At 35.9% G+C, this 61,228-nt stretch overlaps 6 protein-coding genes across 10 annotated transcripts in view; 2 read left to right on the forward strand and 4 right to left on the reverse strand.

Moving 5' to 3' along the window:
• kcnab1b (potassium voltage-gated channel subfamily A regulatory beta subunit 1b) overlaps positions 1 to 6,328 on the reverse strand; it is a 50,001-nt gene extending 43,673 nt beyond the window's left edge. Inside the window, exon 1 of the mRNA XM_084412560.1 lies at positions 6,037 to 6,328. Coding sequence (XP_084268686.1) covers positions 6,037 to 6,290 — 254 coding nt within the window. The 5' untranslated portion in view covers positions 6,291 to 6,328. The remainder of the gene's footprint in view (positions 1 to 6,036) is intronic.
• A 4,291-nt stretch (positions 6,329 to 10,619) lies between these two features.
• dnaaf6 (dynein axonemal assembly factor 6) lies at positions 10,620 to 15,091 on the forward strand. Its single transcript, XM_084412561.1, has 6 exons — positions 10,620 to 10,814; positions 10,897 to 10,975; positions 12,862 to 12,967; positions 13,052 to 13,148; positions 14,663 to 14,748; positions 14,833 to 15,091. Exons 1-6 carry the CDS (start codon positions 10,728 to 10,730, stop codon positions 14,960 to 14,962), a joined length of 585 nt encoding a protein of 194 aa, XP_084268687.1. The 5' UTR covers positions 10,620 to 10,727; the 3' UTR covers positions 14,963 to 15,091.
• Positions 15,092 to 15,660: 569 nt separating this feature from the next.
• On the forward strand, positions 15,661 to 23,711 carry pip4p1a (phosphatidylinositol-4,5-bisphosphate 4-phosphatase 1a). The gene is made up of 7 exons (XM_084412586.1): positions 15,661 to 15,923; positions 17,310 to 17,503; positions 19,287 to 19,393; positions 19,507 to 19,612; positions 19,802 to 19,854; positions 21,290 to 21,380; positions 22,460 to 23,711. The coding sequence occupies exons 1-7, from the start codon at positions 15,806 to 15,808 to the stop codon at positions 22,601 to 22,603; spliced, it is 813 nt and encodes a 270-aa protein (XP_084268712.1). The 5' UTR covers positions 15,661 to 15,805; the 3' UTR covers positions 22,604 to 23,711.
• A 9,475-nt stretch (positions 23,712 to 33,186) lies between these two features.
• LOC311292131 (prolyl 4-hydroxylase subunit alpha-1-like) lies at positions 33,187 to 40,272 on the reverse strand. 2 transcript variants are annotated; one of them, XM_084411660.1, is made up of 13 exons: positions 39,728 to 40,272; positions 39,238 to 39,328; positions 38,764 to 39,035; positions 38,453 to 38,674; positions 38,217 to 38,347; positions 37,941 to 38,117; positions 36,966 to 37,030; positions 36,676 to 36,769; positions 36,453 to 36,503; positions 34,864 to 34,902; positions 34,677 to 34,745; positions 34,486 to 34,582; positions 33,187 to 34,141 (listed from the first exon to the last, which is right to left on the reverse strand). In XM_084411660.1, the coding sequence occupies exons 1-13, from the start codon at positions 39,810 to 39,812 to the stop codon at positions 34,071 to 34,073; spliced, it is 1,464 nt and encodes a 487-aa protein (XP_084267786.1). In that variant the 5' UTR covers positions 39,813 to 40,272; the 3' UTR covers positions 33,187 to 34,070. The 2 variants fall into 2 exon arrangements, with proteins under 2 accessions (XP_084267786.1, XP_084267785.1); XM_084411659.1 differs by having other exon boundaries at positions 39,238 to 39,340; positions 39,728 to 39,925.
• Positions 40,273 to 43,779: 3,507 nt separating this feature from the next.
• Positions 43,780 to 51,388, reverse strand: LOC311292134 (prolyl 4-hydroxylase subunit alpha-1-like). 2 transcript variants are annotated; one of them, XM_084411668.1, is made up of 13 exons: positions 50,805 to 51,388; positions 50,330 to 50,420; positions 49,858 to 50,129; positions 49,547 to 49,768; positions 49,301 to 49,431; positions 49,023 to 49,199; positions 48,005 to 48,069; positions 47,767 to 47,860; positions 47,623 to 47,673; positions 45,891 to 45,929; positions 45,698 to 45,766; positions 45,510 to 45,606; positions 43,780 to 45,116 (listed from the first exon to the last, which is right to left on the reverse strand). In XM_084411668.1, exons 1-13 carry the CDS (start codon positions 50,887 to 50,889, stop codon positions 45,046 to 45,048), a joined length of 1,464 nt encoding a protein of 487 aa, XP_084267794.1. In that variant the 5' UTR covers positions 50,890 to 51,388; the 3' UTR covers positions 43,780 to 45,045. The 2 variants fall into 2 exon arrangements, with proteins under 2 accessions (XP_084267794.1, XP_084267795.1); XM_084411669.1 differs by lacking the exons at positions 43,780 to 45,116; positions 45,510 to 45,606 and having other exon boundaries at positions 45,726 to 45,766; positions 45,878 to 45,929; positions 50,805 to 50,938.
• A 3,282-nt stretch (positions 51,389 to 54,670) lies between these two features.
• LOC311292135 (prolyl 4-hydroxylase subunit alpha-1-like) lies at positions 54,671 to 60,260 on the reverse strand. 3 transcript variants are annotated; one of them, XM_084411670.1, is made up of 13 exons: positions 60,090 to 60,260; positions 59,651 to 59,741; positions 59,192 to 59,463; positions 58,881 to 59,102; positions 58,635 to 58,765; positions 58,357 to 58,533; positions 57,785 to 57,840; positions 57,473 to 57,566; positions 56,572 to 56,622; positions 56,209 to 56,247; positions 56,013 to 56,081; positions 55,815 to 55,911; positions 54,671 to 55,412 (listed from the first exon to the last, which is right to left on the reverse strand). In XM_084411670.1, exons 1-13 carry the CDS (start codon positions 60,172 to 60,174, stop codon positions 55,342 to 55,344), a joined length of 1,455 nt encoding a protein of 484 aa, XP_084267796.1. In that variant the 5' UTR covers positions 60,175 to 60,260; the 3' UTR covers positions 54,671 to 55,341. The 3 variants fall into 3 exon arrangements, 2 of the variants coding, with proteins under 2 accessions (XP_084267796.1, XP_084267797.1); XR_014627673.1 differs by having other exon boundaries at positions 54,878 to 55,412; positions 55,815 to 55,933; positions 60,090 to 60,222; XM_084411671.1 differs by having other exon boundaries at positions 54,878 to 55,412; positions 55,827 to 55,911; positions 60,090 to 60,222.
• Positions 60,261 to 61,228: the final 968 nt, after the last annotated feature.

The raw sequence follows: 61,228 nt of genomic DNA on the forward strand, positions 1-61,228 counted from the left end.
ATCGCATACTTCCCTACTATATAGTAGGCGAAAATCAGTATGTGACAAAAGAAGTATGTCCGAATTCACAGTGCTCATTAAAGAGTAGGCAAAAGGTACCCGGATAACCTACTATTTTTGGCGAGATTCAAGTGTGCATACAATGAGCACTTTACTATGAGGCCACGGGGGAGGATTTATGAACGGCAGTGAAGAGACGTAGCTGATGCTGGTAGGTCACATGATAATGACAACATGGCGAATGTAGAACATCCAGATTACATTCATTCTACACACATACTATATAGAACATATTTTTTAGAGGTCGTGAAGTAAATACTTATTCGAAACGAGTATACCAAGAGAGTATGTGATTTCTGACACAGCCACAGGGCTTCTAAACCTGAGGAAACCTAATCAGGATGAAATAGAATAGGTGTGTGGGACCAATTAACTAGTGAGGAAACTAACTATAATCAGGCAAACCAGGAACAGATCAAACAGATTGAAAATGGAACTATAATAGGACATAATAGAACATAACCGTTACACTCCGAAAATTCCAGATGAATTTGTTCATAAGAGGAAACAATCAAATTTATAAAACTGCAATTCAAATAATATAAAATATACACTTTGTGCCTTTTTGCTTATGAATTACAGTACATTTTTAACCGTGGGATAAAGGTGAACCCTAACCCTATGTTAAAAACAATGAAGTCACTTGATGAGCAGCTTTCTTTCCATTGCAAAATATTTGTCAGAAATAGGTGATATAAAAAATCAAATATAAATTATTAGATGACAAGCTTAAATAAGGTATGACATACAAAATGTTCAAAAAGTTCTAAAATTACTAAACCTAACATTTTGATTAAAAAAATTAAAGTTAAATGGAAAATATACAAAAAAAACATTAATAAAAATGACAAAAGCACAAAACAAAATTACTAAATCAAACTGAACTATATTAACAATATAAAAACAAACGCTTACTCAAAATGAAGAGTTCAGATGCAAAAGCCTCTAAGTGTCATCTGAAATTTTCTTCTAGAATGATCATTTTTATCAAGCTCGTATATTTAAGTTCAGTAATTTCACTTAAATGATAATTAATAGGTCATTTTCACTGGCTTTTAAGTGAAATTACTGAACTTATATATACAAGCTTGATCAAAATGATCATTTTAGAAGAAAATTTCAGATGGCACTTAGAGGCTTTTGCATCTGAACTCTTCAAATATTAATAAATACAACAATGGTATATAATTGGTATATAATGTCCTTATGAGCGAGTCGTTAAATCATTCACGCAAACATTGTGTTCAGAAACGCCAGTACTGCATGTTGCTATGAGATGCGGAACGGTTTATTTTGCTGTGGCTTCATTGGCGGAGCAAAAATAGACAGTATTGTTTCTAAAATGACTCAATATTTACTTCTTGTTTATTGTTGTGTAAAATCATATCAAGATTATATTATGTATATAATGTTATTATTGGCCCAATTTCCAAAAAGAGAGTTTTGGATTAAAAATGTTCTACTTTAGGGGTACACATAGATGACCTCAAAGCAAACAGACATGAAATAAACCCCCATAAAGGTTTCTGAGCTATAAACTCTGCAGTGCAGTGGCCCTCCAGGACTGTAGCTGAATAGCCCTACTCTGCCTGACAGTCTTAACTGAGTGTAAGTGTGTCATTAAAGTGAGCTTAATCTGAGACTGTCACACTTTGGCGTCCCCTGATGGAAAAACTATTCTGGCACCCTGAGACAAAGATCTCTCTAAACGTCCCCCTGATAATAAGACTCAGTCAGAGATCACCCACTTTATTACGCTCTCGTCCAAATAAAGATTTCTAACAGGAAATTGGTTTAGTCAAACATGCTTTAGCAAGAGCCCTCTGAGGACACAGCTCATTTTTAACGTCTTAGTTTATCCAGATATCATAAGTTAAGAAGTTTTTCCCCTCTAAGAACAGCTGAGAAAGTCACTGATTTAGAAACTCAATTAAATGTGTTCATCGGCGCTGGAGCTGGGGGGGACCATTTAGCCCTTCTGAACTGAATTTAGTTGGCTGATATTAAAATGTGTAAATCTATTAGCTGTTTTTAAGTTATTTTCTTGTATAGACTATAATTTGCTACATTTTAATGGGTAAAGGCACATTTTTTAACCCCACATTAAAAGGATAGTTCACTCAAAAATGAAAACCCTCTTGTCGTTCTAAACCCGTAAGATTTACATTCATCATCTTTTTAATGAAATCTAAAAGCTTTCTGTCCCTCCATTGGCAATCTACGTAACTACCACTTTCAAGCCCCAGAAAGGTACAAGACATCAATAAAGTAATCCATGTGTCTCCAGTGCTTTAACCTGTTATATGAAGTGACAAGAGTGCTTTGTTTTTGCGCAAAAAGTACCACTTTATTAAAATAAAATATTAATTTCCAACGCGCGTTTACGAGAGCACCACGACGCATGTGTGTTGTGTTGATGCAAGACCAGACGTTGTTTTGTGTGCTAGATTATTATTATTTTTTGCGCAAAGCACTCATGTCACTTCATATAACTGAGGTTAAACCACTGGAGTAACATGGATTTCTTGGTAAAACTTTACAATAAGGTCCATTAGTTAACATTAGTTAATGTTTTAACTAACATTAACTAACAATGAGCAATACATTTGTTACAGTATTTATTCATCTTTGTTAATGTTAATTAATAAAAAAATACAGCTTTTCATTTGATTTGAATAATGTATTAGTCAATGTTGAAATTAATATTAACTAAAATTAATAAATGCTGAAGAAGTATTATTCATTCTTATTACATGGCTTGGTTGAATTCCACTTTAGAATGCAGTCTGTTATTTCTTGATAACAGACCGCTGCGAAGTATAACACATCGTTGCCATGAAAAACAGAGCGTTGCTATGGACGCGGAATGACTATTTTCTTTAGCGGAAGCAATAAACTCCTTTTTAAATCAATATTTTGTGTCAAATTATTTATTTATTTTGTAGGTAGCCATGTAATAAGCGGGATAATGTATAGCGAGGCGATTGTTATAGTGAATAACAACCCCTTCAGGCTGATTCAAGACCAGTCCAGTTCAGCCTGTCGGGGTTGTTATTCGCTATAACAACCGCCTCGCTATACATTATCCCTTACTTAGTTCATGTTAACTAAGGTAGTTAACTAATGTTAACCAATTAACCTTATTGTAAAGTGTTACCGATTACTTTAAACGGTTAGTTCACCCAAAAATTAAAATTCTGTCAGTAATTACTCACCCTACCATAAGACTTTCGTTCATCTTCGGAACACAAATTAAGATATTTTTTATTAAATCTGAGAGCTGTCTCACTCCTCCATAGGCTTCTCCGGCTGGTAGTTGCGTAGGCTGTCAATAGAGGGACAGAAATCTCTCAGATTTCATCAAAAAGATCTTCATTTGTGTTTTGAAGCCAGTAAACTTATTACTGTCAATGTTAATTTTACTTAATTTAATAAAGTATATTTTTTACTTTTTATTTCTAATCATATTTTGAAGTTAATTTATTGCCATTATAATATCACAGACGAGAAATACACGGCTTCAGACCCGATCCCCACATCAATCTTGGAGATTTGAATTAGAATGTATACATTTTAAAATGTCATTTACAACAGTAAATGACTGAGAAAAATTTAATATCACCAGTCTTTTTAATATCGCTATTGTACACTGGAATGAAAAAAATTATCAAAAAATATAAATAATAATTATGAATGTCAGAGTTGAATATAAATATAAAGATTTGCATATTAATTTGCTCACATAATTGGCCAGTTCAGGAAGGTTACCTTGTTAATATGGACGTCATAAAGCAGAAAAACAGAAGAAAAAAATAATCTTATCTTAGACTGGTGGACGTACAGTATCATCCTGGTCAACAAGATCCTCATAACCACTGGCCTCAGCATGGCACGTGCACAGAATGAATCTGTCGGTCACTGGCTATGAACATAAGATGTACAGAACCCCTATAATTGATAATATATGTTTTGTGACTCTACATCAAATATGACAGGATTATGTAAGAACAGATTTACATTTTGTCAGCATAACCTTTTCCTTCAGCGCAACTATGTACCTAACCCTCATCTCTCTCTCTCTCTCTCTCCCCCTAACCCCTCAGAATAATCCCAGCTGTCATATGGGATTAGTTGTATTGCAAGTCATTAGCATAAAGAACCAGTGTGAGTCAAAGCAGATCAAGCTGGCTGCTAATCAGAGCTAATAGCTTTATTTTACCCAGCGGTAGCCCTCCTTCCACGGCTAGAATAACACCTCTGACTCATACTGGTGTTTCACCTCATAAACAAAACCTCTGATCTTTGACACATGCTTTCATGCACTGATTATACAGTATGGGTACTTGTCTTTTCATTCCAAAATCTTCTAAAGACATGCTCTAAAACTGTAAAGCGTCTAATAAACATGTCAAGAATGTAACTGAAAAGCCGCAAACATGCATTTAGAAAACCTGCGTTACATTTTTGAATCGCGGTTAAACACTTTGGGCTGATTTTTTCCTGCTTTGTGAACTGCTTAATTCAGTCAAACAGAAACTGAGTCCACGGCTCATTTAATTTGCTAATTTTCTTGTGTAAGCCGTTACAAGTCATGCAATTTATTTTGTCTAATGAATAAGGGTGCAAGTAAATTGACATTACAATACAAAGCTGATAACATGACTGCAAAATAAACCATGCTGAACGCGCCCTTCATAAAATCAGGGATGTACCGGAGTAATTGAATTATAGTTCTGTACCAAAGTATTCTGTTGGGAAATTTGTACTTAAATAGTGTTGAAACTGAATATTTGACTTTTCTCACTCTCCCTCTTGCGCTCTCTCTCTCTTTTTTTTTTTTTTTAAAGGGACAGTTCACCCAAAAAAGAAAATTCATACATAATTTACTCACTGTCATGTTATTCCAATTATGACTTCCTTTCTTCTGTGGAACACAAAAGAAGATATTTTGAAAAATATAAAACAAAACAAAAAGTAAATGGGGTCGAAAGTTGTTTGGATCCCAAAGCTCTTAAAAACATCTTCTTTGTTGTTCAGCAGAAGAAAGAAAGTCATAGGAATTTGGAGCATGAAGGTGAGTAAATGATTACAGAATCTGTCCTCTTATTAATTTTTTTTTTACCTTGCTGAGCAAACAAACCAAAATAAATAAATTTACTGTCCTTTAGTTTGAAATCCAAGTCAAAAGGTATTGGAAATTTATAAACGACTGCTGAGTTTAATAAATTCAAAACAGTTTTCAGGATATACAGCAACAGTCAAAACTTTGGGCTTGGTAAGATTTAGTATTTTTAAAAATAATTAATTTTAGCAAGGATGCATTAAACGTTCTATTTATCAAATAATCCTGAAAAAAGTATCACGGTTTCCACAAAAATATCAATCAGCACAACTGTTTTTAACATCGCTAATAATAATAAAAATGTTTCTTGAGCTTCAAATCAGCATATTAGAATGATTTCTGAAGGATCATGTGACACTGAAAGACTGGAGTAATGATGCTGAAAATTCAGCTTTGCATAACCGTAATAAATTACATTTAAAAATAAAACAAAATAGAAAACAGTTATTTTAAATTGTAATAATATTTCACAATATTAATATTTTTACCATGTTTTTTATCAAATAAATGCAGCCTTGGTGAGCATAAGAGACTTCTTTCAATAACATCACAGTTTATTACATTTGAACAGTGCAAGTTTAGGATATAAGTATTCCAAGTTATAATGTATAAGCAGAAGTACATACAATTCTGCCTTGGTCAAAGAGCCCCTAGAGGTTATTTGAATAATAAAAAAGCATTAAACAGTGACATTTTGCAAAGAACATGCTAAGAATATATGTTGCTGACATGATCAAATCACCAAGTTTGCACGTGTTCATGTGTGTGCAGTAAATTTTGGCACATTCATGACACAGTAATGTTGGCGTATAAAAAAAACTTTTAAGCACCGTGTAAAAATGAGTGATATGTACCTGTAGATCATTTTGGTGTTGGTGCTCACTGAGTCCTTTAAAGAGTACCCATGGATCTGCATAAAACGGCCCAGCTGCTGAAGCTCAAGGGCAGAGCTGGATCTACCTGTCCAGTGAGGACAACCTGCGGTGTGGTGTGAGCTCACTCCTGCCCGCTGTCTCTGGAGGAAGTGGCCTGTGGATCTCTCAGAGCGCTGAGCGCTTCTCTGCCTGGGGAAGGGAATGTCACTGCAAGCTGCCTTGTACAGGTACATTTTGCTGAAAATGCTGTGTTGTCATAAAGATGTGAGAACTTGTGATGTGAGGGCAGTTTTTATATTAGCACTCAGAGCTATCAGTCTGGTTAAACAACTGCGGCCAACTGAGGCCAGTCCAAACAGAGGACGTCACGCATGGAATCGTAATCCTTTAGTACCATCCAGTTATGGGTTTTCTGACCTCGAGGCATTCCAGTGAACAATGGGAGATAGATTTGTAAGTCATCTAAAATCCCCATGTTCTGTGTGACTGTAGTCAGAAAAAAATACCCAAATCTCTGAGCAACCACCCACATACGCTCATACAAAACGAAACACTGAGACACACAGGTGACAGCAACAGCTGGATCTACAACTCAATTACTTCCTTAATTCCAGAAATTAAATTATCTAAACACGTCGGTTTGTGACATTGCATTATTCTTGGTAATTTGTTAATTAGATAACAAAATCAGCTCTTGCATGGGGCCTGGCGCTGTCTGGCATCAGTGCCGACTGCCAGCTCCTTTGGTGGGATAAGCTGGGAAAAGCTTGGCCATATTTATGACATCAGGTCAGATCAGTGGAATGGTATGCATAGAATTTCAGCCAGAACACATATGAGATGGTGTAGCACGGCTCCTGTAACCTCTGTTTCTATTTACTGAAAACCTATTTTACAGAGTTTTTGTTCTATCAGCTCCTCCTCATCCTTCTATGATGCTCAAAAATGCTGACTTGCTATACTGACTATAATTTAACAAGTTTTGTTCTCAGTTCAGACTTGCCAACATAAATTTGTTCCTCAGATCAGACTCGCCTACATAGATTTATTCTCAATTCAGACTCGCATACATTAATTTGTTCTCAGTTCAGACTCGCTTAGATTGATTCTCAATTAACACTCGCCTACATAAATTTGTTCTCAGTTCAGACTCGCCAACATATAGATTTGTTCTCAATTCAGACTCGCCTACGTAGATTTGTTCTCAATTCAGACTCGCCTACGTAGATTTGTTCTCAATTCAGACTCGCCTACGTAGATTTGTTCTCAATTCAGACTCGCCTACGTAGATTTGTTCCCATACTGACTCGACGAAAATAGATTTGTTCTAAATTCAGACTTGCTGACATAGTTCAGTTCTCAGTTCAGTTGATTTGTTCTCAGTGTAAACTCACATAAACAGCTTTGGTCTGAATTCAAAATTACATAAACAGATTTGTTCTGAATTTATGCTTATTCCGATTTGCCTTAAAGTTCAGACCCAGTTTAACAGATTTGAACTCAAAATCAGACAAAATTTTTTTAAATTTAACCAACCTCAAAATCAGAAACACAAGAGCTTCAACAGATCGAAATGTAGACATTTTTCCAATATGGCTGCATTTGTTTGTATATTCATCAGAGCACAAAGCACAAATGTGTTGTCAAATTCAGACTCAAACTGATTTAGTTCAAATTCAGACAGATCCATTCTCAATTAAGACTCACAATGATATAACAGTACTTCAATTCAGGAATGCTGAGAATGGCAGAATAAGAGAGTAAAGGGTTCAGTGAGGGACAGTGAAGGGAAGACTGAGGGACTATGGAAAGACGAGAGTCTCTGAACATTCTTTTGTGAAAAATATGGGGAAAAAATAGCTCTATGACCATAAAAAAAAAGAATACTGCAGAGAGAGAAAATACATGAATGGAATACTGATAGCTTGACAGATTCGCCCTATAACTGCTGCAGGCAACAAATTCAGCTGTGGCAATGACTTAGTAAACCTCCACATACTTCCAGTCACATACACACACAGTCAGCTCTCAAAGAGAAATTATGAGAGAACATTTATTTAATAAAAATTAAACTTTAATAATCTTTAAATTAGGTTAGTCATGTTTTGATAGTCTGATAGTTTCTGTATCCTGGGGGATATAGTGATTTGAGAGGCTGCGGGAAGGGACAGTGAGCGAATGAACCTAATTTATCAGAAAAATATTGAAAAGTGGGTCCCTGAAAATACTCGGGGTCAAGTGACTTGATAAAGATTCTGACATTAACCTGCATGGCCGCATAAAGTGAGAAGACAAATGATGTTATCGTTAAATAAAAGCAATATTTTAAAGAGACAGAATTCTGAATTACTGAACCGTCTGTTTCTCCTTGACATTCATAAGAGGGATTAATCCAACACAACTCTACTGATCACAAACTGGATTCAGGCCTGCAATCATTTTGACAAAGTAAACCAAAAACGCCCTCTAGTGGTTCTACTTATAGTTGTAAACATTCATTCACTGGCCTCTTGAGGATATGTATAACTTTCTTGTTGTTTAGTAGAGATTAATGCATCACAGGTTAATCCATATTTATATACAGACTTATCTAACACTAGAAAACATAGCCAGTTTCTTAATTACACTATCTTAATTAGGTTTAATTAAAACCATAAATAATTCGGAACAACAATTCATACGGAGGAAAGCTCTATTTGAAAGTTTAAAGGGGTGGTTGATTATGATTTCACTTTTTTAACTTTAGTTTGTGTGTAATGTTGCTGTTTGAGAATAAACAACATCTGCAAAATTACAATGCTCAAAGTTCAAAGCAAAGGGAGATATTTGCTTTTAAAGAAATAGCTTTTTAAGGACTACAACAAACGGCTGGTAGGGACTATACAACATTCCTCCCGGGTTAGTGACATCACAAACCCTAAAATTTACATAAACCCCGCCCCCGGAACACGATTTACAGGTTATCAAGACAGAATATGCTAATCAATGACTAGAAGATAACAACACATAAGCTACATAAATTCATCAACTAACCATTCAGAAACGTCCTGTTGCTTCTACATGTTGTCACCTCTTCTTCAGTCTCTCCATCATTGTCTGAATCCGGTTTGAACATAAAAGGCTAAAAGTTTTTGAAATTTTCAGTGCATGTGTGTGTGAGGTAAAAGGACACGAGCTGTTGAAGCTCCGCCCCCTGTGCCGGGAGCAGCAGCTCATTTGCATTTAAAGGAACAAACACAAAACGGTGCGTTTTTGCTCACCCTCAAAAATGGACAATTTTAACATGCTATAAAAAATATCTGTGGGGTATTTTGAGCTAAAACTTCACATACACACTCTGGGGACATCAAAGACTTATTTTACATCTTGTGAAAAGGGTACTATACCACCCCTGTAAAGGTTCAAGTTTGTTTATCGAACTCGCTACAAAATTATATCGCATAGTTATTGAATACACTTGTTGTTTTTAGGTTTTAAAACTTTTTGTTTTAAGTTCCTTTTATAAAACGGTTAGTTCCATTCCTTGATTCTGATTGGTCAATAGCTGTGTTTTATTCACAATAAAACACGGCTATGACCGCTTCACCCAACGGTTCTATATTACTACACAACACCCCTAGCAACCACTCTTAGCAAATTAAATACGTTTGATTGATCTCATTGATATTGTTCATTGAAGCTATAGTAACGTTAGAGTATTGTGAGAGATCGAGTAAGCGAGTGTAACTTACCTGCATTTACAGTATACACATTTTCCTTCATGTTAGTTCTATACGTTATTCATAACATGTCCTTTTAACAGTTCAGGGGTTTTCCCGTGCCCTAGTAATTTGACAGTTGCGTCTTCCTTCTCCGTGATCACGTTTGAGTCCTTTCAATGTAAAAGTCTTCACTACTAACTGACTGACTCACTCATTAAGTCTTTGCCGCCATCTATTGGCGAAATAATGTATGTAACGTTAACTTCTGTTGCTGTTTACGGCCAGGGACTATTTTTTCTAGCGGAAGGAATGCTTTTAGTGATTTTACTTCATGAAAATTGCATAGATACATCTTTTTCGGCTTTAATATTTGTATTGTGTGGTAACCGTTTTATAAAAGTGAGAGTTTGTTTTAATATTTAACATAATGTAATTGGACTTTCTTATATTTTAATTATGTAATTAAAATTATAGCATGCACATGAAAACATAATCTGACATTAATTCTGATTCTTTTAATGAATCACATTTGAATATATCAAAAAGTCACTCACCTGTATTTTATAATGTACAAAAAAAAGTTTTCTAATAGACAAGTAACGTTACCTTATTGCTTACAAATAGTTATTCAGATAATACTTTCAAATGTGTTCTAAAACACAACGATCTCAGTTAAGACTTAACAATTGCCAACTGTAAATTTACTATTGATAATAAATTTACATCGATGATGGTTTTGTGAGTTTTATGCCATAGTTTTATGCCATACTATTTTCATAGAAAAAACAAAGACGCCTAGCAACAGTTGCTACAACAATCCGCGTGCAGTCTCCATGGAAATGCCAGAGAATGTCTAAATGCTCAACTCCAGGCACCCGGAAGAGCAGCAGAGTAACACCTTACAAAAAACTATATAGAAAACTCTAAAAAATACTTCACCTTCTCGTCAAAACTTAGCGAATAATAAAGATGGAGGGTCTTGCGTCCGTGCATAATCTCCAGGCTCTGTCCGCCCTGCTCTCTCCAAACAATGAAGATGAGGAAGAAGATCTCCAGGTCTGAGCTTCTTACAAATCCAGTTTTACATTGTAGGTTTGGGTTAAGGATAAGTCGCTGAACAATTATCCTGTTTTTTCAGAAAGTGAAGCCCATAGCAAACCTGGGCCCGGGACATATCGGTTCTCCTGCTGCATCTTCGGGGGATAAACACAAAGAGGGTATATTAGGTTATTATTCTTATTATTTTAAAATTGCGTGTGTGTAACACAAAATTAAAGTTTGATAGAAGTCTCTAATGCTTATCAAGCCTGCAGTTATTTGATTAAAAATACAGAAAAAAACTGTAATATTGTGAAATATTATTACAATTTAAAATAATATTCTATTTTAATATGCTTTAAAATATAATTTATTTCTGTGATGCAAAGCTGCTTTTTCCTCAGCATCATTACTCCAGTCTTCAGTGTGACATGATCCTTCAGAAATCATTCTAATATGCTGATTTATTATCCGTGTTAGAAACAGTTTTGCTACTTAATATTTTATTATAACCTGTGATACGTTTTTCAGGATTCTTTGATGAATAAAAAGTTGTACAATATACTCTACCATTCAAAAGTTTGTGGTCAGACTCAGTAGCCTAATTTTTTTTCCTTCTTTTTTTGAAAGAAATACTTTTATGCAGCAAGGATGTGTTAAATTGATAAAAAGTGATAATAAAGATTTATATTGTTAGAAAAGATTTCTATTTCGAATAAATGCTGTTCTTTTTTACTTTTTATTCATCAACAGAGGTGGACAAAGTACACAACTTCCCTACTTGAGTGAAAGTACAGATACTACTGGTCAAATATTACTCCGTTACAATTAAAAGTTGTAAAGACCTAAGTAAAAGCACAGAAGTACTTGTTTTTAAAAGTACTTAAGTATCAAAAGTAAATGTCAATGCATTGTTTTATTATTGTTGCATTGTTGTGTGTAATACTTACAGTAGCTTATGCCTCTGAATATATGCCTGCCCTCCTATCAATATCACATGTATTTCTAGAGCACAGTTCCAGTAGTGGGATTGAATGTGAGATTGAATAAGTCACTCAATAACGTCCACAATGGTTTCGGACACCCAAATGGCTGTTCCCTCAGATATGGCCCTATTTAAAGTTTTTTTACTTTTAGTATGAATATATTAGCTTTACTGTTATCTATAAGCTAGTGTGCTCCAAAACAACAACAAAATTCGCATTTAGAAGACCAAACCCAACGTTGAAAATGAAAATCAGGTTGATGTCAGAATCCAACGTCAGATTGACATTAATCTCCAACGTTGGACAGACGTATCGTGGTTGAAAATGAAAATTGGGTTGACGTCAGAAACCAACATCAGTCGAGTTCAGACGTCAACCCGACTTTCATTTCCAACCAAAATGCAACCAAAACCCCCCCTGACTGACATAACTACTTTCTACTCGAGGACCTTGACAGAAATGTAGTGGAGTAAAAAGTATGATATTTGTCTTTCAAATGTAGTGAAGTTAAAGTAAGAAATTTACAGAAAAAACAATACTCAAGCAAAGTACAGACACTCAAGAAGTGTACTTAAGTACAGTACTCAAGTAAATGTACTTTGTTACTGTCCACCTCTGTTCATCAATGAATCCTGAAAAAAGTATCACACGTGTGCCAAAATAATAGTACGCACCACAACTGTCTCCAACATTGATCATAACTGAGTATCAAATCAGCATATTCGTTTTCTAAAGGATCATGTGACACTGACGACTGGAGTAATGGCTGATGTATATTCAGCTTTGCATCACAGATATATTATATATTATATTTTAAAGTTTTTGATCAAACAAATGCAGGCTTGATGAGCAAAATAGACTTCTTTCAAAAACATTAAAAAATATTGACCGGTAGTGTATGTATGTGTGTGTTTTATTATTTTAAAATAATATCATTTTATAATAATAAATATAATTGACTAACTAATTTGAAATTGTTAAACATTACGTCACGTTTTGCTATTTTCATGCTGCTTATGGGTTCACTTGTGAGAACACAAAAGCATCCTTCTATATGGTTCTGTCTCTCTTCCCTCTAGGTAGCAGTGCCTATGTGAAGAAGAACAGCAAAGGCATCTGGGATGACGATGAAGTGACCGAGGGGGCGCATTTTGATGACCTCACCGATCCACGGCCACAGCCAGAGTAAGAGAAAATACATGCATGTCAAAATCACTTGAGCTGTAAGTGAGCAGGTCTCTCACTGTGCATGTGTGTTTGTATGTTTAGGTACGAGATTGTGCTGAAACAGTCTGTTGGGACTGAAGATTTGTTTCTTGGCTTGAGCAGAAAGGACCCCTCATCCATGTGTTGTGACAGCATGCTGGTACTGCTCAATCCTCACTCATTAAATCTTACACATTACTTAAAGGGATAGTTCGGCCAAAAATGATATTTAACCCATGATTTACTCACCCTCAAGCCGTTCGAGATGCGTATGTCAATCTTTTTTCAGACGAACACATTTTCAGTTATTTTAGAAAATGTCTTAGATCTTTCAGTGGTTATAATGTGAAGCTATGGGGTCCACTCCTTCAAGTCCCAAAAATGTGCATGCATCCTTCACAAAAGCAATCCATCCGGCTCCAGGGGGATAAACGAAGGCCTTCCGAGGGTAATCCGTGCGGTTTTGTCATAAAAATATACATATTTAAAACTTTATAAATGAAAATAACTGGCTTCCGGTAGCGGTCGACGCGCGTTCACGGAGATGGATGCTGGCGTATGACGTAGGACGTAGCGCCGTGACGTAGAACGAACGTAGAGTTTTGTTTTGCTCTGCTCTCTGGCTGCGCTATCACGTTCGTTCTACGTCATGACGCTTCCTACGCTACGTCCTACGTCAGCATCCATCTCCGTGAACGCGCGTTGACCGCTACCGGAAGCCAGTTATTTTCATTTATAAAGTTTTAAATATGTATATTTTTATGACAAAACCGCACGGATTACCCTCAGAAGGCCTTCGTTTATCCCCCTGGAGCCGGATGGATTACTTTTGTGAAGGATGCATGCACATTTTTGGGACTTGAAGGAGTGGACCCCATAGCTTCACACTATAACCACTGAAAGATCTAAGACATTTTCTAAAATAACTGAAAATGTGTTCGTCTGAAAAAAGATTGACATATGCATCTCGAACGGCTTTAGGGTGAGTAAATCATGGGTTAAATATCATTTTTGGTCTAACTATCCCTTTAACAGCATCTTTGCTGGGGTCATTAAATACATTATAAAGGGGTTAGTTCACCCCAAAAAAATCATTCAGTCATTAATTACTCACACTCATGCCATTCCAAATCTGTAAGACTTTGGAGAGCTTTCAGTTCCTCCACAGACAGTTTCGAACTACCACTTTTAACTTTAACTTCATTTTAACTTTAAAAAGTTCATAAAGAGATCCATTATCCAAAATAATTCATATGAATTGAGCAGTTTAGACCACATTTTCTGAAGAGACAATCGCTTTTTATGAAGAACAGACTGAATCTACGTAGGCTTTTATTCACATGTAAACATTCATCAGCTCACACATCAGTTGTGATAAACAGAAGTTCAAGCATGTTCGCTTGACGTCTTGCGTTACGCTGCACATTTGAGCTGAATAGCAGAGCAGATAGCAAAGGCGGATTGGAGTAAAAACATTTGTCTGTCCTCAAATGACTGAGCTGTATCTCTTTATTTTAAAAATTGTATTATCAATGTAATCTCACAAAAGTTTCTCTCTCTCTCTCTCTCTCTCTCTCTCTCTCTCTCTCTCTCTCTCTCTCTCTCTCTCTCTCTCTCTCTCTCTCTCTCTCTCTCTCTCTCCCTCTCTCTCTCTCTCTCTCTCTATCATGCAAGGTGAGAGTTAAACTGCCTGATACAAAAGCATCTGATTTGGTGCTGGATGTGAGGGAGACGTTTCTTGACCTCAGAACTCCAAAGTAGTGAGTAAAATATTAACTAAAATATTTTACTTTTTCCATCAACAGTAGTATTCACTAGATACATGTGCATCTTCTTTGTTTCAGTAAGTTGGGCCTTCACTTGCCTCACCCAGTCCACAAACATGAGGGGAATGCCAGATTCATCATGGAGAGGGAAGAACTGGAGATCACACTGCCCATGAACAGACCAATGGACTGCATCAACCTGACCTGAGAGAGACAGAGAGAGTGACTGAACCACGAGAAGAGACACTTCAGCAGTGTCGACAACATCTATACAGATACAGTTCTACAGCCTTTCATTGACAGTCTTGGATCCAACCCGGAAACACAACCTATGAATATGTCCCAATAATCCAATTCACTTCGGTCAATGCCTTCCCATAACCCAATTCACTTATCAGCAGGTTTATTAGCTTTAGAACAAGGAAATAAACATTCTGATAAAATGTTTCCAAATCAGCAGCTTAAATAAAGTGGAAAGGAACAGGTGCCTGTGTAAGAAGTCCCTTTTTATGATCATAAATATCAAATACCAAATTGCTTACTTATTAAAAATATTTTGTATAAATATTTTTGTTCAAATAAATTGCTCCATATATATAAAAAAAGCCTTTTAACCCTGAAAGCAGCCCTGACTAAATAATAAGACGTGCCTGCTAAAAATCTCAACAAATGTCCTCGATCATATTCTTGTAATACTCAGCCTAATAAACATATAATTGCCTTTCCTATTTATTTATTTATTTATTTATTTATTTTATTTTCCTTAAATTTGGCATGCATGCATTTTTGAAAAGACACGTCTCTTGTGTAATGTAGTGATCTTTGAAATGGTTGTAAGTGACAGGAGGAACAGCATGTCGCGCGCGGGTGCTCAGGGGTATCATGCAATACACCCCCCGAGCGCACGGAAGCGCACAAGCGTTGCCACAGCAGCGGACGTACCCGTGTGACGTAGGCGGGCTCCGTCCACACACACACACACACACACACACTCCGGTAGCACAACAATACAAGCTTTCGCCGCTCCCCCTCTTTACGCCTCGCTCTCGGTATGGCGGACGGCGAGCGGTCCCCGTTGCTCTCGGATCTCGGTGATGGAGCTCTCGGCAGTGGGAACGGCGGGGTGTCTCCCGGAGCAGCTCCACATGGTGCTCCGAACAAACCGCAGAGTGAGTAGCGAGCACGGCGCGTTTCTGCGCTGTCACGGGCCCGCGCGCGCACACATACACACACCTACACCTGTGCATTTACTACGATTTAGGTTAGATACAGGCTGTGCGCTGTTATTCTTGTCTTTGTACGTTGGTGGCATGGAGGTAGTACGTTACCCGAACGGATGATTTTCTGGCGGATCGCAGTTGGGAGGCAGATAAATTGTGAGCGCGTATGTGCACGCGCGCGGATACTGTAGCTGATACATACAGCTGCTAAGCATAATAATGCAGTTGGAAACGATACACCTGCGTTGGGTGGATGGTATTATTTTGTCAAACAAATCTATGTTGAATTGATCCTTGCATACTTTTGTCATCCATCTCGGAGGCTTATAAGCCTCTAATGAATGAGCATCACTGTTGGCTTGTTCGGGTCTGTTTACTGTTCTGGTATTGGCCTTTCCGAGACGAAATATAACAAGGTAATATTGTCTAAAACTAGACATATGGCTGGGGACGGCTGTACAAAGGTTTTCATTATCCACATTTACCGGCGAGTCGGCGTCTCTGCATTACACATTTACAGTAATCTGTTGTATCCGCGAACTCCAGCTACACCCGAACACACATGATTGGCACATCTTTGGGCCATTCAGAAAGCCTGAAAATATTGGCTGAGGAGACCCAAACCAATCATTGCACAGAGTGGGCGGTACCAATAGAAAGTTACTAAAGGGCGTGCTGAGGATGGTGGTGTGTTGATATGGTGATACTGGAAACATTTTATGAAAACAATACATGTTTTATCACAAACGGTTGTTTCACTATATTACTTAGGCCATAGAGGCAGTGGTTGATGACTTTTGATTTTGGGAGTATTTCAAAGAGTAAGAACTCCTAAATATCCTCACAAATGGGTTTTCACCATGTTTCACTGTATTTGTGAGAATTATTTATTCCTTTTTTTTATTTTTTAAGATTTGGCCCTCACAAGGATAGGCAAATATGTAGGCTACATGCTTCTCTAGTAATGAGGCACATTCCAGCAGTCTCTTTACAAAGCTCCTTTCAGCAGATCTCGAGACCAAATCTGATTTTCTTGTTAATCCTTAATGGCCTGGGCGACAAATAACTGCTTCACTTTGTGTTTCAGTGTTTAGTTTAAACTTTGTGAGGTAAATGAAACTTTAGCCGTTTACTCAATTTCATGAGCCAATATTTTCAGTGTCTATGTTGAACTGATGACACTGTTATCCAGACATTACAGGTATACTGTATGAATGAAACATTTCAAGCATTAAGTCTCAATGAAACTGAAGTAGTGACATATTTTCTTCAGTATTGTGACACATCCAAGTCTAATGGATGTGCAGACTGGAATGACAATCTCTCCCTTTTTAGGTTTTCCTCCGTTTCCGAGCTCGACTCAGCCACCCATGTTGCTGGGCGAGAACCCTCCACCGTATTCCCCCCTGACGTCTCCAGAAAGTGGCAGTGCCCCAGTCATCAGCTGTAGGGTGTGCCAGTCGCTCATCAGCGTTGAGGGCAAAATCCACCAACATGTGGTCAAGTGTGGAGTCTGCAATGAAGCTACTGTGAGTTGGGATAGAGCACATGCACACTTAAAACATGCTTTAAAAATGTATTTATTTGGCATTATAGCATATCAACTTTTGCACAATTGTAAAATTCTGAAGTTTTGCCTCAAAATATGTGTTTATTGGTTTAGTTAGTTTGCATCCTACTACAGTTATTGATTCAATTCAAAATGCCGTTATTGTCATGACTGTAAACAATACAGTTTTATTAGAGCCAATACTATGTACAGATTGAGTAGTTGGTTAATAGACTAATGTAATAGGTCTGATGGTTTTGGGGCTTCTGTCAGTAAATATTGATACACTACCATTCAAAAGTTCATGTTTTTAAATCTCTTCTGCTCACCAAGGCTACATTTATTTGATCAAAATACAGTAAAAGCAATAATGTGAAATATTATTACAATTCAAAATAACTGTTTTCTATTTTAGAATTATTTGATGAATTTAAAGAACAGCATTTATTTGAAATAGATTTTATTTAATTTTTTGTAAAAAAAAAAAAAAAAAAGCAAAAGTCTTTGTCACTCTTGATCAATTTTATGCATATTTTCTGAATAAAAGTATACATTTCTTAAAATCTTACTGACCCAAAACTTACATGCGGTAGTGCATATGTAATGAATTATTATGCATTACATGTAATGAATTTGATTAAAAAAATTTAATCTATTGACAGCCCCAAAACTTAAAGGTGCGCTATCTAATTTTTTTGTTTAAAATGTACAACATTTATATGAGCGAGTACATCATTAATCCACCTTCCAAACCGTGTTTTTGTCTTATCCTGATTCACTACGGTACACCTATAATAAGTGTTTAAGTTTGGACTATTTTAGACCGAGCGGGATGACGACCGTTGCGAAATAACCCAGTGTATGCTTGACTCGTCATATACACAAACCGAGAGAAGTAGCTCCGGCTTCAATATTTGTCTGCAAGACGCATAAAGTTTTGTTTATTAAAGGCAGGGTAGGCGGTTTGTTCCAGAAACAATATTTGTTATGCTGGTTGAAAGTCTCTTCACCTCCTGATAGCAATCACTAAGTTAAGTGGTCTAAATTAATTTATATACATCTGTGGAAGGCGAAGCTCCATAAAATGTTCGTCCAATCATTGGATTCGGTCTAAATGCAATGATACGATGTCCTACCTGCCTATCATTGTGTGTATTTTCATACCTCTACACCCTGCTCACACAGACATCACGCGTCTTCAGCGCGTTTCATGTTATGCAGAGTTAGACAGAAGTGAACTGAGCACCGAAACCGAAACAGCAGCCACCTTTTTCAGTTCCTCCTGAACCAAAACAACAAGCTTAGGCTGCGTTCACGCCGTAACTACTGTCATTTGTAAGAGATGGAAACCTGTGACGTTATACTCAGATTGGTTTGTGACTCGAATTTATGTGTTTCTATTGCAACACTGTCAACGCCTAAATGAATCTGCAGCAGTCAGGTGGTACAAGTTGTTTACGTTCATTATTATTGTAATGTTATGTGCTTTGAGACATGAGGTAGTTTAATGCCGTCTCTCGTGAAGATTTTGTTTGCTCCCTGCTGCTGTACGCGCTCATGTGTTTCGTTCGGAGGCGGGGTTTTGGAGACGCTCTGAAGGGAGGGTGGGATCTTATGCTTTCGCCGCTATTGGTAGCCACTCCGAAAATTGCTTAAAGTGTAACTTTTAAAAGCAGGTGAACATCTTTGGGTAACCAAAATTAACTCTCTTTTCTCTCGCTCTCTTCCTTTCTATTCTTTTCATTAACCTTCATTCTCTCCAGCCCATAAAGAACGCCCCTGCAGGGAAGAAATATGTGCGGTGTCCTTGTAACTGTCTTCTCATCTGCAAGGTCACATCCCAAAGGATCGCCTGCCCTCGGCCTTATTGGTAAGGAGGAGACAAAGTTAAATTTAAAACAAGTGAAATGTTTGACTCTAATAAACTTCTTGTGTGTATGTGGAGAAAAATGAAATGTTTTTGTCTCCTTGTCTGTGGACTAGTAAGAGGATCATAAATTTGGGGCCAGTCCATCCAGGCCCAGCCAGTCCAGAACCACAACCTGCTGGAGCTAGAGTTTCCTGCGGACACTGCAGCAACACTTTCCTGGTACATACACTCACAATACAGCAACATCATTACGGACACACAGTGTATCATTATCATTGACATCATGACCGAATCAATCGGCTCAGGTTCAGCGTCAAGTTAAAGTGGAAGATCAGATGGCTGTTTATTCGTGTTTTATTTATGCAACTGCCTCACAGTAGCTTCTCAACAACTTTCTCAACATTTCAGTGGACCGAGTTTACTGACAGGACACTGGCTCGATGCCCCCATTGCAGAAAAGTGTGAGTGTTTCCCAACCGACATTCACAAAACAATTTGCACATGCCAAATAAATTTCATTAGATCATAAATAAGTCAACATTTAAAGTCTGTCTCTCTCTGTCAGCTCCCAGTACACAGCTTTAGCTTCTGAAAAGCATTACTGCCTTTAACTGGCTGTCATTTTTTTCAATGTTGATAAATGTCCCATAAAATTTTAACATCCTGTCTGATCTTAGACAACTATAAGTAAGCTATTAAAGGGATAGTTCACTTTGAAATTTATTTTTGATATGTTTTAGCTTACCTCAAGGGCATCCAAGATGTAGGTGTCTTTGTTTCCGCAGTAGTTTAAATTTTGATATTTTTAGGTCAAACCGTTCTTGTCTGTCAGTCATATAATGCAGGTCGATGGTCACTGTCTCAAAACACAAGCACAGAGTCAAAGTTAAAACAATTCCCCATCGTCCAAATGAAACAATTCCCCATCATAAGTACACATTGATGGCCTAAGACACGAAACGAGCGGTTTGTGTGAGAAAACGAACAGTATTTATATCATTGTTATCTCTTGAACACAGCACACGTCCCAAATGATCTGACGGCGCGGGCGGGTATAGATATATACATAGATGTCGCCTTGGCTACGGTTTCGTTCCAATGAACTGCAGTAGCGAAGGCGACATCTAGTGTATACATATATACCCGCCCGCGGGCGGGTATAGATATATACACTAGATGTCGCTTGGCTACGGTTTTGTTCCAATGAACTGCAGTAGCCAAGGCGACATCTATGTATATATCTATACCCGCCCGCGCCGTCAGATCATTTGGACGTGTGCTGTGTTCAAGAGATAACAATGATATAAATACTGTTCGTTTTCTCACACAAACCGCTCGTTTCGTGTCTTAGGCCATCAATGTGTACTTATGATGGGGAATTGTTTCATTTGGACGAAGGGGAATTGTTTTAATTTGGACTCTGTGCTTGTGTTTTGAGACAGTGACCATCGACCTGCATTATATGACTGACAGACAAGAACGGTTTGACCTAAAAATATCAAAATTGAAACTACTGCGGAAACAAAGACACCTATATCTTGGATGCCCTTAAGGTAAGCTAAAACATGTCAAAAATTAATTTCAAAGTGAACTATCGCTTTAATTGTCTGTAGAGTTATTAAAACAGTGCTCTGTTTGTTTGAGCACACAGACACAACAACATTTGCTTAGCCAATGGCATGAGTTTGGGGCGGGACTAACTGTTTGTCTGATCAATGACAGATAGGGGGAGTGTTTAGGAAAGCTGTTCTATTACAATCATTATTTTTGGAATTCTGAATGTACTGATGCTAGTGGCGCAGAAATTACACTCTTTGCCTTTTAATAGTTTTGCATGTTCAATGCCATTACCCCCCCTGCTGTTCTTCTCATTGGTCTCTTCCTCATCTCCACCAGATCTTCGATTGGCCAGCGATATCCGAGGAGGCGGAGTCTGTGGTGTTACCTGCTGTGCTTGCTATTTAGCATCTCAGCTGCTGGTCTGATTGTGAGTGTGCATCATAGTGTTATTAATTCTAGACTATATTTTGGATTTTCTTTTTCAGAGTGTCTATTTAAATTGCCGACTGTATAATTAGCATATTACTTATTGTGAACCATTTCTTTAATATGTTTTGTGATCACAAACGTCACAAATTCATGAATTAGCATCAGTTTTCATAATAAATATTAATAAATTTTTCCAATAAAGTTAAAATCGCTAACATTAAAAATACAAAAACTCATTTGTTAACATTTATGTATTGTTATCTAATATGAACTAACTGAGCAATATTGTTTACAATGTTTAATAATCTTTGTAAATGTTTGTTAATAAATATACACTTGTTCGTTTGTTCATATTAGTTCACGTTGCATTAACTAATGTTAACAAACACAACTTTTAATCTTCAAAAATATATTAGTAAATGTTGACATTTAGTCTAATAAATGCTGAAAACTATTGTTCAGTGTTAGTTAATGATCATATAAAGTGTAAAGTTTTTTTTTATGCTCACCAAGGCTGCATTTGTTTGATAAAAATTACAGTAATATTGTGAAATTTTTTTAATTAAAGGTCTATTTTAAAATATATTATATTATATTTATATTAAAAACTATTTTAATTAAAGGTATAATGGAGGATTTTTTACTTCCGGGTGGATCACCTATACTATTGGTCCTCCTAATTGTCAATCATTCTGGTGAATCAATCAAACTTATTAAAAAAGTGGAGAGGTAGTCTTATCTAAAATTTGGAAAGATCTTCCACTATACCTTTAAACGTAGTTTCCTATGATGGCAAAGCTGAATTTTCAGCATCATTACTCCAGTCTTCAGTGTCACATGATCCTTCAGAAATCATTCTAATATGCTGATTTGCAAGAAACACTACTTACTATCATCAATGTTGAAAACAGTTTGACTGCTTGATAATTTTGCAAAGTTCAAAATAAGAGGATTTATTTGAAATAGAAATCATAGTGAATAAACTTTTGAACGACATGTAAATCAACATGATACAGTTTGAATCTTTTACCAATTGTGAGACCTGTCAAAATTGTAATTGTCTGTGTTTGTCTCCAGGCAGGGACGTGGTCCCAGGCGCGTGTGTATGGGGGCATTTATGCGTCCTGGGCAGCGGCGTTGTTGCTGGTGGTGTTGACGCTGGCCAGAGCACTTTACTGGAGCTGCATGAGGGTCAGCCAACCTCTCCACAACCTCACATAGAGAGAGAGAAAGACAGCAAGAGAGGGGGCTGCGATTAAGGGTGGTGGGAAAAAAATAAAGTCCACAGGAAAAGAGCTAGAGAGAATCATGGTTAACTCTTAAAGCTTGATTGTGATGGCTGTAATGAAGGGTCAAAGTAAAATCCAGGCTTGAGAAACACATGAAAAAATGCTACTATGGCAAAGAAGATTAGTGTTTTAAAGTAATTTTTATTCGGACGCTTTCTCTGGATGTGTTTTCATCCGTGAATATGAACGGACTTGTTACTCATGGTTACGTGCAAACATGCAGTTATGATTCCAAATGCTCCTTCAGTTTTAACCCATTACACTCATGTAAAGAATATGTAAACACACACACACGCAACTCTCTATGTACATCTTAAATTAACTACGCTACAATACACAAACGACACCAATTCAAACATTGACCGCAACATTACCTGCCTCTCTAGTGTCCAAATAAGCTCTGAAGCCTTATAAAGAGAGGAAGTACAGGTTCATCTCCACTAGATGGTGTTCCAAAACCACATAAACACTGGTGTTTTGTCTCATTGCCTGAATCTCTGTGCAAACACTGCTAATCCAAATCATTTGGGCGACACGATTAACAAACGCGCAGAACGTTTCTGTAACTGATTTTTCACAGACACTTAAAGTGTAAATGCGCTCAAACACATCTCTTTATCTTTAGTTGTGAATGTTAAAAACAGTATTTTTTTATAATTGTGAATTTTGTTTGTAAATATTTGTTGTTTATTTCATGAATGACTGAGCAGTTGCAATGTAGCTCTAACACGCTGTGATTCCTTTGTTTATGTTTTTATTTAATTTGCAAAATCACTACTGGAAAAAAAAAAAAAAAATCACTACTGATGTTTTGACTGGAACAAATAATGAGATAACCAATGTACAGCCACACACACACCTTCGGGGAGCAGAAAAAAAAAGTCATATCTTCTGTTGAAGGTCTGCTGTGCTTCATGGACTTTGTTATCAAAAGGGTCATTTACCTTTCTTCTCATGTTCATGTGAAGTTAATCGTCATGTTCAGGTACTGTAAGTTTGATTATGTTTGAACCATGATTAAATGATACTAATGAGATTAATCAGCCACTAGATTTGGATTCTAGACTCCAAGATCTTTTTTTTTTTTCCTTTTTTTTTTTCTCTTTGTCATAATTCAGAGTCTGGGTAAGAACACAATTGAGATGTTCAGAGCATTGAATTCTTGTTGCTGGTCACCAATGTTCTTGCATTATATTCCTCATAAATATGCTAAGTACATCTAAATATGGTCCTAACTGCAGATCTGGAATTCAGAATCTGTATTCTGTCCATGAGAGAAAAATGTGAGGTCTGGACATCTGGAATCCCAAACATGAAGTCAGGATGTTATTTATAAAGAGCAGAAGGCCAATGATGGAGGTCTCCTCTGAATTTGTTTACACGTGAGATTAAGATTACACATGATTAAAAAGATGATGCAGTTATAAAACGGTGAAAACGCTTGGGTCCTGTCTCATTTTTTATAAAGGTCTGTGTGTGTGTGATTCACTTGCAGCAGTTGTTTTGGCACTTTTCCTCTCAATGTCCCTGGCTATTTGTCTCTTGTTTCGGGCGGATATATTATTTTCCTCGACATAGACTGATAGAGGCATGGGAAACATACAGAAACCTTTTAGAAACCACAACTCCCCTGAGCTGGGCAGAGAGAGAGATTTGTCAGCATTAATGGAAGAGAAAGAGCAGAGATCTGGGGACACGCACAGATAGAGAGAGGTTTCAGTCTTCTGGATGCGAGTCAGAGAGTGACCACAAAAAAGTCTGCAAGCAGAGACCAGAGAATTCATAACACACACACACACACACAGTCTGTCCCCTTCTCTCGCTCTCAAATCTAACTCACTCCAACTTTATTGCCATGACAAAGAGAGGGGAAAAAACTACACCTTTCACATTGCCAAATGTGACCCTGGACCACAAAACCAGTCACATGGGTCAGTTTTTTGAAATTGAGATTTATACATCAGCCGAAAGCTGAATAAATAAGCTTTCCATTGGTGTATGGTTTGTATATAGGACAATATTGAAAACCTGGAATCTGGGGGTGAAAAGAAATCGAAACATTGAGAAAATCGCCTTTAAAGTTGTCCATTTATGTTCGCGATTGTGCTTATTCACTCACACAAATAAATGTTTTATATATTTACGGTAGGATATTTACAAAATATCTTCATGGGACATGATCTTTACTTGATATCCTAATGATTTTTGGCATAAAAGAAAAATCAATAATTTTGACCCATACAATGTATTTTTGGCTATTGCCACTTATGACTGGTTTTATGATCCAGGGTCACAAATAGTCTGCAGCTCAGCTGTGTAATTTTATTTTATTTGCTGTTTTTATATCCTTATTTATTTGTTAAAATATACTTTGTTTATGTCATTTTGGCAACTCTCAATTTCGCTTTATAATAGGACCATTTTTCATTATAAAAATTGTCCAAACAGTAAAGTTCTGATAATATTTACTAATATTTGAACAAGTGAATAAGGATATAAAATTATTCTGATGGGCTATCCGAGAAAATAACAATTGATATTCTCAGAAAATAACATTAAATTAACATTAATAAAAAAAATGTATTGGCACAAGGCAGATCTCTTTCCTATGTTTTTATAACAAAAACACAATTGGGCAACACTTTATTTTACAGTGTCTTTGTTACAACTACATGTAGTTACTATAGCAATTACTATACATTTTGCCTGATTACATAAAACTAAACCTAACACCTTAAAATAAAGTGTAACCCACTTTTGTACTGCCAAAGTGTTTTCCAGCTTCTGAAATCTGAATACAGTGAGAAATGATGCAAAATAAGTATTGTAAAGTAAAAATATAAATTATGTAATGGAGGAAACAAGTATAACAAATTAAAATGCATTTAGTTAAAAATGTAAATATAACTGGACAAAATTAGACATCTCTAAACAACTAATTGTAAATGTAAACTAAAGGGAAACATTAACATTAATATTAAAAGAATAATTAAGGCTAAATAAATACTTTATGAGCTTTTACAAAATAAGTGAATTATTTTTATTTAATAAAATCCTAATTAATTATTTGCATTATTAAATCTTTATTTAAAAGCATTTGCTGCAAAAATAACTAGTATATTAATTAAACTGGCAGTAATACAGTAATGATAAAGATGAAAATTACATTCCAATTAGAAATCAAAAGCTCAGCAGGAGGCAGTGCCAATGAAGATTAATCTATTTAAATTCTATTCTAATCTATTATTTTATCTGCTATTATTATCTGCTTTACACAATAAGCCATGGCATTTGCAGTCTGCAGTTATATAAAATAAACTGACATTAAGTAACATTAAAAGTCATCATAGCATAGCATATACTGTACAACATGTTTTTTTTTTTTATAAAATAAAGGAACAGTCCAATAAACTAAGAAAATCACAAAGTAGTAAAATATTTTTTTTATAAAAGCATCTGCTATATGAATAAATGTAAATAAAGCTGAATAAGCAAATATTTTGTTCAGTGAGAAGAAACTCTCTCTCTTTCTCTGTTGTGTCTCAGGGGAGAGAGCGAGTTCCCAATGGAATCAATCTGATCTGAGATTACTGAGTTTGCACAAACACACAAGAGCCTTTTATCCTCCTAACGTATAACAGGATTCATCCTTAAAGATGAGCCCTGTGACCTTACACACACACACACACACACACACACACACACACACACACACACACACACACACACACACACACACACACACACACACAGTCTCTCTATGTCACGCCTGTTAAGCACATACACTCACTATCAGAGCTGCAAATCTCCTCCTCTCTGCTCTCAGCGTGAACAGGAATAAGCAGTCGTAAGAAGGATAGAGAGGGAGATCTGGGAAGAAAGGATGAGAAGGGAGAGGAGATGAGAATGAAAGGATAAGTTGAACTGATGAGGAAGGGGTATAAAGAGCTTAGGCACTGTCCACTTTAAAACAAACATTTCATTTAGACCATCTAATCCACACACACACACACACACACACACACACACGCACACACACATGGGTTTCCATGTTTTATGGGGATATTCCATAGACGTAATGGTTTTTAATACTGTACAAACCGTATATGTCCCCTTACACTAACCCTTCCCCTAAACCTATCCATCACAGAAAACTTTCTACTATTTTAGATTTTCAAAATAAAGATCATTCTGCATGATTTATAAGCTTGTTTCCTCATGGGTATCAAAAAAATTTCCCCACAAGGTCAACATTTACATGGTATTACTATACTTGTGGGGTCCCCATAATGTAGCGACCACACACACACACAGTTCAGATGTGAGAAAACTTAAGATGTTAGCTAAATTAATATGATGTATTGAAATAGTGCTACATTTATTGTCTGTACCCAAAATGTTAGAGGTCTGACTGTCTGACCTACAGTCCTACAGCTAAAAGCATAACGTTCAACTCAATTAACAGCCTGAATTATTGATGTCTGTCTGGACCAGAATTTGTGTGTACACTGGAATTAAAAGCCTCCGGTGTCACCTGTCACACTGCAGTGTGTGTGTGTGTGTGTGTGTGTGTGTGTGTGTGTGCGCGCAGACAGACAGAGTCTTTCATCTGTTAATTTACAGTTTATTTCACCTTTAGTTTAAGTTTCATAATTTGACAGATATTCAGAGACACAAGAGGACAATTTGCATAGGTCATTATTTTATCATTAATTCCTGTATGTGTTAATTTAGATTAAATATTATTAAGTTATAATTTTGCTTTGGTTAAAGAAACATTTAGGGACTTTCTAAAGCTTATATATTTTTTATTAATTTTCTTTTATATTTTATTTAATGTAACAATAAAAAGAGTGATACATTTATTTTATTTTAATAACATTTTTGCATATGTATTTTTATATTGGTTATAATGTAGGCCTACTGTATGGTATCCCAGCTAAGAAAAATATATTCTAAAAACATTTAGCTAAAGTCCCCATTAAGTTATGAAAATTGTATTTCTGAATGTTCTCTGAATGTTTTACTAAAAATAAAATCTTGATTATACGAACGTTAAGGGAAAATTCTGTTTTATCATTTTGCAAACTTTTGAATGTCTCTAAACATTCTGAAACAAGTCATTTAGTCCTAACATGTAAAAAATGTTAGATGAACATCCAACAAATACGTTTCAATAAAGTTCCATAAATGATGTATAAATGTTTTTGTGCTAACATTTTGTTCATAACTTTCAGAGAACCTTCTTAGAGTTCTGAAAACATTCCGTTTAAGCTGAGATATTTATTTTGTTTTTCCATCGACTAATTTAAGCTAATTTATCTGAATTATTAAATTGTCTAAATTCTCTCTCTCTCTCTCTCTCTCTCTCTCTTTCTCCATGTGTGTTAAACCAGGCAAATCCACATCCAATACAAAACATCCTCCTAAAAACGGAAAGCTTGGGTATCACCAATGTCAGTTTGGATTGGTGGAGAGAGAGAGAGAGAGAGAGAGAGAGAGAGAGAGAGAGAGAGAGAGAGAGGGAGAGAGAGAGAGAGAGAGAGAGAGATCAGGGATGAAGGTAACAGTTGTACAGTAAATAAGAGAGAGGGACAGGGATACAGATAAATAGTGAGGGAGTGGTTACAGGTGTCTTTTCTTCGTTCCTCCAGCAAAGAGCATCTCCACTGAACAGGTAACAGCATCTCTCTTAAAAAGAGTCTTACAGAAATTATACTTGTGCTGTTTTATAAATTCAAAAGAGGAAAATTCTTCATTAGGCCTGTAGTAGTTCATTTAACACTTAGTTCATTTTACGCTTTACTGTTTGAGTTTTAGCGCATTATTTGTTTATTGTGATTATGAATTATGATAGGCCTATGTTGATGATTTAATCAAATTTAAAGTGTTGATCATTTCAACAGATTTTCCTCTATTTATTCATATATTTTTATTTAGTGTTTTTCTAACATGATTGTGTATTATAAAGTACTATAATGTTTTAAAGAAAGAACTTTCCATGTTTAAATAAAAAATGTAAATCATTTGATTTTTTTTTTAAAGACGTTTTGATGCGTCCGACACATTCTGAAAAAAAAAGAGAGAGATTTTGATATCTTTAAAAGTCTGACATCATCATTGGCAGCTTAAAGTAGGCTAGCTATACGTAGCTAAAATAACATTAGATCGAATGACACTGAAAACGAACCCATCTGGTCTATAGCCTAATCTATTTTCTGCATTTATCCAAACCCGCGAAAACAGTCCAGCAGTGACATAAAGATCTGAAAGTCTACTTGAAGTAATTGGGATTCCAAACAATCGAATCGCTTCTTATTTTTACGCACTGATTTAATTGAGCTCAGGGACTAAAGATGATGCTGATTATGAAGACGATGATGAAGATATTAATATTTTACAGATGGAGTGCAATTGTCATTCCTCTCTGGGTCCTTTTTCCTCGACTTACTGGAGCAGAAGTAAGTGAATGTGTGTGTGTGTGTGTGTGTGTGTGTGTGTGTGTGTGTGTGTGTGTGTCAAGCCTATAGCCAGCCTAGTGAAAAGGGGGTTCTTTTTTTCAAAAAGTAGACGTTTTTTGCAGTTTCCCCCTCATTTTGTATTTAATTATGAGGTTCAAATACTTAATTTCAGTGACTTTTTATGCACTATTGTGCTAGATTAGCTTGTCTGCTGGTATCTTAAGGAACACGCTTTTTGATGCACCGAAAATATTTATTATTTTGTTACATTGTATTATTGTAAGTAGCCTACATTACAGTATTGTCAAATTGCTTACCAAGATCATGTACCACCTTTTTCAGTCTAAACCATGGTCCTAAGACACTGTGTGGAGTGCTCTGTTCCATTACCTGAAATACACTTGTATATCATTTGGCATGGATAACCAAAACTTCCCCACAGAAGGTTCACATGACAGACCTATTTAGCTAACATATTTTTTAAGTGTTTTTGTTTCATGTTGTGAAACCTGAAGATTTGAAGAAGTCACTCAATTTTAATTAACATTTGTAGGAACACTATGTGCATTTCAAGACGTGTGAGGGCCAAAAAATGGATAAGAAATAGTTTTAAAACCATATCAGTGGGCAGCAGATTTTGTTAATACCTGCTTTCTCCTCATCTCCATCACTCTTTCTTTTTCTCAGTCTCCTTATCTTGCCCTGTTTCTTCCCCTCCTAAAGCAGAGCTTTGACTGATAGTCTTTTCATTTGCATCTGTGTCAGTGAAGAAAGTATAGGGTCAACTGATATCTATTCTTTTTATTTAGGCCTATTGTTGTTAATCATTTTCTTTGACAGGTTAATTTACTGAAGGCTATACGAACGCTAGGTAAAACATTTCTTCAAAATTCATTCACAATATGAACACATTCATTATTAATCGTATGCTTAATATACCTTTTAATTAATGTTTCTTATCCCCTCACATTGACAATTGCTAATTATTACATTACATGAATCACGTAAATTGGCCTATTTTCAATTCAAAATGGCAAAATTAGACAAAAGTTTATTAGTTTGCCAGATTATTTTTGACGGTCGTTTAACATTTTTATCCAAAAACAGCTTTCAAATATGAAATGGTTAGTTTAGCTACTTACATCTTATCTCGCACGCACTTTATGACCGTTTACTGTGAACATAAACCCGCCTACTTTAATTTGATTGGTCATCTCAAATATTTTGACATTGACGAGCGGTGACAGACCAATAAGGCTCAGATGAGACTAATATCTTTACAGCACTAAAGTGGTATTAATACTATATTAGGCAATTATTTCACAAAATAGCCTATATCACACCTCGAATACCTCATGTGTGTGCAGAGCACAGCTGGAGCTGGTGCAGACTTATTATTGGTAGCCTACAGTTATTTAATAGTTTAATATTTAATCATACATTTTATTTATGATATGATTCCATATAATTCCATGACTGCATTGTTCCTATATATATTACCTACACATATAAAATGTCCTGCTCCAGCTTTTGACCAAACACATTATTTTAAGTTTGGAGCATAAAACAAATTTATTCAATTCATCTACAGAATGATCCGTTACAATCGTGATAGAAAATGCATAACATAATGTCTCTTCTCCTGCCGTCATTTCAAAGAATTTGTGCCATATTAGATAGACTTTGAAACTCAAGGAGATCCCACTAACGTTATTTGTGAATAGTATTATGGGATATACGATTCATCTGAATTGTTTATTTTGGCTAGCTGAGCAGGGGAAAATATAGGCCTATTAGTGAGATGCAATCATAATTGGATTGAAAACTTTGGTGTTTAATGCAGTAAATTGTACAGACTGAATTGTTTTTAATTACTCTTTCTATCTTTCAAACATAACTTCGCATTCTTGTTTCCCTCAGCAGTGCTTTTCCCTGATTGGGCGTATAAACCAGCGTGCTCTCCAGGCTCGCGGCAGGTACAATTGTGGCACTTCCTTTTAGAGCTGTTGGGGCGTGGCGAAGGCGGAGCTATCACGTGGGGCAGCGAATGGGGAGAGTTTGTAATCAGAGACCCAGAGAGATTGGCTAAACTGTGGGGGGAGAGGAAGGGCAAGCCACACATGAATTATGACAAACTCAGCAGAGCTTTAAGGTACATGCACTGACTCCAATCCATATAATACACATTCATACATACAAAGATTAAATTATAATTTATATATATAGGCCTATATATATATATATATATATATATATATATATATATATAAAGAAATGGCTGCTAGAAAATTATGAACAATATTGATATATCAACCTCAAATATATGTAGTCCTACAGTTAATATGATAGCTATATTTACAGCTATATTCTATTTTCAGCATAAAAATATATTACAGTATGAATTTCATATGACTATCATATTAACTATATATATGCGCAGGTCTTGTAATGTCATATGCCTATTATTCCAATTATATGTGCAAACATTCATGCATACAAAAATAACAAATGATAGAAATACATAATTTTCTTGATACGAGATAATTTTATGAAGAGATAAATCCATTATTTGACAAATCTGTTTTTTCCCCCTTCAAATCAGGTATTATTATAACAAGCGAATTTTGCACAAGACCAAAGGGAAACGTTTCACCTACAAGTTTAATTTCAGCAAACTAATCTTAGTGAATTACCCAAGTTTTCCAACCTACTCACAGGTACGTGAGTGTTTTTAAGTCTTTTGTTGCATTGTGGCAAATTTGACTTATGCATATTATAATTGTTATTTTTCCCTCATTGTTTTCCAGAATACAGCATCTGTACCTTTCTCTGCCTTTCCTTCTCATCTTTCCTTCTACAACCCTTCAAATGACAGGGGTAAGAGTGTCACTGCTGACCTTGGAACAATCAAACATTGCTTATTTGAGATGTCATCACTAATTTAAGCAAATAGCAATGCAAATTTGATTCTGTTTTTAACAGTGACTTTTTTTTCTCTGTGTGCATGTTTGTTTGTGGACAGCTGTGCAGTCAGTTTCTCATCCCCTTCTGCTGCCATACAGTTTCCCCAAACCCCTCCCCTTTCCTCAGGCACATCCAATCCAAAGGCAATTTCCCCTCTTTTCTGGACCGCCTTCTTCAGTGACTAACCTATCAGAGCCCTCCTATCAGTCACCAGTCAACTCCAGCCTGCAGTTCACCCAGACTTTAAACTGGCCAGTCAAAAGCAGCACAGAGTGGCCTTTCAACCGAGTCATGGGATTACAAGAGAGGATTAAAAGTGGAGCACAAGACAAAAACCATGACAATGAAGAAGACAACAAAAAATCCTGATACCATGCATTAGAAGTTTTATTTTAATTATTGTTTTTATCATAATTATCAATTTTTTTGTTTTAAGTTTATACATTCCCACTGGATGGTTGAGAGCAAAGCACTTTATATATTTGACACTATACCTTCACCCTCTCCTCGGGTCATTTTGACCCAAAATTCATTTTCTTTTCATTTTTTAAATTTGAGTGTTCTTCGGAGTGGTACAAGACCTTGTCAGTTTTGTCACACTTTAAATTGGAATACACACACAAAAATGGACTGGATTCAAGGAGTTTTTGTGGTTTTAATAAATAAAAAGTAACAAATCCTTTCCTTGCAGGTCAATTTGACCCCTATAGGAATGAATAGGAAGTGGGGAACATGTTTTTGTGTCAGAATAATTATAATAAAAATAAACGTGCACAACCCAGAACACACACACAAATAAAGGGCAGAGACCATAGAGCATCCCACACTCACATAAACACACACACACACACCTAGAAATGCACATTAAAATAATGGTGCCAGTTCATTTACTCCCTATGGAGTTAAGGCCATCTAGATTTTCCCACGAGGTCAGCAGAGACACCCAATGCATGACTTTCTAAACTGAATTTTGCATGTACTGCAGTTATTTTGTATTTAAAGAATGTGAAAAACGTGCTTAAAATGTTAATTTCAGTATTGTTAAAATATACTAATTTAGAAATCAATAAAAAAAAATAAATAAATAAAAAAAATTATATTTTTTATATATAAATAAAATGGATTGAAACAATATAAGCTTTCTGGACAAAAACAATGATGAAGTGTAATTCTAATACTTCAGGTCAGTTTGACTCGTGAGGGAAGGATGTGTTATTCCGACACGAGGAGATAAAAGGTTGATTAAACAATTTGTCAGCGTCACCTTTGTTACTCCAATATTAATTATAGGTTTAAGGAATACCAATATATGTGCAAACAACAAAAGTTTCTTAGTATACCCAACACATTTTAAAGCAGCCAGGTTACAAATTATTTTGTGTTGAATCAGCTAGTTGAGGCCACTAAGGGGAAAAAGGAAAATGTTATAAATAAAATTAGAGGCTCATAACTGATCGAACATTAGAGCCCAGCCCTCATGTGTCACACACACATGAGTTACAGATGAAATATCTGAGCAACCCAATTCTGCCTTCTGAAGTTTATTTATTTGAATGAAAGATTTGACCAAGACAGACTCTAAATATTCATATTAACACATTGCAAAACTAATCCGAACCCTATACCCGTACTGAGCTTTGACAGACACAAAAGCACAGTGCCTTTCTGCAATGCATGTTAGAGCTAGAGGGCTCTGCAGGTGGAGAGATCACATGGGCTAGACTTTGTGTTCTGAGATCCAGAGATATTGGCTCAGAACAAGCTGTGATCTGAGGCAGTAAAAGTGACAGTGAAATATACTGTTACAAACAACAGCAAAAGATAAGAAAAATCTGTTCCAGATCCTGCCTACATTACTGATACATAATAAATATAACATGTACAGATAGAGTACAACTTTCTCTGTAGTCATGTTAAAGTATATATACATACACAGATACAAATATCTTATGATTTCAAGCCTTGTAGAGTCTTTCATTCCCAGTATGACAAAGAACAGGGGCTCCTGAATTCCTGTCCAAACTCATGGATCCATTTGTTAGCAACTGAAAAAACAAACAAAAATATAAACTAAATTATTTTTACCATTAACATTTATCTTTCAATCTTCAGCTTCTCTTTTCAAATGATTCATGGCTGAATTGTTTTTCACCACAAGCACGCACGCACCTTACAAAGAACATTCACAAATAAAAGAATTAGTATTTTGATAAAGCTACATACAGTATAGAATATTGTCTTATGAATATGAAATGAAATTTAAATATTAATATACATTTATTTATACTTTAAGGATATAAGGATACAAAAAAAAAAAAGTTTGAAAATAATGTCATCTAATCAGCCAATTATATTTTAGATTTATCTACCTATTTATTTAACAACTTACCCCATTTGTTACCCACAAACACAGGGCATCCAGCATGCTCCGTATTCCAATTCACGTCACCATTTCTGTGGAGATTGTACCAAAGCACGGCTGAACCCTGCAAGAGCAGAGAGAGGATGCTCAAATTATTCTTTTATTTGTAATTAGTACTTAGATTATCCTTGTATAAAAACACAGAATTGAGGGTTTACCTTTTTCGGCTGCACTGAAACTCCAACTTTAGGGAACACAGTGGCGCCCCCCATCTCCACATCACTCATCTACAGCAACAAAACATTTATATGGATAGTTACACACACAGGTAAAATTAATATCTATAATAGAAATACGGTTTAATTCCATTGAGGCAAATTGTTTTGCTGTCAACTGTCAACTTACATAAATTAGGAATGTAGCAATCCTGTCATTCTCCTGCTCCTGTGAGGTCAAACATTCTTCAGTTAGTTTGTAATTATTTGACTGATCAACATGTAATCCAGCTCTCAATGACACAATACAGAGTTGCATTTGTACTCTTAAATTAACTAGATGTACCGCAAAAATATGACCGCCGCTCAGGCCTGCACTGGCTTTCCACAAAAATAAATGACGTGGAGCAATTTGGCTGTATTGCGTGTTTATGTATATAAGTTGTATATTTTAAAAGACTGTCTGGAGTATTCCTGTGGATCATGGATAATTTAGAGTTTTGTAATTATTTGCTATTACTATTTAAGTTTTATATCAAAAGTCATTAGTTTAGACACTTAACATCCGTAATGTGAAAATGTCACATTCATAACAGTGGTTTTCCCTACATAATGTATTATAAAAATGAGTTTCAAAAACACACTTATCGTGTTCAAGCAAGTCTTTTTCAAGCTACATTGGTAACAACAAACAGCTTTTTAAACAAAAAAACAAACAAAATTAAACTCATTCCCACTGTACCTAGTAGAACACTTAAGTAAATGTCCCATTGAAACATTTGGGGGGGGGGGGGGGGGGGGGGGAGTGGCCCCCGGAGACCAAACGAAATTTTTCCGTAAAAGTCTAGTGGGGCTACATGCCCACCAAATTTCATGTTCCCCGGTGTTTCGGTGTCCCTGGTATCGTTGACGAAAAATTCAGTAGATGACGAAAAAAATTAAAAAATAAAAAAAATAAAAATTTTGACAATCCCTATATGACCGCTTTCGCTAGCTATGCTAGCGGCGGTCATAATTCTGCAAGAGAAATTGCTTTTTTGAGCCATTGGTTCCCCTATGTGTATGTATTACTTCAAGAGATTTTTTAAGTTTTGTTATACATCCTAAAATCACAAATGTAAAATATTAAACAAATGTGTGATTTAAACATGTATGAGGCAAACAAAGTGGTAGTGGTTAGACTAAAGTGGTTGTTCAATAATATATATATATAGGAGACTGGTTGCACACAGGAAGTCAGCATTAGTGTTATTTTTAATTTTAAATATGATGTAAACTAATATAAACATGAAATAAACATGCCTGCTCTATCCTCGAGTCTAGTGTCTAGATTCTAGCATCTCAGCCTGTTGTAGTAGTAGTAGTAGTAGTTTTTACATTTACATTTATTCATTTAGCTGACGCTTTTATCCAAAGCGACTTACAATTGCTATATATGTCAGAGGTCGCACGCCTCTGGAGCAACTAGGGGTTAAGTGTCTTGCTCAGGGACACATTGGTGTCTCACAGTGGATTCGAACCCGGGTCTCTCACACCAAAGGCATGGGTCTTATCCATTGCGCCACACCACCCCTGTAAATGTAAATGTAAATGTAAATGTAGTAGCTTTTCAAACTGGACACAGGAGGTTCATGCTGGCATTTTAATTTATTTTCAAATTTAATTACTTAATTACTCAAATCCAAAACTGCCAAAGTCCATTAGAGATTCCTGAGGGAACCAATGGCAGATTCTGTGTTGGTTTACAAAACTGATGTAATGGCTATACAGTGAACTTACCAATGCATCAATATGCTGTTCAAATGCACCACCAACCCCATAATTCTGAACCTGGAAATCATTTATGAATCACTATTGAAATAGAAACGGTTAACACTTCAATGGTTCACAGGTAAAAATGCATGTTTATCTCCATTTAAGAATTCGAGATGGATGAATCCGGTGAATATAAATGAATTGTATACGGTAATGATCATATGCCTTCTGTCTTACTGTGACGTACAAGCAGTGATTCAGCGCTTTCCATGGAGAGTCCCGTAACATCTGCAATCCTCTGACTGACACCAGCTTCCACAGGGTTATTGCATAGAAAAACACTGAAAATATAGTGAGGATTACTTGCATAGTAAGTGTGTGACTAAAACAGTTTATTATTATTATTATGTCAAATACTGCTAACTCTTATGTTAAAGTAATAGTTTTTGTATTAAAAAGCAAACAAGACTATGAGAGAATAAAACATTTTTGGGTGAACTATGCTAGTTTAATGAGGTGATTTTAATACACATTAACCTTTGAGAAACACGTAGTTTTAAGGGTTTTGTGATTCCAGAGCGATAAACTTCCGATCTAGAAAGCTGTAGGCAACAAATCAGAATCAACTGTCAAGTATATGTATATGGCTAAAAGTATGTGAACACCCAAACACCACACTTATGTTTGCTTTCTGAGCATTTGGTTTCAAAATCATTGACTGATTTTGGATGATGAGGCCTGCATGCCGGCACTTAGGACTCCAATTTATCTCAAATGTGTTCAGTGGGATTCAAATCTGGGCTTTCTATAGATCAGCCAAGTTCTTCCACACAGACCTCAATGAATCATTTCTATATGGACCTCACATGAAGCACAATTCTCTACAACTGAGGTTTAAATTTAAAATTAGTACATTTTAGGTCTAAATGTACATAGTTTGACGTTTGACTATCATTCAAGACTGGTCAGAAATGATAAGATTGATTTTTCTTCTATTAAAATCCATAGTTTTAGATTTCTCTTAAGGTGTACACTATATCAGCTGGGGAGCAGAAAGTAGATATTGTCAACTTAAATGTGTGTAAAGCAAAGAAAATAAATAGCTGGCTCTATAATTTAGGAGAAGGGTCCATGGCAAAGGGTTTAACATATTTTTGAAGACGTTTGAAACCCACCAATCTAGAATGTAATTATGTCATAGTATTAAGACTTGTCGTCACTGGAATTAAGGGGCCAAGCAAACATGTTCATTTGAAACGGATGTCCACATACATTTGCCCATTGAACAGTACAAAAATACACCATAACAAGAAATTACATTTTAAATATACTGACAATAACAACAAAAATATTTATGATATTGGTGTGTGTGTGTTTGTGTTTGTGTGTGTGTGTGCGTGTGTGCGCGTGTGTGTGTGTGTGTGTGTGTGTGTGTGTGTGTGTGTGTGTGTGTGTGTGTGTGTGTGTGTGTGTGTGTGTGTGTGTGTGTGTGTGTGTGTGTGTGTTAGTCACTTGAGGTCTGGAGATATTCTTCAGGATCTCCATCTCGCTGTCTGATATAATGTCATGATATCTGATGATGCGAGGCTCGTCCCACTCCACTTCCTCTTTCACTGGTGCGTACATCAGTCTGGGGTTTCCTCCACCTGTGCTGTACCTACAGGACAGCGCCCTCTGTCTCATGGAGATCTGATTTGATTAAATAATAAACTTCCAATCAACACACAAAGCTTTACAATGACTGTTTGTAATTTCATGTCAAATAATGATTTAAATTTTAGCACTTGCCCGCTCGTCAACCTCTCCTCTGCACAGTGCCTCATAGTTACTTGACTCCGTGTTCAGTGGAAATATGTCAGGGTTGCTCTGTAAGTGAAGGAGTCTGTTCAGCTGAACTCTGGCTTCATCATTACTTGGATCTGAGGCAAAGATGTTTATGACTTGAAACACAACAATTTAGCAAAACTGTCTGCCAAACTCAAATATAAAAATATTAAATTAAATGCAGGACAGCATGACCTCACCCAGATTTAGAAGCTGCTGGCTGAAGTATATTGCCACAGACAGGCTGCCAAAATGATAGACTGATGAACTAAGGAAACGCAGCAACTCTTCCTCAGTAGTGGTTGAGTTTTCTGTTAATCTGTCCAGACTATAAAGAAACCAGAGAAAGGCATGCTGGAATTTGTCCTCATCATAAGCGACCAACCCTACATTGAAAGCATCATCTGCATTTAGAGATGTTTCTGTGAAATGTGAAATAAAATCATAAATCAGATTGGAAAGTGAAACTCTCAGTGAAACTGCATTGGTGCAAAACTGCAGGACAATTTACCCTTTGTGATGTCTTCTGGGTGGAGTTTGTAGATCTCTTGCAGTTTGATCAGTCCTGAAGCGGCACCATCCAAGTCCTCCAGCTGTGGGATCTTTGAGTCCAACTCATTCTGATACTCTTCACACTGAGTAAGATTCGGCTGAATGCGTTTTTCAATATAGATTAAATCATTTCTCATTTGTCTGAGGAGTCTGTAAGCTGCCACAGGGTCTCTCACAGCTTCCTCTGGGGTCTCAGAGTCGGAGTATGAAAGCAGAAGATTCGGAAGATCACTGGATGAAGACAGGGGTTCATCAAAAGTTGTTAAAATCTTGTAGAAGATTTATAAAATAACATAATACTTAATCTAAAATGATATATAATTGTTAAACATCCATTCCAAAATGGAATGCTTTTTAATGATAATAATAAAAACACATTAATCTAGTAGTTTAATGGTAGCCTATATATTGGGAATAATTAAAGTGTTTTCACCTCTTCATTGTCTCTACATTCTCAGCATCAACACACTGACTGAAGAGCTTCAGAAGGTCTTTCGTTTTCCCATACAGTTGTGCGATTTGATCTATAAAACAATCTGCATTTTGTCAAAAAGGATTTGATTCGTGTATTTTTTTTTTTTTTTTTACATCATTACAGCTTTAACCTAATGAAAAAGGTTTATTAGGTAAGAAGCAAAAGAGAGATTTAATGTTAAATCAATAATAATGTTAAAAAGTGAAAGGGAGTAACTATAATGTTATGGCATGAGTGCATCAGTGTTGAAATTATGACAAAAACTGTCACTTTTGGTCAAAAAAATTCTTATCTAATCAACTTGTGTAAAAAAAAACAACGGTGTACAAAACATTTGGAGAAATATGGACAAAACACGTAAACCTTTAAACTTTAAACGAACATTACAAATAAAAAACAATATAATATAATATAACATGATGAATTGATATTGAACTGAAACATTAACCTGTTGATGAGAAGAATTCATGTCCAGCATCAGCACAGACAATCCAAAAACACAACATAAACACCGTCAGCTCCTTTACTGACATTATAAGGACTTCAATATCTCAAAACGCAACTTGTATCTGTATCTTTCTGTGAAATTGAGCTTAAAAACCAAGTTATGTCTTAAACTCTAGATGCCGCATGCTGATAGGTCCTTCCCTTAATTTGGTAGTTATCACATCGTTATCTGATTGGTTGCTGTTGCATCAGCGGCCAATGGGCTGCGGCTCATCATTAAAAAAAAAAAAAAAAATAGTGTTTGCTTAGTAGCAGTAGTCCATTACCGGTTACTAGGCACTGTCGCGTGCTTTTAGAAATCAACGCCTTTTACTCCACATCTCTGTGCATATTGTGGAGTTTGCCATTAATTCATAAATGAGCAGTCATACGTTTAAATTAAGTGTCATGTTTAACCGTCTTGTGGAGTGATCGGAGCTGCAGCGTTTACTAGTGATGGCAAAATGAGGCTTCCTGAACCACTGAGACCTTGCAGGCCATTGCTTCAGCTAAAGGTTCATTACTCGAAGCTTCATTCAGCATCGCTCACTAGTGACACCTAGCTACTGTGCAAAGAAATAGCAGACAAATTCATTCATTCTGAACCAGTGACACCTACCTCCTTCTCTCAGGGCGCGCCTTCCCCCGGCAAATAAATATACATATTTATTTGTATATTTACATTAAAAATAAATATTTTTATTTAGACCCTCCCTAATTTTATATAAATTATATATTTTTATAAAAAAATATATATTTTATAAAAATACTTTTATAAATAAAAATATTTATTTTTAATGTAAATATACAAATAAATATGTATATTTATTTGTATATTTATATTTAAATATATATTTTATAAAAATATTTTTTTATAAATAAAAATATTTATTTATTTTGTACTCACTGTTGATGTCTGTAACCTTTCATTTGCAATAATAAAAAGACATGATCAGACATTTGTCCATTACTGTGTATAATATAAAATATGTAGCCTATCTTTCTATGAACAACAACAGTGACACCGTGTTGAGTGCAGTGCTTATGTTTGAGGGAGTGTAATAAAGTACATTTATTCATTTAGCAGATTATAGATAACAGATTAAAGTAAACTGCAACAGAATAGTCCGGAAGGAAGGATTACAATAGATTTTTTATTGAGAAACAGAATTATTTCAAGTGTGTTGGGGTTTAGACGATTCCTCTTCTTGGACAAAATCTCTCCAGCCTTGGAAAAGATCATTTCACAAGGACCAGAGGATGCAGGGGAACATATAAATGCCAGTGCCAGCTGGTATAAATGAGGACACTGATGCTTCTGTTGAGCCCAGACAGGGGAGGATTCCCTCTTTCTTGCTGGCTCCATTACCAGGAAAAAGGAAGAGTCACAAAAAGCAAACAAATCCAAAAGGGCAATCCAAATAAAAAAGCAATCCAGTCCAGATGCAAAAATCCAGAGCAATCCAAATAATCTTATCTAATTAATATAACAAGACTATAATATAGCTAGGCCTACTATAATAATAATATAGACTACTATAACTATTCTAACCTAATAATGTAATAATATAGGCCTACAGCCCTCACATATGACACAATAACGACAATGACAATGATAGTTTTCTAACTCTCTGACACTACTACAACTCCTGACAACACCCACAAGGAGGCGCGAGTTTCGAATCCTTTTATCCGGAAGCGACACTCGGACCGAACCGATGACGTATTTACACAAACCGAGGCCTCGTTTGTCATTAGTCACGTGATTTTCACGTTAACAACACAAGCCTCGAATCGCGGCTTCATCTGGCACGCCCACTTTTTCTCGACACACGCTCCGACGCCTCGATTCAAATGTCACATCACTAGCGTTTACGTAATTGTGTTTAAGCAGCAGCACGCCATAATTGCTGTGAAATACGGCGTCTAAGTTACCGAAATTAGGAAAGTTTGAAGTGAAATAACCATTGCCACTTTCAACAGAACTATGTTTAGCTGCATATTCCTGATATGTTTATTTATTTCCATGGAAATTGTTTTAATTCTGCTTATTTCGTGTGGTTGATTTCTTTCTGTATCGCCCTCAACAGCTTTATATCAATAAGAGTATAAGGTTCATGTCAATGTTACACCAAATGAATGAAAAGCAAAACTTTACACGAGTGAGTGGCAGCGGGTAAAAATAGAAGCACAGAGTCTTAGCAATCTAACAAACACAAAATGCAACAGCAAAGACAAGAACAAATCACTACAACTGAAAACTGAGGGCTATAATAGACAGGGCAAATGAGGCAGAAAACTAGGAACAGGTGTGGCTTATTAATTAACAAATTAGCAACTATAGAAACAAACGGGCATAAGTAGGGGTCTAATGGACCCGTTTCAAATTACTCATGCTTCAGTTTTTATTACGGTTTTAAGGTTTCGGTACGGTTCAGTGTGTACTGTGTTCAAGGAAAAAAAATTCTAGAAATAAGAAAATAAGAACAAATAATGCAACTACAAGCAACAACACAAATTAAGACAACAGAGCAAAGATAATAAAATAAACAGAGTTTTTCGGGTTATTTTGGTGTTTAAGTTTGGTTTTTCTGGTACAGACATTGAATAAAGTAATCAAATGTAAAATGATATTGCATATAATCTTCACTGAATAAAATAAATATGAATCATTATTATTAAAGTTACAAAAGCTATTCAGGCTTTCCATGTGCGTGCTTCGGATGAATCTTCTCAGAGCGCTAGTTCTTCTTCACGTCTTCTTGCGCTTCAATGTTTAAATTGGCAAGGCTTAAATGAGATTAGTTTAAATGGATAACGTGTGCTGTTCAGGTCTCGCCTGCGCTTGCGCTATCAATACCTGGTTGATGAAAGTGTAAATGACTGGCCATATTAGACTTGGAGCATACGGCACTCCTGTTGTTGAACACAGAAGTAGGGGAAGCCAGAATGTGTATCCATTTACTGAAACATAAATTAGCCTAACTCTGTCTGTTTTACACGTTATTTTCAACAACCACATTATCGATGCGTCGTTAGATATAAGATTAACAGCGGTGCAAGTGTGCCAAACCATATGTTGTTGTTTTTTACCAAGAAACGTTACACCATAGGCATTAGGGCAGCATGATATTGAAGAAAAATGCGACGTGATACCTTGGTAAATAATTCTAATGCTTATATAAAAAGAATTGCTTTAAAGGGATAGCTCACCCCAAAATTAAATTTCTGTCATTAATTACGCACCTTCATGTCGTTCCAAACCTGTATATCTTCATAACACAAATGAAGATATTTTTGATGAAATCCAAGAGCTGACCCCTCCATAGACAGCATCGCAACAACCACTTTCAAGTCCCAGAAAGGTAGTAAAGACATTGCTAAAATAGTCCATGTGACTCCAGTGCATATTATAAATATTTTTTATTTTTTACCTTTATCTGCCTTTCCTTCTCATCTTTCCTTCTACAACCCTTTTATTGATGGGGTAAGAGTGTTATTTTAACAATCAAATATTGCTTATTTGAGATGTCATCACTAACGTAAGCAAATTGCAATGTAAATTTGATTTCGTTTTTAACATTGACATTTTTTTCTCTGTGCATATTTGTTTGTGTGTGCATGTTTGTTTGTGGACAGCTGTGCAATCAATTTCTCATCCCCTTCTGCTGCCATACAGCTTCCCCAAACCCCTCCCCTTTCCTCAGGCACATCCAATCCAAAGGCAATTTCCCCACCTTCTTCAGTGACCAACCTATCAGAACTATATATTTTATATATTTGATAGTATACGTCCATCCTATCCTCGGGTCATTTTGACCCAAATTTGTTTTATTTTCATTTTCAAAAATGGTGTTCATTGGAGTGGTACAAGACCATGTCAGCTTTGTCACAATTGAAATAGAAAAATACACACAAAAATGTACTGGATTCAAGAATTGTTTTGTGGTTGTAATAAAAATAATAACAGACCCTTCCCTCGCAGGTCAAAAAAAAAAAAAAAAAAAAAAAAAAAAAAAAATAGTTATAAAAAAATAATGGGACCAATCATTTTCTCCATATAGACAGAGCTTTAAGGCCAACAAGCAATATTCATGAAATGCCATGTTATACTTTTGTTATACTGAATTCTGCAGCTATTTTGTATTTAAAGAATGTGCTTATAGTTAATTTCATTATTGTTAAAATATAGTAATTTAGAGATCAAAATAGTAAAAAAAAAAAGCATCAAAAATATTATCAGAATGTACCAACATAAGCTTTCTGGACAAAAAAATGAAGTGTAATTTTAATACTTCGGGTCATTTTGACTCGTGAGGGAAGGAGGTGTAATTCAGACACAAGGCTAAATGAAGAATGAAGTTGACTAAACTTATTTGTCAGCTTCACCTTTGATACTCCAAATATTAATTCTAGATTTAAGGAACTCCAATATGTGTGCAATTGAAGTTTCTTAAAATACCTAACAAGGCAGCCAGGTTACAAATTATTTTAAGTTGAATCAGCTAGTTTATCTTTAGTGTACGTTGAAATTGGAAAAAGGGCAAGTTACTGAAAATAATTTGGGCAAATTAAGGCGTATAATTCCAAAACGCTGAACCTGACATTCTTTAAATGCAGCATCACTAAAGAGACTCATGATTGAAGCTGAAATATCAGGTAGAGTTGTACTGAGGCCACTATTTCACAAAGGGAAAAGGGAAAAAATAAATCAAATAAAATCTATGAAAATAAATCAGAGGCTTATAACTGTTTTGACATCAGAGCCCAACCCTCATGTGTCACACACAAGAGTTACAGATGAAATATCTGAGCAACCCAATTCTGCATTCTGAAGTTTAATTATTTGTATTAAAGATTTGACCAAGACAGACATTCATTGTATTCATCCAAATATTCATTGTGATGCATTGCAAAACTAACTCTAAACCCTATCCCCGTACTGAGCTTTGACAGACACAAAAGCACAGTACCTTTCTGCAATGCATGTTAGAGCTAGAGGGCTCAGCAGGTGGAGAGATCACATGGGCTAGACTTTGTGACCAGAGATATTGGCTCAGGACAAGCTATGAAAAACTCAGCTGTGATCTGAGGAAGTAAAAGTGACAGTGAGTTACAAATGTAACTAACAAATGTGTAGCTAACAAAATATAGTTACAAATAACAGCAAAAGTTGATACGACAAATCTATTTTACAGATCCTGCCTAAATTACAGATATATAATAAATATAACAAGTACAGATACAAATATCGTATGACTTCAGGCCCTGTAGAGTCTTTCACTCCCACTCTGACAAAGAACAGGGGCTCCTGAATTCCTGTCCAGACTCATGGATCCATTTGTTAGCCACTGAAAAAAAAAAAAAAAAAATCCGGCTAGAAAAATAAACTTAATGATTGTTGCCGTTAACCTTTAACATTCAATTGTCCGCTTTGCTTTTCAAATTATTCATAAAAACATGTAAAACACCCCATAGAGTGTGAATGTTTGGTTCAAGAACACCATAAAATAGAAAAAAGGACAATCAAAATCTCTCACGAATTAGACACTTAGATAATTAGTATTTTGATAAAGCTACATACAGTATAGAATGTCTTATGAATCTGAAATGAATTTTAGATATATTAATATACATGTATTTATACATAATATAAAAGGATAGGATACACAACAAAAGTTAAAATCATCAAATCATTATATTTTAGATTTATATATTAAATATATATTTATTTAACAACTTACCCCATTTGTTACCCACTAACACAGGGCATCCAGCATGCTGTGTATTCCAATTCACTTCACCATTTCTGTGGAGATTGTACCAAAGCATGGCTGAACCCTGCAGAGAGAGGATGCTAAAATTATTCTACATATATATAAAATTAGTACTTAAATTATCCTTGTATAAAAACACAGAATTGAGGGTTAACCTTTTTCGGATGCACTGCAACTCCAACTTTAGGGAACACAGTGGCGCCCCCTATCTCCACATCACTCATCTACAGCAACAAAACATTTATATGGATAGTTACACACAGGTAATAAGAACTATAGTAGAAATATTGTTTAATGCCATTAAGGCTAATTGTTTTTCTGACAGCTGCACTTACACTGTCAACTTACATAAATTAGGAATGTAGCAATCCTGTCATTCTCCTCCTCCTGTGAGGTCAAACATTCTTCAGTTAGTTTTAGAACTAACCAGTTAGAACCAGTTAGAAATTATTTGACTGGTCAACATGTTATCAGCTCTCAATGACACAGAATACAGAGCTTATTTGTACTATTAAAGCCTGCAAGAGAATTTGTTTTTTTGAGCCACTGGTTCCCCTATGCCAGGAGTAGGCAACGTCGGTCCTGGAGAGCCGCTGCCCTGCACAGTTTAGCTCCAGCCCAGAAGAAAAATTCACCTGCCTGTAGCCTTAGTAATCCTGAAGTCATTGATTAGCTGGTTCAGGTGTGTTTGACTCGGGTTGGAGCTAAACTCTGCAGGACAGTGCCTCTCCAGGACCGACGTTTCCTTCCCCTCCCCTATGGGTATGTATTAGGCCCTAGCCGCCCTACTTCAAGAGACTTTTTAGTTTTGTTGTACATCAAATCACAATCAAACCTCAAATGTGTGATTACATGTATGTTGCCAACAAGTTAGATAGAAAAAGGACTACAGTAGTTGTCCGATAATAAATGACCTACACATTTTTCCAATGACACTGGGTTGCAAGCCTGTTAACTCACATTCTTGTTCTGCACACAGGAATTAGTGTTGGTGTTATTTTCAAATATGATATTAGCCCATGTATAAAGAGGAATTAATTTTATTTTCATTTCTTTTAATTTTATTTAAACTGACAAACATGCATACTCTATCCTCCAGGATCTAGATTCTTGTATTTTAGCCTGGTGACTCTCAAAAAAGGGAATCTCTATTGGTGATTTATTTTTTATTTTTTTTCCATTTACTTAACTGGACACAGGAGGTTTGTGCTGGTATGCAAGTAAAATAATGCCAAATGTTTTTTAAACAAAAAAGCTTAACTAATTGACAAAAATGTGCATTTCATTAACCGTGTTTGCATTTTAATGCATTGTATTTTTAGGGCTTGTATTTTTATGGGCTGAAATTCAACATTAATGAAAACCAGAGCAACAGTTAGAGAGAGTCAGTCATTCCTTCAAAAACGGATTTACAGAAATGGAAAAAGCGGTAAGTATTTGTGATGATTATCAGGGCCAGTATATATATGGAACTAATACAGTGATATAAAAGACCAAACTTGCATATTATTGGGAAAGTAGACTATACTATATAGGTCACAGGCAAGCAGATGGACTCAGAATATGAACGTAACATGCAAAGTTTCACACTAAGTGTTAGTGGTATACTGGCATAAAGTTGCCTTGACAATGACATCGAACGTTTGATATTTAAACATTTAGGGCCCGTCTCTGAAGTTACATACGACAAATACGGTAGTATTTGAAGAGAATGTGAAATGTTTTGAATCGAAATATTCACAGCTTAAATATACAACCATGTTGAATTTCAGCCAATAAAAATGCAAGCCCTAAAAATACAATGCATTAAAATGCAAGCACGGTTAATGCAACGCATATTTTTTTCCAGTAGTACAATTCAACAAGCTTTATGTTTCAAAAACATATGGCATTATTTTACTTCCATATTATGGCAATTCAATTTATTTTGTTTATTTTATTTATTTTAAGTGAATCATTTAATTTATTTATTACTCCTAAATCCAAAACTATCAAAGCCCATTAGAAATTCATGAGGGAACCAATGGCAAATTCTGTGTAGGTTTACAAAATTGATGACATGTCTGTACAGTGAACTTACCAATGCATCAACATGGGGTTCATATCTTCCACCAATCCCATAATTCTGAACCTGGAAAATGATTGCATCACTTATGAATAGCTATTTAAATGGAAATATATGCATGAATCATGATCATATGCTTTCTTTCTTACTGTGACGTACAAGCAGTAGTTCAGCTGTTTCCATGGAGAGTCCCGTAACATCTGCAATCCTCTGACTGACACCAGCTTCCACAGGGTTATTGCGTAGAAAAACACTGAAAATAAAGTGATGATTTTTCTTTGCATATTAAGTGTGTGACCAAAACGGTATGTAATGATGCCAAACATTATGACAGAATTTACATTTTTTGGGTGAACTATACCATTAATAAGGTGATTTTAATAAATATTTATTATACCTTTGAGAAACACGGTAAACTGAGACTCTACCTTCTCCATCTTCATACATCTCCGATCTAGAAAGCTGTAGGCAACAAATCAGAATCAACTGTCAAGTATAAATGTATGTATATGGCTAAAAGTATGTTAACACCCAAACACCACACTTATGTTTGCTTTCTGAGCATTTGGTTTCAAAATCATTGGCTCTGATTTTGGATGATGAGGCCTGCATGCCGGCACTTAGGACTCCAATTTATCTCAAATGTGTTCAGTGGGATTCAAATCTGGGCTTTCTATAGATCAGCCAAGTTCTTCCACACAGACCTCAATGAATCATTTCTATATGGACCTCACATGAAGCACACAATTCTTCACACATGAAGTCTCTACAAACAAGGTTTACATTTTAATTTGTACATTTTAAGTTTCAATGTACAAACTTTGACATTTGACTGATCAGAAATTATAAGATTGATTTTATTCTATTCAATCCATAGGTTTAGATTTCTCTTAATGTTTACACATCAGCTGAGGAGTAGAAAGTAGATATATTGTCAAAAAAAAAAAAAAATCAATGAAAATAAATAGCTGGCTCTATATTTTAGGAAAAGGGTCCATGGCAAGGGGTTCATCATATTTTTGAAAAAGTTTGAAACCCACCAATCTTGAATGAACTGAAAACTTGCCTTCACTGGAATTAAGGGGCCAAGCAAACATTTTCATTTGCAATGGATGTCCACATACATTTGCCCATTGAATAATAATAAAATAACATTTTAAACATACTGACAATAACAACAAAAACATACATGTTGTTGTTGGCTGGTGTGTGTGTGTGGGGGGGGTGGGGGGGTGGGGGGTATGTATACAGTATACATATACAAAATGTATACTGCACAAACCGTAAAAAAATACAGTTTGTGCAATATAAACTGTCTATAGAAAGTCACGGAAGACATGGAAACCCAACATGTGTGTGTGTGTGTATGTGTATGTGTATGTGTATGTGTATGTGTATGTGTGTTCGATAGTCACTTGAGGTCTGGAGATATTCTTCAGGATCTCCATCTCGCTGTCTGATATAATGTCATGATATCTGATGATGCGAGGCTCGTCCCACTCCACTTCCTCTTTCACTGGTGCATACATCAGTCTGGGGTTTCCTCCACCTGTGCTGTACCTACAGGACAGCGCCCTCTGCCTCTTGGAGATCTGATTTGAGGAAATATAATAAACTTCCCATCAACACACAAAGCTTCTCAATGACTGTTTGTAATTTCATGTCAAATAATGATTTAAATTGTAGCACTTGCCCGCTCGTCAACCTCTCCTCTGCACAGTGCCTCATAGTTACTTGACTCCGTGTTCAGTGGAAATATGTCAGGGTTGCTCTGTAAGTGAAGGAGTCTGTTCAGCTGAACTCTGGCTTCATCATTACTTGGATCTGAGGCAAAGAGGTTTATGACTTGAATCACAACAATTTAGCAAAATTGTCTGCCAAACTCAAATATAAAAATATTAAATTAAATGCTATTAAAAGAAGGACAGCATGACCTAACCCAGATTTAGAAGCTGCTGGCTGAAGTATATTGCCACAGACAGGCTGCCAAAATGATAGACTGAGTAACTAAGGAAACGGAGCAACTCTTCCTCAGTAGTGGTTGAGTTTTCTGTTAATCTGTCAAGACTGTACAGAAACCAGAGAAAGGCATGCTGGAATTTGTCCTCGTCATAAGCGACCAACCCTACATTGAAAGCCTCATCTGCATTTAGAGATGTTTCTGTGAAATGTGAAATAAAATCATAAATCAGATTGGAAAGTGAAACTCTCAGTGAAACTGCATTGGTGCAAAACTGCAGGACAGTTTACCCTTTGTGATGTCTTCTGGGTGGAGTTTGTAGATCTCTTGCAGTTTGATCAGTCCTGAAGCTGCACCATCCAAGTCCTCCAGCTGTGGGATCTTTGAGTCCAACTCATTCTGATACTCTTCACACTGAGTAAGATTCGGCTGAATGCGTTTTACAATGTACATAAAATCATTTCTCATTTGTCCGAGGAGTCTGTAAGCTGCCACAGGGTCTCTCACAGCTTCCTCTGGGGTCTCAGAGTCAGAGTAATGAAGTAGAAGATTAGGAAGAACACTGGATGAAGACAGGAGTTCATCAAAAGTTGTTAAAATCTTGTAGAAGACCTTATATCTTAATCTAAAATCATATATAATTGTTAAACATCCATTCCAAAATGGAATGCTTTTTAATGATAATGATCATTATAATAATAATAAAAACACATTAATCAATGTAGTTTAATGGTATATTGGGAATAATGAAAGGGTTTTCACCTCTTCATTGTCTCTACATTCTCAGCATCAACACACTGACTGAAGACCTTCAGAAGGTCTTTCGTCTTCCCATATAGTTGTGCAATTTGATCTATAAAACAATCTGCACTTTATTGTAAAAAGGGATTTGATTAATTCTATACATCATTACAGTTATAATGAAAATGGTGTATTAGGTAAGAAGCCAAAGAGTTAATGTTAAGTCAATAATAATGAAGAGTTAAAAAGTGAAAGGGAGTAACTATAATGTTATGGCATGAGTGCATCAGTGTTGGAATTATGACAAAAAATGTAGAACTATTGGTCACTTTTGGTGAAAATTCTTACAGATGAAAACATACAATCAACTTGTCATGACAACAGTGTAAAAAACAGTTGGAGAAATATGGACAAAAACACGTAAAACATTAAATTATTACGAATAAAAAACAATATAATATAATATAATGAATTGATATTGAACTGAAACAATAACCTGTTGATGAGAAGAACTCATGTCCAGCATCAGCACAGACAATCCAAAAACACAACATAAACACTGTCAATTCCTTTACTGCCATTATCAGACTTTCAATATCTCAAAAACGCAAATCTGTATCTTTCTGTATCTTGCAGTGAAATTGATCTTAAATACCAAGTTCCGTCATGAAACTCTAGATGGCGCATGCTGATAGGTCCTTCCCTTAATTTGGTAGTTATCACATCGTCATCTGATTGGTTGCTGTTGCATAAGCGGCGGCTGCGGCTCAACATTAAAAAGTGTACCGGTTGTAGGCTACTACTATTCTCTGCTACTAGTCACTGTCGCCTGGTTTCAGAAATCATTCGAAATCAACACAAGTGAACGCTTTTTACTCCATCTCTGTGCATATTGCGTGGTGGTTTGCAATTAATTCATAAATGAGCAATCATACGTATAAATTAAGCGTCATGTTTAACCGTCTTGTGGAGTGATTGGAGCTGCAGCGTTTAAGTTACGTAATTGTGTTTATGCAGCAGCACGCGATAATTGCTGTGAAATACGGCGTCTAAGTTACCGAAATAAGGACAGTTTGAAGTGAAATAAGCATTGACACCTACGACGATATTATGGTAAACTGCATATTTCTGATGGGTTTAATTATTTCCATGGAAATTGTGTGGTTGATTTCAGCTGCTAATTTCAGTGGCTAATCAATTAACAAATGAGCAACTATAGAAACAAACAGGGGCATAAGCAGAGGTCTAATGGACCCAGTTCAAATTACTCACGGTTCAGATTTATCAAGGTTTTAAGGTTTCAGTAGCTATAATATGTTCAAGGAAAAAAAAATCTAGACATTTCTAGATCTACAACAGAGCAAACATAATGAAACAAACAGAGCTTTTTAGATTATTTTGGTATTTAACATTAGTTTTTTTGGGTACAGAAATTGAATAAAGTAATCAAATGTAAAATTATATCGCATATAATCTTATTAAATATTTTAATACATTTAATAATTAAATAAAGATGAATCATTATTAAAGTTACAAAAGCTATTCAGAGCAGTGAATGATTTCATTTTTTTTGTTTGATTAACTTTATAGAGAGCCTAAGTCCCTCCCCTTCCGGTTGACCACCATGGGACCTTACTTCGTAAAAATATTGTATGGTAGTCAATGGCGCGAGACAACAAATATTTTGATCTCGTCTGAATTGTGCCCTGAATTACACATATGATTTTTGTCAATTTAAAAGATACATTTTAAAGTCAAGAAAGTCGCAGCTTGATGTAAAACTGTTGAGGTATAAGACGTATACGTAATTACAGAGACTACAAACCCAAAAGGCGCACGTGTGACGTCATACCTTTTCTCTCAATGAATGAAGCTAACTTCACTGAAGCTAACGTCTGTCATTTGTTCTAGTCTTACGTTATAATCGTAACGTTACGCCGTCATGCCTGAGTGTTTTGTACCAGACTGCACACATACGAGCAACGGATCTTGTGACGTGTGACTGTGACAAAATAACGCCAACATTTTCCTATTTACATGTTGTGAATTGTATAGTCACAGCGTGTACAAATAACAAGGTCACATGAGACACAGCCATCTTCTAACCGTATACACACTGGGAACTATATTCTCAGAAGGCGAAGCACTGCTACTTCTGCGGAGTGATAGTGCATGATAGTGCACTGATACTGTGCACATGGATTGTCTTTCTGGACTGGTTACTTAGTAAACGTCCTTGTCGTTGTCTAGGACATCTCTCCTTTAGCTAACTTCCCTCTTCATGCTTCTCTCTCCTCCACTCCTCACACCCTTCATGTGCACGTGCACTAACCCCCCATCCCCAAATCATTCTTGTCGGTTACTGGCTGGAACACTGTTTGTTATGTTTTCCATGTGTGTGCTTTGGATGAATCTAAGAGCATGTGTGCAAGTTCTTCTTCACGTCTTCTTGCGCTTCAATGTTTAAATTTGCAAGGCTTAAATGAGATTAGTTTAAACGGATAACGTGTGCTGTTCAGGTCTCGCTTGCACTATCAACACCTGGTTGATGAAAGCGTAAATGACTGGTCATATTAGACTTGGAGCATACGGCACTCCTATTGTTGAACACAGATAGGGGAAGCCAGAATGTGTATCCATTTACTGAAACATAAATTTGCCTAACTCTGTCTGTTTCATAATTTACACATTATTTTCAACAACCGTATAATAGATGCGTCGTTAGATTTAAGATTAACCGCGGTGTGCCAAACCATGGTTTTTTTTTTTTTACCAAGAAACGTTACACCCCTAGGCATTAGGGCTGCACGATATTGAAGAAAAATGCGATGTGATACCTAGGTAAATAATCCGATTTAAATAATGCTTATATAAAAAATATTTGCTTTAAAGGAACACGCCACCGTTTTTTTAAATAGGGGTTATTCACCGTCTCCTCTACATTTAGATACTGTAGGTGGGCTAGCGCATTTTGTCTCAGTGCATGTCTTAGTCTGGCAGCGCCGCCGCTAGCTTAGCTTAGCATAATGAATGGAATCCTTTGTGGCCGGATAGCATGTCGTGAGTAAAAGTGATAAAAAAAACAAAACAAAACTAATTACTTCTTGTGGCCTGCATATTCACAACGAGTACAAATAGCAATGCCGATTAAGTCTAGGCGATTTCCTTGGCAGATATTGACTTGGGACTGTATTGGGGTGAAGCACAGGCGAAGCACTGCTACTTGGGCGCAGAGATATCACGCAACACCTGAAATCCGCTATCTCTGCGCCCAAGATATCTGATATCTTTGCGCCCAAATGCGTTTGCCCAATCTAAATGTAGGAGAGACGTGAATAATCCCTATTTAAAAAAACGGTGGCGTGTTCCTTTAAAGGGATAGTTCACCCCAAAATTAAATTTCTGTCATTAATTACTCACCCTCATGTCATTCCAAACCCGTAAGACCTTCGTTCATCTTCGGAACACAAATGAAGATATTTTTGATGAAATCCAAGAGCTTTCTGACCCCTCCATAGACAGCATCGCAACAACCACTTTCAAGGCCCAGAAAGGTAGTAAAGACATTGTTAAAAACAAATTACTTTATTGAAGAATTTCTTCTCTTCTGTGTCAGTCTCCTATAAAATTTTAGATAAATTACGTATTTCTATAGGATGGTGCTGTCAGTGTTAATGCATGCGATTAATTTTTTCACAATACAGATTGTTTCAAAGCAGCTTTACAGAGATAACAGGAAAATAATGCAACAAAGTTTGTTCCCAGAAGAAAATAGCGTCACAGTCCAGCTTAAGTATAGTTCAGTGATGGTTCATTTTTGTTGTAAAAAAGTTATTAATTTAGTTCATTTATAGCCGTTCTGGAGAAAACCGTGATGTTATCATCCAGCTCAGTTAAGTTCTCATATAATGGTGTCAATGCAGGCAGATCAATAATATTGTTGAATATTAAACGTAATCACATTACAGAACTTCTGGGTTACATGCATTGATCGTGGTGCTCACGTGAACAGCGTCAGCCAATTGCCGTTAGCGATCTGAAGCGATCAAAAAAATGAAGTGTAATTTTAATACTTCGGGTCATTTTGACTCGTGAGGGAAGGATGTGTAATTCAGACACGAGGAAAGTATTAAGGCTAAATGAAGTATGAAGTTGATTAAACTCTTTGTTAGCTTCACATTTGATACTCTAAATATTAGGTTTAAGGAACTCCAATATGTGTGCAACTGAAGTTTCTTAGTATACCCAACAAGGTTACAAATTAATTTAAGTTGAATCAGCTAGTTTATTTTTAGTGCATGTTGAAATTGGAAAAAAGGCAAGTTATTGAAAATAATTTTGGCAAATTAATTAAGGCCAAAACGCTAAAACTGAAAATTTTTAAATGCAGCATCACTAAAGAGATTTGTGATTGAAACCGAAATTTCAGATAGAGTTGTACTGAGGCCACTATTTCACAAAGGGAAAAGGCAAAAAAAAAAAATCAAATAAAATCTATAGAGGTTATAACTGATCTGACATCAGAGCCCAACCCTAAAATATGTCACACACAAAAGTTACAGATGAAAGAAAAGTTCATTCTGAAGTTTATTCATTCGTATGAAAGATTTGACCAAGACAGACATTCATTTTATTCATCCAAATATTCATTGTGATGCATTGCAAAACTAACCCTAAACCCTTACTTATACTGAGCTTTGACAGACACAAAAGCACAGTACCTTTCTGCAATGCATGTTAGAGCTATTGGGCTCTGCGGGTGGAGAGATCACATGGGCTAAATTTTGTGATCAGAGATATTGGCTCAGGACAAGAAGGGCAAGCAATGAAAAACTCAGCTGTGATCTAAGGCAGTAAACGTGACAATGAAATAGTTACAAATAACAGCAAAAGTTGATATGACAAATCTGTTACAGATCCTACCTAAATTACGGATACATAATAAATAACACGTACAGATATAGTACAACTTTCTCTGTAGTCATGTTAAAATATATACAAATATCATTTGACTTCAGGCCCTGTAGAGTCTTTCACTCCCACTCTGACAAAGAACAGGGGCTCCTGAATTCCTGTCCAAACTCATGGATCCATTTGTTAGCAACTGGAGAAAAAGAAAAAGAAAAAGAAACTTAATGATTGTTACCGTTAACCTTTAACTTTCAATTGTCCTCTTTCCTTTTCAAATTCTTCATGACTAAAAACATGTAAAACACCCCATAGAGTGTGAATGTTTGGTTCAAGAACACCATAAAATAGAAAAAGGACAATAAAAATCTCTCATGAATAAGACACTTAGTTTACAATTAGTATTTTGATAAAGCTACATACAGTATAGAATGTCTTATGAATCTGAAATGAATTTTAGATATATTAATTTACATTTATTTATACATAATATAAAGGATAGGATACACAACAAAATTTGTAGTCAACAATAAAAATAATGTCAACAAATCAGCCAATTATATTTTAGATTTATCTACCCATTTATTTAAAAACGCACCCCATTTGTTACCCATTAACACAGGGCATCCAGCGTGCTCCGTATTCCAATTCACTTCACCATTTCTGTGGAGACTGTACCAAAACACGGCTGAACCCTGCAAGAGCAGAGAGAGGATGCTGAAATTATTATTCTTGTATGGAATTAGTATTTAAATTATCCTTATATAAAAAAATAACAACAGAATTGAGGGTTTACCTTTTTCGGCTGCACTGAAACTCCAACTTTAGGGAACACAGTGGCGCCCCCTATCTCCACATCACTCATCTACAGCAACAAAACATTTATATGGATAGTTACACACAGGTAATATTAATAGCTATAGTACAAATACTCTTTAATGCCATTGAGGCAAATAGTTTTTCTGACAGCTGCACTTACACTGTCAACTTACATAAATTAGGAATGTAGCAATCCTGTCATTCTCCTCCTCCTGTGAGGTCAAATATTCTTTAGTTAGTTTGTAATTATTTGACTGATCAACATGTAATCCAGTAAAAAGCCTGTTGACTCAAAGTGAATCTCTCTTAGAGTGAAGGTTTATTAGTAGTAGTAGCAGCATTTACTTTTCACACTGTACACAGGAGGTTTGTGCTGGCATTTTAATTTATTTTCCAAGTAGATTATTAATTAAATTATTACTCGTACTGTAAATCCAAAACTGCCAAAGCCCATTAGAAATTCCTGAGGGAACCAATGCCAAACTCTGTGTTGGTTGGTTTACAAAATTGATGTAATGTCTGTACAGTGAACTTACCAATGCATCAACATGCGGTTCATATCTTCCACCAATCCCATAATTCTGAACCTGGAAAATTATTGCATCACTCATGAATTACTATTTTCACATGGAAAATGCATGTTTATCTCCACTTAAGAATTCAAGAGTATATATAAAAATTAATTATATATACACACACTTTCAGCTCCCAAATCTTATAATGTATGCCACTCCTTGGCATTAGAAAACCAATGTACCTCGCAAAGAGGTTTCTTTCTCTGGGTTTAGGGTTTGTTTTTCGGACAGTGCATAAATTAAGCCAGGAGTAGGCCTTAATCTACAGTAATTAATCATAAAATAAAATAAAAAAAAGTTTCCTGCTCTACACACTCCAAGCAGGATTTTAAACCAGGGTCTGCCTCTTGAGGCCAGGGAAGTGAAGTTTACATGCACAACTTTTTTTTGCCATTAAACTGTAATAATTCAGTGAAATTTTTGTATGCACAAAAATGTATATACACACACACACACACACATACATATACATATACATATAAATATACATATCTTCACTGACATAGTCCAAGTAATCCATGTGTCTTTGAAACACAACGTTAATCAGAAGTTAAACCTTCCTCCTGGTAAATTTAATTTAAGCCTCAATTAAATCCTGGAGCAGCTTTAGTCTTCTAGACCAAGTCTAGGACTATTTAAAACCATAACAGAGAAAGCAGATTTGTGTTAATATGGTTTGAAAGGCCATTTTAGTCCAGGACTAGGCTTAATCTCTGTCCGGGAAACCAGCCCTATATTTATTTGCTTGCTTATTTAGTTAAGTGCAAAGTATGTTCATGCTAACTGCAAGGCATAGCTGACAGAAAAGAAAATATAAGATGCCTGTGCATGATCATATGCCGTCTTTCTTACTGTGACGTACAAGCAGTGGTTCAGCTGTTTCCATGGAGAGTCCCGTAACGTCTCCAATCCTCTGACTGACACCAGCTTCCACAGGGTCAACGCTTAGAAAAACACTGAAAATATAGTGATTATTCTTTGCATAGTAAGTGTGTGACTAAAACAGTTTAATATGTCAAAAAAATTAAACCGCTTACTCTCATGTAAAAAAAAAAAAAAGTTAAATACAAAAAAAAAACACTTTAACCAAACATCATGTAGGACTATGAGAGAATTTAAATTTTGGGGTGAACTACACCATTATAATGAGGTGATTAATAAATATTAATTAAACCTTTGAGAAACACGTAGTCTTGTGATTCCAGAATGATAAACTTCCGATCTAGAAAGCTGTAGGCAACAAACAGGAATGAACTGTCAAGTATAAATTATATATATATATATATATATATATATATATATATATATATATATATATATATATATATATATATATGGCTAAAAGTATGTGAACACCAAAACACCACACTTATGTTTGCTTTCTGAGCATTTGGTTTCAAAATCATTGGCTCTGATTTTGGATGATGAGGCCTGCATGCCGGCACTTAGAGCTCCAATTTATCTCAAATGTGTTCAGTGGGATTCAAATCTGGGCTTTCTATAGATCAGCCAAGTTCTTCCACACAGACCTCAATGAATCATTTCTATATGGACCTCACATGAAGCACAATTCTCTACAACCAAGGTTTAAATTAGAACATTTTAAGCTTAACTGTACAAAATAAAATAGGGGGATAGAATATACAGCCTGTGCAGTATTAAAAACAAATATTGTCGATAGAAAGTCATGGAAACCCAACGTGTGTGTGTGTGTGTGTGTGTGTGTGTGTGTGTGTGTGTGTGTACTTGAGGTCTGGAGATATTCTTCAGGATCTCCATCTCTCTGTCTGATATAATGTCATGATATCTGATGATGCGAGGCTCGTCCCACTCCACTTCCTCTTTCACTGGTGCATACATCAGTCTGGGGTTTCCTCCACCTGTGCTGTACCTACAGGACAGCGCCCTCTGTCTCTTGGAGATCTGATTTGATTAAATATAATAAACTTCCCATCAACACACAAAGCTTCACAATGACTGTTTGTAATTTCATGTCAAATAATGATTTAAATTTTAGCACTTGCCCGCTCGTCAACCTCTCCTCTGCACAGTGCCTCATAGTTACTTGACTCCGTGTTCAATGGAAATATGTCAGGGTTGCTCTGTAAGTGAAGGAGTCTGTTCAGCTGAACTCTGGCTTCATCATTACTTGGATCTGAGGCAAAGAGGTTTATGACTTGAATCACAACAATTTAGCAAAATTGTCTGCCAAACTCAAATATAAAAATATTAAATTAAAAGTTATTAAATGAAGGACAGCATGACCTAACCCAGATTTAGAAGCTGTTGGCTGAAGTAGATTGCCACAGACAGGCTGCCAAAATGATAGACTGAGTAACTAAGGAAACGCAGCAACTCTTCCTCAGTAGTGGTTGAGTTTTCTGTTAATCTGTCCAGACTATAAAGAAACCAGAGAAAGGCATGCTGGAATTTGTCCTCGTCATAAGCGACCAACCCTACATTGAAAGCCTCATCTGCATTTAGAGATGTTTCTGTGAAATGTGAAATAAAATCATAAATCAGATTGGAAAGTGAAACTCTCAGTGAAACTGCATTGGTGCAAAACTGCAGGACAGTTTACCCTTTGTGATGTCTTCTGGGTGGAATTTGTAGATCTCTTGCAGTCTGATCAGTCCTGAAGCTGCACCATCCAAGTCCTCCAGCTGTGGGATCTTTGAGTCCAACTCATTCTGATACTCTTCACACCGAGTAAGATTCGGCTGAATGCGTTTTTCAATATAGATTAAATCATTTCTCATTTGTCTGAGGAGTCTGTAAGCTGCCACAGGGTCTCTCACAGCTTCCTCTGGGGTCTCAGAGTTGGAGTATAAAAGCAGAAGATTCGGAAGAACACTGGAGAAGACAGGGGTTCATCAAAAGTTGTAATGTAAGAAGATGTATGTATTAACATAATCCTTGATCTAAAATCATATATAATTGTTAAACATTCATTCCTAAATTTAATGCTTTTTAATAATAATAAAAAAAACATTCATCTAGTAGTTTAATGGTATATTGGGAATAATGAAAGGGTTTTCACCTCTTCATTGTCTCTACATTCTCAGCATCAACACACTGACTGAAGAGCTTCAGAAGGTCTTTCGTCTCCCCATATAGTTGTGCAATTTGATCTGTCAATTGTCAAAAGGGATTAGATTTATGTATTAATTCATTTTTACATCATTAGAGTTATGATGAAAGAGGTTTATTAGGCAAGAAACCAAAGAGACAGTTAGTGTTTAGTCAATAATGGAATTAAAAAAGTAACTATAAATGTATAGCATGAGTGCAGAGTTGAAATTACGACAACAACCGTGGTATACTATTGTTCACTTTTGATCAAAATTCTTACAGCTAAAGACATAAAATCAACTTGTGTGTAAAAACAGTTGGAAAAATATGGACAAAAATCCTACAACATTAAATTATTACGAATAAAAAAACAATATAATGAATTGATATTGAACTGAAACATTAACCTGTTGATGAGTAAAATTCATGCCTAGCATCAGCACAGAAAATCCAAAAACAACCCATAAACACCGTCAGCTCCTTTACTGCCATTATCAGACCTTCAATATCTCAAAACGCAACTTATCTGTATCTTTCAGTGAAATTGATCTTAAATACCAAGTTCTGTCTTAAACTCTAGATGGCGCATGCTGATAGGTCCTTAACTTAATTTGGTAGTTATCACATCGTTATCTGATTGGTTGCTGTCGCATCGGCGGCCAATGGGCTGCGGCTCAACATAAAAAAAAATACTGTAGTGTTTTGCTTAGCAGTTTGTACTCACTGCCAGTGCCGCGTGCTTTTTCAGAAAGCATCCGAAATCAACATCTAACGTTAAGTCAAGATAAGGGAACGCTCTTTTACTCCATATTACGAGGTTTGCATTTAATTCCTAAATGAGCAATCACAAGTTTAAATTAAGCGCCATGTTTAACCGTCTTGTGGAGTGATTGGAGCGGCAGCTTAACATTAATTGTGTTTATACAGCATCAAACGATAATTGCTATGAAATACGGCGTCTAAGCTACCGTTATGAGAAAAGGTTGAAGTGAAATAATCATTGGCACTTTCAACAGGGTTATGTTAAGCTGCATATTTCTGATGCATTTATATATTTCCATGGAAAATGTTTTCATTATTCTTAATGTGTGTGGGTGATTTCAGCTGCAAGCAGTGTCAGACCAAACCCGTCTTTCTGTATCGCTCTCAACAGCTTTTTCACTATCAATAATATAAACTTTACATGAGTGAGAGTTATCGGGCTGGTTGCGGCAGGAACAAGGATCAGTTCGGAGGAGTGATTATTTTATTTTTTTTATCAACAAATTAAAAACATGAGCACAAAGTCTTAACAATCAAAAACAAACAGAAAATGCAACATAGCATAGACGAGAACAAACCACTGCAACTGAAAACTGAGGGCTATAATACAGGGCGAATAAGGTAGAAAACAAGGAACAGGTGTTGCTAATCAATTAACAAATGAGCAACTATAGAAATAAACAGAGGCTGTGTCCGAAATCGCCCCCTATACACTTTAATAGGGCACTATTTGAGGGGACAGCCATTTGTAGTGATGTCCGAAACCATTGTGGACGTTATTGAG

Source organism: Rutilus rutilus, assembly GCF_951802725.1.
Source record: "Rutilus rutilus genome assembly, chromosome: 6".
Classification (NCBI taxonomy): Eukaryota; Metazoa; Chordata; class Actinopteri; order Cypriniformes; family Leuciscidae; genus Rutilus; species Rutilus rutilus.

Excerpts from the sequence above, each read along its gene's own strand:
- dnaaf6 (XM_084412561.1), top strand. The coding sequence starts at position 10,728 with ATGGAGGGTCTTGCGTCCGTGCATAATCTCCAGGCTCTGTCCGCCCTG. Across the intron at positions 10,815-10,896 it reads ATGAGGAAGAAGATCTCCAG|AAAGTGAAGCCCATAGCAAA; the intron begins GTCTGAGCTTCT and ends CTGTTTTTTCAG. Across the intron at positions 12,968-13,051 it reads GATCCACGGCCACAGCCAGA|GTACGAGATTGTGCTGAAAC; the intron begins GTAAGAGAAAAT and ends TTGTATGTTTAG.
- LOC311292134 (XM_084411668.1), bottom strand. The coding sequence starts at position 50,889 with ATGGCAGTAAAGGAATTGACAGTGTTTATGTTGTGTTTTTGGATTGTC. Across the intron at positions 50,130-50,329 it reads AATGTAGAGACAATGAAGAG|TGTTCTTCCTAATCTTCTAC; the intron begins GTGAAAACCCTT and ends GTCTTCATCCAG. Across the intron at positions 45,607-45,697 it reads TTGCAGTGCATCCGAAAAAG|GGTTCAGCCATGCTTTGGTA; the intron begins GTTAACCCTCAA and ends CTCTCTCTGCAG.
- pip4p1a (XM_084412586.1), top strand. The coding sequence starts at position 15,806 with ATGGCGGACGGCGAGCGGTCCCCGTTGCTCTCGGATCTCGGTGATGGA. Across the intron at positions 17,504-19,286 it reads GAGTCTGCAATGAAGCTACT|CCCATAAAGAACGCCCCTGC; the intron begins GTGAGTTGGGAT and ends CATTCTCTCCAG. Across the intron at positions 19,613-19,801 it reads ACTGCAGCAACACTTTCCTG|TGGACCGAGTTTACTGACAG; the intron begins GTACATACACTC and ends TCAACATTTCAG.
- LOC311292131 (XM_084411659.1), bottom strand. The coding sequence starts at position 39,812 with ATGTCAGTAAAGGAGCTGACGGTGTTTATGTTGTGTTTTTGGATTGTC. Across the intron at positions 38,675-38,763 it reads CCCAGAAGACATCACAAAGG|AAACATCTCTAAATGCAGAT; the intron begins GTAAATTGTCCT and ends CACATTTCACAG. Across the intron at positions 38,348-38,452 it reads CCAGCAGCTTCTAAATCTGG|ATCCAAGTAATGATGAAGCC; the intron begins GTGAGGTCATGC and ends TCTTTGCCTCAG.
- LOC311292135 (XM_084411670.1), bottom strand. The coding sequence starts at position 60,174 with ATGGCAGTAAAGGAGCTGACGGTGTTTATGGGTTGTTTTTGGATTTTC. Across the intron at positions 57,841-58,356 it reads AGAATATCTCCAGACCTCAA|CTTTCTAGATCGGAAGTTTA; the intron begins GTACACACACAC and ends TGTTGCCTACAG. Across the intron at positions 56,248-56,571 it reads AACCGCATGTTGATGCATTG|GAGGAGGAGAATGACAGGAT; the intron begins GTAAGTTCACTG and ends TTGACCTCACAG.